This window comes from Salmo salar, chromosome 12 (genome assembly GCF_965601325.2).
Source record: "Salmo salar chromosome 12, fSalSal1, whole genome shotgun sequence".
NCBI classification, from domain to species: domain Eukaryota; kingdom Metazoa; phylum Chordata; class Actinopteri; order Salmoniformes; family Salmonidae; genus Salmo; species Salmo salar.
The window spans coordinates 52245368-52306315 of NC_138302.1; the positions used below are offsets into that span (position 1 = coordinate 52245368).

A 60948-nucleotide genomic window follows, 5' to 3' on the forward strand; every position below is an offset into this window, starting at 1 on the left:
TGCCTGGAAAGCAGTAATCAGAAGGAAGGAGAGGAGAGGGAGGCTTACGGGGGAATGTATGCAGAAAACTTGCATCCGCATAAGGCGTGACCCATACAGAAGACAGCGCCTGAGACAGTTCCTATACAAAGGTGGATGCTCCAGGTTCCAAGGTGTGTAACCCCAGTTCACTGCATAAAGAGGTGAAGCGTGGAGGTGAAGCATGATGCCTATGATGATCGTCAATGCCTGCGATTATGAGACCCAGTGGCCATAACAGGGTCGGCGTTTTCAAACACTGGCCTGACAAAGCAGATGTATGCTGTAAGTAGGTCCTCAGAGGGAAGGTCAGAGGTGATATAATCCTTACGACTGTGCTTGGTTTCTGTAATGGGTAATTCAGTGAGAAAACCATAAGTTGCCTTCTGAATCATTATTCTTCATACTTCATAACTCAATCATTTACATTAGGACTAAATGATAATATTTTATTTCTCTGTGTGTTGCCTTTGCAACACTTTCAGGGGTCCCTTGTAGTCACATGCCCTGTGCTTCAGGAAACCCTTAGAGGTTGTCACGTCAAAACATGAAGGAAGGGAAACAAACGGCCAGAGGACCTGGTTCCATCTAACCACTAGGCTCTAGTCTAGCTGGTAATCAGGACAAGCTGTGCGAAGACTTGGCCAAGATCCATAAAAGCCCAACCACAATTTCTGGCTCCGGGTGGGAAGATGGGGAGAAATAGTAGAAAGAAAACAGTTGGAAAATAGTAAAGAATTATGCTGGAAGAGCAGAAAAGTAGCCATTCTTGTGATGTTTATGGAGAAGGCAAGCCACAGGTCTAGACTGGGGAGGTGGGGTGGTATGGAGGCGTGCATCAATTCATTTTCTTGCTGACGCAAGCCCCTGGAAAACAGAGAAGCTACTCATCAGATTCTAGGTCAGAAAGAGACCAAATTGACTGTGTGACATACAGTGAGGGGTAGAGATGGGGGGGGGGGGGGGGGGGGGGGGATCTATGCGAAAGCCAAAAAGGCGGGTTCCAAAATGGTCATGGTTGAAACCAGTATTCACAGCGAATTTCCGGCCACAGTGCCATGTCTAAGTCCCCTGATTATTTTCTGGTTCAGAGGTTGCTTCATTTCAAAGGCCCTCTCTACTCTCATCTACAATTTGGTATGTTTAAGGGGCCTATAATTCATTGGAGAAACACACAGAGAGACTAAATTAAATTAAAAGTGACTATCAATCACACAGGGTCCACTGTACTCAGTTGCGGTGCAGTGTATACCTCAGTCCACAGTCTGTCTAACATATACTAATACAGGTATTTGCTGAGTGCGTTTTTGCAAGAGAGGGATATAATATATACATACAAAGGCTAAATTCAACCATGTTATATTTTCTAGTTCAAATATTCACTAGTGAGAGGGGTGATACATAAAGGGTGATATAGAGCTTATTTCAGAGGATAAAATAACAAAAATATGCCCTATCAATTGTGTCTATTCAGACCTAGGGCCAGATCAGTGGCAGTCGGTGCCGTTTAAGATCAGGTAGGAGTATTCTTTTTTATGAGCATGGCCTTATTTTAGGGTTAGGGTTAGTATCACATTCAATACTGCCTTGCACACTCTTGCTTGCACCTAGATGATCTAGGGTGTAACCATTAGTCCAACAGTTGCAAACAAGAGTTTCTATTAGACAAATTCAAGTATGTTCATCCCCGTTTCGTTACCATTTGCTTCTGTTTAAGAAAAGCTTTTTCAACAGAATCTGCGGAATGAATACACCTCTGATCACACGCAAACAGTTCACTTTCATAACCACATACAAACAGCTTGTTGTCTTCCTTCTCGAATATATGCGCTCTCCACTTCTCACCTTTCCCAACGCTTGTGGAATACAATGCACAACAGATCAGCTGTCTGTGACCAGGTGAAAAAACCTTTCCAAGCCAATCCTTCACATCATAACCGTTACCCACAGCCAGTCCACCTGGCCGTGCTGCTCCAGTTTCAACTGTTCTGCCTGCGGCTATGGAACCCTGACCTGTTCACCGGACGTGCTACCTGTCCCAGACCTGCTGTTTTCAACTCTCTAGAGACAGCAGGAGCGGTAGAGATACTCTGAATGATCAGCTATGAAAAGCCACCAGACATTTACTCCTGAGGTGCTGACCTGTTGTACCCTCAACAACTACTGTGATTATTATTATTTGACCCTGCTGGTCATCTATGAACATTTGAACATCTTGGCCATGTTCTGTTATAATCTCTGCCCGGCACAGCAAGAAGAAGACTGGCCATCCCTCATAGCCTGGTTCCTCTCTAGGTTTCTTCCTAGGTTCTGGCCTTTCTAGGGAGTTTTTCCTAGCCACCGTGCTTCTACACCTGCATTGCTTGCTGTTTGGGGTTTTAGGCTGGGTTTCTGTACATCACTTTGTGACATCAGCTGATGTAAGAAGGGCTTCATAAATACATTTGATTGATTGATTGATTGATTGACATCGTTGTCACCATATTAGCTAAAGTAACGTCATAGTCAACATACATAATAGAACTAATACGTTAGTAAACCTGCTACAATCTTGCAGTACAGTGTATAGTCAGTAAGAAGTTCAGCAGTTACACCGACGGGTCCCGGTGGCAATACATTTGAAAAACCAAAAGCTTACCTTGACTTGGAAGAGTTCCAGTGTTGGATAGTCATAGCCAGCTAGCTAACATAGCATCCCTCTATTTGAGCTGGGTGTTTGAGTAGGCTGAACTAGCTAGCAGCATTTGCAAGCTAAGTAAGTGATAGTGAAAGTTTTTTTTTTAAATGACGAAATATAGCTACATATCTCTCTCTCTCTTCACTCTTTTTATTTTTATGAAATTCACTGAGGAGGATGGTCCTCCCCTTTCTCCTCTGAGGAGTCTCCACTGGGCCAGATTCAATCCGATTGCATTTTGTGCGCTATGCATATTCATGGTAAACGGTAATTCACGTTTTCTGGCTCAATCGGGAAAATTACCTTTAAATGTCAATCGTGCTATAACGCGATCTTCCGTGGTCCAGATTGAATCAAGGCTCAGCATTGCCACTGTAATATTTGTAGAAGTGAAAAAAGGACAAAGGACTGCTAATTTGTTATGGTTAGAGATTGAGTGTTAGGTCTTTCACCAAAGGTCATCAGGGTAAATGAACGGCACAGCAGTGAGTGTGGGGAAGACATATCAAACTTTAAATGGCAAAGCACAAGTCAAGAGATAAAATGACAAAAATGTGCCATTCAGATGGTGGCAAAGTCATTTCCTCCTCAGATCCCACATGTACTTTTAAAATCATGATCACTATGTTCTTTGCCTAGCCACGGACTGACTTTCTCCGCTTGCAGTCTGTTCATGAATGACTCTGACATAACACAGAATGGAGATTGCTCAGCTCTGAGGGACGGCCACGCCATATTGTCACAAGATGAGTTACTTTCTTACCAATACCCATATGGTCCTAGTCACATATTCGGGTTCCTCTCCACTCTCTGCCTATTTATAAATACATTGAGACTCTAGGAAATATTTAGCCTTGACCAGAGGGGGCCTGAGGTTAAGAATGAGAGAAATCATGTAAACACAAATTAGTTCTAGTTTAGTTTCCCTGTGCTGCAGAGAGCTTTGGTTATGCAGCAAGCGATTTAGTCAAAAGTGTCCATATAACTTTAATATCAGTCACTGTTTTCTTAATGTTACTTAGGTAATTTTTCATTAAGTGAAGCCTACTGTGCATTCGCGGAAACAAAAGAGTCCTACTTTTACTGACCTCAAAATGGGCCAGTTGCAGTCGTGGTAGATTGAAGTGCTGAATTGACTGTGCTGTTCAGCATCATGTCTTGACATGTCTTAACTTGTCCCGTCAGCTCTAATGTATCAAAGACTCAACATACAGTAGCTCATAAGAGGGGTGGCCGGTAGCCTAGTGGTTAGAGCATTGGGTCAGTAACCTAAAAGGTTGCTGGATTGAATCCCCGAGCTGACAAGTTAAAAATCTGTCGTTCTGCCCCAGAACAAAGCAGTTAACCCACTGTTCCCCGGTAGGCTGTCGCTGTAAATAAAAATGTGTTCTTAACTGACGTGCCTAGTTAAATGTTTTATTTTTTATTTTATTACAATAATATTCCATTATCAGAATTCAGAAAAAATATATAGATATTATGTGCACCTTGTGCTCTGATGTTTGACTACAGTCATACTTTCTGTATGTACTTTTTGCAACCATCAATGCACTGAACACTGTAGCTACTTTTCCTTTGTCACATACACGCAGTGAAATGTGTTGTTTTACATGGTCCGCCATAGTATTACGGCACCCCTGGAGTATTACGGCACCTCCCGGGTATTTGAGCCAGCAACTTTTCGGTTACTGGCCCAACGTTCTAACCGCTAGGCTACCCGTTTCCCAAGTGCCTAAATCAGTTCATATTTGAACAATTTGTTTTATGTGAAAGATGTCCTATTATGGTGAGGCAATGGGACAACCTATGATCCATTCTGTACATTTTTCTGTAGAACAGTTTTCCCTCTAAGGGTATTTTGTCATAATGAATGAACACTGTGTGCTAATTTAGTTGTTACAGGTAGCTCACCACAGACCTGTTAAGACGTAGCTGCCCTCCAGGAAAAAAATGGGTTGAGTCAACATTGTTTCAGCGTTATTTCAACTCACCTTAGCGAGGCTAGTTGGTTAGAATTTGCATGTCATCAATGCACACAGGTTTTGTTTAAACGAGATGTCAACCACAAATAAATAGGGTTTCAAGGTTTTATTTAAATACTAGTTTAATTCTGCAGAAAAACAAACTTGCTGCAATACATGAAATGGCTGCATTTAAAATTGGTACATGAAGGAATGAAGGAAAGAATGAGACAAACATAAAACTCAATACATTTTGTGATTAACAACTATAATGCGTGAATTAGTACACCACATGTCTGTAAAGTAAGTAAGTGTTGTTTGCATTGTGAATGAAGGTAGTGCTCTCATACAAAGGCTCATGTCAATTACATGAATTCAGGACCCAAAACATGTTGCTATCAAGGACGTCAGACCATTTTCTTATGATTGCTTGATGAAAGGTATAATTTAGAACTGCCACGGGAACTCAAATGCCTCTAATGTCATATTACCTAGGAATGTGAAAAAAGACCATGAAAAAATTATGCCTTTTATTTTTTATATAAAATAAATGTAAAAAAAACATTATATAGGGGGCAATTATCTATTTGTTTAATTACAAAGAGGATCCCCTTTCATTGGTGGGCTAATTGCTGTCCATTTTTTAGGACTGGCTATTCCTATGAATGATCAAGTAAGGCACAACTGATCTGCTCAGCCTTGATGTATTGCATTGTACGCTACCGGTCAAAAGTTTTAGAACACCTACTCATAAGTGAAAATGAAGTGAAAATAAAATATGAAATATAGCTAGCTAGCTTTCTCTCTCTATCTCTCTGTCACTCTCGCTCTGGCTCTTGCTCCCCCTTCATTTTTGAAGAAAGGAATTTGTTCAAAACTGTTCAACTATTCAACTCTTTTTCTCTCTTTGAGTCAACTACTCACCACATTGTATGTGCTACAGTGCTAGCTAGCTGTAGCTTATGCATTCAGTACTAGATTCTTTAACTGGGTGGACGGCATGTCAGTTCATGCTGCAAGAGCTATGATAGGTTGGAGGATGTCCTCCGCAAGTTGTCATAATTACTGTGTAAGTCTATGGAAGGGTGTGAGAACCTAGGTTTTGTATTGAAGTCAATGTGCCTAGAGGAGGATGGAAGCTAGCTGTCCTCCAGCAACACCATGGTGCTACCCTACAGAGTGCTGTTGAGGCTACTGTAGACCTTTATTGCAAAACAATGTTTTTTAATCAATTATTTGGTGACATGAATATATTATGTATAGTTTCACTATTTTTATTTTTATGAAATTCACTGAGGAGGATGTTCTTCCCCTTCCTTCTCTGAGGAGCCTCCACTGATCTGATGGTGTTATTTTTGAACATGTGTGATATGTGACATAGTCAACATATTGCACATAGGACCTTTCACGTGGTCTTCCTGTCTGGGTTGGTGCCCCCCCCCCCCCCCACCCCTTGGGCTGTGCCGTGGCGGAGATCTTTGTGGGCTATACTCGGCCTTGTCCCGGGATAGTATGTTGGTGGTTGGAGATATCCCTCCAGTGGTGTGGAGGCTGTGCTTTGGCAAAGTGGGTGGGGTTATATCCTACCTGTTTGGCCCTGTCCGGGGGTTTCATCGGATGGGGCCACAGTGTCTCCTGACCCCTCCTGTCTCAGCCTCCAGTATTTATGCTGCAGTAGTTTATGTGTCGGGGGGCTAGGGTCAGTCTGTCACATCTGGAGTATTTCTCTTGTCTTTTCCGGTGTCCTGTGTGGATTTAAATATGCTCTCTCTAATTCTCTCTTTCTCTTTCTTTCTTTCTCTCTCTCGGAGGACCTGAGCCCTAGGACCATGCCTCAGGACTACCTGGCTTGATGACTCCTTGCTGTCCCCAGTTCACCTGGCCGTGCTGCTGCTCCAGTTCCAACTGTTCTGCCTGCAGCTATGGAACCCTGACCTGTTCACCGGACGTGCTACCTGTCCCAGACCTGTTGTCCCAGACCTGCTGGAACCCTGACCTATTCACCGGACGTGCTACCTGTCCCAGACCTGCTGTTTTCAACTCTCTAGAGACAGCAGGAGCGGTAGAGATACTCTCAAAGATCGGCTATGAAAAAGCCAACTGACACTTACTCTTGTGTTACTGACTTGTTGCACCCTCGACAACTACTATGATTATTATTATTTGACAATGCTGGTCATTTATGAACATTTGAACATCTAGGCCATGTGCTGTTATAATCTCCACCCGGCACAGCCAGAAGAGGACTGGCCACCCCTCATAGCCTGGTTCCTCTCTAGGTTTCTTCCTAGGTTTTGGCCTTTCTAGGGAGTTTTTCCTAGCCACCGTGCTTCTACACCTGCATTGCTTGCTGTTTGGGGTTTTAGGCTGGGTTTCTGTACAGCACTTTGAGATATCAGCTGATGTAAGAAGGGCTATGTTAATAAATTTGATTTCATAGATGTATTTATCGAAAGTTCCTAGAGGAAAAACAGAGGAAAAACTCATGGTATTGGAGACAATGAAGCAATTGTCTTCAGGGTTCTTAATGAAACATGGGCCATTGGAACCATTGGAAAGTTTGTATTCATGTTAAGCATTTTGTTTGTGCTTGTGGTAAGGCATAAAGACACAACCAAGCAAGTATAGGCATACTTTGTTGTATAACCTCGTGAAGGTTTTCTTTCATTTATTTTTTATTTTTTCCTATTCTTGGCTGTCACTGGGCCAACAAACAAAAAAACATATAAATGACAGTTAACCCAGAGAGCGACAGCAGTGCGCCTGCAGTCTATTGGTAATGTCTAGTAAAAGGCAATGCCCTTTCAATTGAAATAAAGCTAAGCATTTGTAACAGCCACCCTTCAATGGAAAATCCTATTTGTGATTGCAACATCTGCTAACCTATATGGTTAAACTACAGATTCTTTGTTCATCTGAGCTGCTGAGCGACATGTCTTTTCCATTCAAATTTTGACAGCACACTGTATGTCGCTGACCTTGCATGCAGAGATTTTTCATACTGTACATGCAAAACACGTCCAAGTTATTATGGCATTACGCATTATATTATTACATTATACAGTACTATACATTATTGCGTTGCATTATATTACATTGAAATACATGTAGACATGCAACCACAGACACAGACATGTATTCATACGCGTAGGAAAACAACTCGCATTTGGTCATACACTTTGATTACTATTTAAAAAAAGAATGTGTCAATATGAACAGTTTGGGTACCTGACAGCTATGCTCGTGCCAACTCAGTTCATCTATGACCCAACTCTCTGAAATGACTTCCATGACCTCCTTTCCTCATCTCCTTGCTGTCATGACAGTTGATCAGAGGGGACTATAGATGGGTTAAATCCCATGAAGGCTGGGCGGCGTCGCCACCCCGGCTCTCACCTGTCAAACACTGTCAGACCGTGGGCCACGAAAGGAAGCAGACGGAGAAAGGAGGTCATTGTAAGACTATCGGGACTAAACCAAGAGTTGATTTGTCAGTCTCTGAGGCTGGAGGGGTGTGGCGACTTAAGCATCCACCTCAACGTCAGTTGCCTTATCAGGTAATTGGTTACCGTCAGATCTAACCGCATGGAATTCTTCAGGAGCTTGCAGAAACTTAAGGAGGCCATTAACTCAAACCAGGGAAGGTGTTGGTTATAGGGATCATTGTCTGCATTCCAGTAAAGGTCTTTGAACATCCATTTCAGTCTATGGACGATGAAGAAACTCAACTTAATCTTGGGTTTAGATAGTTACAAGTGTTTTAGCTATTATCAGGGATTGAAAGGTGACAATAGTGTTTTGGTTGAATTCATACCTTATTCCCAACTCTACCTCTACCTGCTAACGTTCTGAAGTATTTCTTCACACAACTTCATATGATGCATATCCAAAATATGAGATGAACCAGCAAACAGTATCCATCCCAAAACGTTGTCTTCTTATCCTAAAACCATTCCAACTGGTCAGAAACAGGAGAATATAGCTGCAGGGACCAAAGATAAGGGCCTTTGATATAATCTAGCCACGTTGAAACAGTCAATAGATGAGCCCTCTGAAGATAAAGTGGCCAGGACTGACAGGCCAGATAATAGTCCAGACAAAGAGAAAGTGAAGATTAAGGGTAGGAGTTAGGGCTCCTTTTCAGTGAGTTAAGTGGTCTGCCCAGAGGACACTCAACAACATGGCTCATCTGTCACAGAAAGAGTGAGTGAATACTATGACCAAGCTACGCTTCTCCCGCTTGTCAAAATAAAGATATATACAGTATCAGGGTATTTCTCTATCAAGCATATCATCTACTTTTCATTTTGGCAGTTTGTGGATTTCATGTCACATGGTACTGTAAATCAATCCCACTCAAACCTTGTAGAGGACCCTTTTTGTTTGGGATTTATATGAAAATACTAGAAGGGTGCAATTGATAGAATCACTTTCTCTCTTCAGCGAATCTGCAGTTGATAGCCTGTATATTGAATGTAATAGCATATCTTGATATCCTGCTCTGCTATTCATCAACCTTGTTTACTTAGTCGTAGACATGACAAGGCGGAGGTTGTATGTTGTCACGAGAAAAAATGTGTCTGCATTCAAGTCAGATAATTAACAATGGTAGGTGTAGGTGAGGCTGCCAGTGCTAATTTGTTGCCAAGCTACCCACCCACCCTGACAGAAAACATAACTGCCACATCTACTATGCTAATGTCAAGCAGCCTTGAAGTTAGAGTGATCATGTAAATTGTTTTCTTTTCATTTGTGTCTTTAAATTCCAGGATGGTTATTTCTCCGCTGGGCATTCTTGACACCATTGAATGGTCAAGGTGTCTTAGCAAGAACTACCATGACTCTTAAAGAATGCATGAGTTTCCTCTATTTAGAATACCGTGTTTGGATACCTCTCCAATGAACATATTGGGGGTCAAACCACCAGTCTTGTCACAGTCTTGTGTCCATATAGCCTCGGTTCATTAAAGTAAAGGACTATCTCTTTTAACAGCTCTGGTTTTATTTCAATATTTTAATACTTCATTTTTTATGTGTTCAAAAGCATGACATTCAAAAATGTAAATTAAATCTAATGTACTGGGTTTCATTTACTCCGTTTTCGTAATATTTACTCTCAACTTAAGAATTTGAACTTTTTGCAACAACTTTCCATGTGGCCCGGTTTTTAGAGGGCTGTGGGTAATTCAACATTTTTAGACTTTATAATACTTTTACACAACGTTATGTGCACGTTAGAAGAAACAAAAGCATACTTCTATATCAGTATTAAGCAGAATGTTGTGCTATGAGGCATGGTTGTATTATTCGAGTCCAAGACTAGGCCTCGAGTTCGTCTCAAGTCCCGATTTTCATGACTTTTGACTTTGGTGACTCGGACTCACTCGCCTTCCCGTGACTTGTATTTGAACTTGGACTGGATAGGCTACTATGATAAACAGAATATTAGCAGCAGAGGGGTGTGCAGCAGAGCAACAAGGGTTCTGTTCCCTTGCATTCATCCCTTCAAAACATCATTAGGCTCCTGATTTGACATACACTACCGTTCAAAAGTTTGGGGTCACTTAGAAATGTCCTTGTTTTTGAAAGAAAAGCAATTTTTTGTCCATTCAAATAACATCAAATTGATCAGAAATAGACTGAAGACATTGTTAATGTTGTAAATGACTATTGTAGCTGGAAACAGAAGATTTTTTATGGTATATTGTCACAAGCGTCGATGAAAGGTGACCAAAACGCAGCGGGTATAGTGCTCATCTTCTTTTATTATAAATAAAGTGAACACTTAAACGAAAATAACAAACGACAATCAACAGTTCTGTAAGGTACACAGACTATACAGAAGGCAACCACCCACAAAGACACAGGAAAAACAAGCTGCCTAAGTATGGCTTCCAATCAGAGACAACGAAAGACACCTGCCTCTGATTGGAAGCCATACTTGGCCACACATAGAAAAAGAAAACTAGAACATATCCCCTGGAAACAAACAAACCCCAAAACAAACAGAAACAACACTCCCTGCCACACCCTGACCATACTACAATGACAAATGACCCTTTTACTGGTCAGGACGTGACAAATATCTACGTAGGTGTACAGAAGCCCATTATCAGCAAACATCCCTCCTGTGTTCCAAGTTTATCATTTTAAAAGGCTAATTGATCATTAGAAAACCCTTTTGCAATTATGTTAGCACAGCTGAAAACTTTTGTTCTGATTAAAGAAGCAATAAAACTCAACAGTGAAGAGGTGACTCCGGGATGCTGGCCTTCTAGGCAGAGTTACAAAGAAAAAGCCATATCACACACTGGCTGATAAAAATAAAACATTAAGTTGGGAACACAGACACTGGACAGAGGAACTCTGCCAGCATCCCGGAGTCTCCTCTTCACAGTTGACGTTGAGACTGGTGTTTTGCGGGTACTATTTAATGAAGCTGCCAGTTGAGGACTTGTGAGGCGTCTGTTTCTCAAACTAGACACTCTAATGTACTTGTCCTCTTGCTCAGTTGTGCACCGGGGCCTCCCACTCCTCTTTCTATTCTCGTTAGAGCCAGTTTGTGCTGTTCTGTGAAGGGAGTAGTACACAGCATTGTACGAGATCTTCAGTTTCTTGCAATTTCTCACATGGAATAGCCTTCATTTCTCAGAACAAGAATAGACTGATGAGTTTCAGAAGAAAGTGCTTTGTTTCTGGCCATTTTGAGCCTGCAATCGAACTCACAAATGCTGATGCTCCAGATATTCAACTAGTCTAAAGAAGGCCAGTTTTATTGCTTCTTAAATCAGAACAACAGTTTTCATCTGTGCTAACATAATTGAAAAAGGGTTTTCTATTGATCAATTAGCCTTTTAAAATGATGAACTTGGATTAGCTAACACAACGTGCCATTGGAACACAGGAGTGATGGTTGCTAATAATGGGCCTCTGTACGCCGATTTAGATATACCATTAACAATCAGCCGTTTCCAGCTACAATAGTCATTTACAACATTAACAATGTCTACAGTCTATTTCTGATCAATTTGATGTTATTTTAATGGACAGTGAGCCCAGTGACCCCAAACATCTGAATGGTAGTGTAACTATATTAAAATAAAATGTGTGTGAGCCTGTGTATGAAAGACTTCTTTGTTTCATAGGCTATTATTTGTTTGCAGGCAATTATGACCATAGGCAACAGGAGGAAAATCTTTGCTTGACTTCAATGGTCACATGAAAATCTTCCCGCTAGCCCGCCACTAGTTGTTGCTATGCAGATTTTCTCTAACAAATCTAGGCCAAATCAATAAAGGTGTGAATCTAGAAACAGACAAGCATCAAATCAGCAAACCGGTAGTATAAGCAAACAAAAAAAACAGCAGTAACCAAAATACCAAATATGTCTAAGGAACACAGAATCAGTTGTTTTGCTCCCAAAAGTAAAATATATATATATATATATATGTGCATATAACCAATGCTAATGTGGTATTCTTTGTTAAACAGACCCAGTGAGCACTTGGACCACTGGGACTCGGACTTCAGCCATAGGGACTCATGACTCGACTCGTAACTCGACCATTGATGACTCGAAATTGGACTCAGACTTAACTCGGACTTAGCCATAGGGACACTTGAGCCGACTCGAGCACAGGAGACTTGGGACTCGACTTGGACTGGAGGCTTAATGACTCGACTACAACAATGCTACGAGGTGTAACGGGTCATGATGAATGGATATCAAAACCATCTGGCAAATTGACATTCAAAGATGAGACCACCCAATCCCACCATCAACAACAAGCTCATGCGCCCAACCGCACACAACATTTAATGCTCAAGGCACATGCAGCATCTTAAAATGCTTTCAGTTCTACCCCCACTGACTGCTAGTGGAATGTGTTCAGCAATGCCTGCTTAAGTGGGAAAAAAAGGCAAATAATTGAAGGCATACATTTTTTTACGAACATTAAGACATGATCACTGAAAGTAACTGATCAAAAAGATGAAGTAGATGTTATGAATAATAACAATTTTTGAATTGATCAAATTAAGTTGGATCTCAGCAACAACAACAAATATGCTGGACACAATATATTAGTGTTTGTGAAACACCAAAAGCTAAGTATATTATACATAAGAATACCTTATGTTGGAAATACTCAAAAAGCTGATACAAACCATTACCTCATTTTTTTTTAAAAGTAAAACTAGCAAAAATATTTTTTACAGTGCAGACTCCTTTAGGGGGAAAAACGTCTGAGATGTAAGCAGCTGAGTGCTGAAGCTGCAGAAGAGGAGACAGTCACACCACTCTACTGGAACAGAGTTTGGCACAACACTAACAAAGGAAATGAGCAAACCACACAGCAAATAACAGTATTTTATTCAACACGTTGGGCCCCTACACTTATATCTAGGTGCCAACCCAAGTGAGAAATATTATGTACAAATTACTACATTCGTCTAGACAGGACATTCTTTTAGTTTTACTTAACTTGGTAGCGTTGTAGTGTAATTTTTTATAAATATCTGTATTGGTGTATGTCAAACATTTACAACGTCCAAATATGCACTTAAGTATACATCATATACCTAAGCAATTAAATTACTTCAGCATTCAAAATTCTACAGTGCACTTAGGTAAGAATCCTATGCCAGCACTGAAACTCTTTGTCAATTCCCTGAGTTCCTAGCCTGGTAGCCTGGTAGCCTGGTTGCCAAGCTAGCAACAAACTGGTTACCATGTTCTCAGAACTTAAGATATTAATGTTCTAGAAACGCTTCATGGGTCATTTTGCAAGAACATTTATTTGTCCAAAGAAAAATGTATTACGCATCAGGTCTTGTTACTAAGCAAGACTGTGATTGGTAATCCACTGATCTATTCATAGCTCCTTGTCAATTGGCAATACTCAAACACAGTGCTTTTTACTTACATTGTGTATGTAATTATTTTTCAATGTGTCCTTTCCTGGGATTTGAACTCACAACCTCTTGATTCACAGTATTCCAAGCTTCCTGCTACACCACCATGTCCATGTCAGGTATCAGTTAATCTGACTATTCTCATCATTGATTTGATTTACTTATTTCAGCAATTGAAGTGCTTTCTGTATAGTTGTCTAATGTTGGTGGGAGATATTAACCAGTTTTAATGATACTCCTGAATCCCTATGATCAATAAAATGTTTTACAGTACTTCAAAGTGCATTCTCCCTATTGCTTGCACCTATCAAGTTGTTTCAGATCTACGGAGGATGGTTTATGGTTTCTTCTGGTTAAATATAGTTAAATAAAGATTACATAAAAATAAAAAAAATACTGGCCCAATAAGCACAGGGCTTAGCTATATTGTATCTCTTATTGGGACAGTGGTTAGGGCGTTTGGTTCTGGTGGCCTTGGTTGGAGAGCTGCTAGGGGAGTCTCACATTTTGATTGTTTATTTGGAAATATTATTTATGCATCTTTGTTTATTAGGATAATGTGTATAGATTTCTCTTTTTTTATGTATATAACACGCCGGTAGAGATATGCTTCTGAAAGTAATATACGAGTTACTTGAAAAAGTAACTGTAATAATATTACAATATTTGAAGACAGTAACTCGTTATATTGCTCTGTTACTCATAAAAGTAATATATTGCCGTAATATATTCTGTTGCAATTTTGTGAAACTCTGTGTTGTGTATTGTTTTGGTATAACTGGTATCATCATTGCTTAAATGGCAAATGTGAGAAAGTACAAATATGCTACTGTAAATATACACATTTCTGGTATTCTGAGAATATGGCAACCATGTTCTGGGTATGTTTCTAGCAGAAGCAACACTACCACCTGGGCCATGTTACGGCAACAAATTAGGAATGTTACAGATAGAAATGCAATGACTAGAGCTGATGATTCCTTGAGACACATGTTTGTTCTACATGGTATTTATGGTGTGGATTTCAAAAAGACGATAGCGAGTTCTCTGAGATGCTCAGCTATCTAGAATTCTACCAATTCCAATTTTTCAATGAGAAACAATTTTAATTATATCAGATAGGTGTGTTGTAACTGTTGTGAAATAATGACATTAACATATATTGCTAACAATGTGAGAGTAGGGTGACTCAAACCCAGGCCAACAGCACCCATGACAAACACCCTAACCACTGTGCCAATAAATGATATCATTAGGGCATGTGCTTATTGGGCCAGTATAGTGAGACCCTGTCCAGTATAAACCCAAACCTCTACTCCTTGGGCACTTGTGTAGATATGAAACAACTTGATAGGTGTAAGCAACAAGATGAATGCACTTTTAATTAAATCTCAGCTCTGTTAAAAGTACATTCAATATTTTTTTGTTCTTGATTTTATTGATGTTGAATAATAATTACTGTATAAACGAACATGCACAATTCACGTATCACGTATGTCAAAGTGTGTCAAATATGTATGTGTGTGTGTGTGTGTGTGTGTGTGTGTGTGTGTGTGTGTGTGTGTGTGTGTGTGTGTGTGTGTGTGTGTGTATCCCTTGCCAACAGACAAAAAGAGCTGTGAATAGATTAGTGGTTCACAAATCAGGGCTTGGCAACAGTAACAAGACGTGATGTGTAGTGAGTTTTTTGGGGGGAGAACGTTTCTTTGTGACCATCAGGCGACGTCCTGACAACTGATACACAGAAATGTTCTTGCAACATTCCTATGAAACGTGTCTATTCTCAGAACGTTGTAACCACGTTGTAGATAAGTTCGGCTTGACATTAAGGCAATGTTCTCCTAACTTTAACACCAAAACCTGCTAAAAATGTTCTCAGAAGGTTTTTGCTAACATAAATAGAATGTTCCCCTAACTAACAGAAAACTGGAGACTCAAACATTAGGGGAACATTACAGATAACATTACAAAAACATTATCTCCCTAGAATTGTTAGCTTGGTCTATGCTTTAGCAAAATGTATTCATACGTTTTAAAATGTGGTTAACGTACATTCTAAACATTAAGACCACCCTTGCATAATAGTCAGCAACTCTTCCACAGAATATTGGGGTGAAATACATGCTATTCATTTTATTATTTTTCTTTTGCAATTTTGATCCCTATATAGTCTTTTACTGGAATGCTGCACACTTGTCAAAGATTTTTTATAACTCATTGTTCTACAGTATCTGTGCTTAATTATACAACGGGTGGTTCTAATCCTGAATACTGGTTGGTTAAAACCACATTTCAGCCGGTGTCTATTCCACAAGTTACCACCGGCTAAATCTATGACGTTAAAATGCTTATTTACTCTGTTCCATCTGACTGTCTCATCAGCCCAGCCAGGCAATTTATAAACTTGATCTCCACTACAAAAAGCATCTAGACATTATCTCACATTTTACACTAACATTTAGTTTTCAACAGTGGACATTTGTATAAACCTTGGTATCTGTCTCTCCGACATTTGCAACATTGTTTCAATATTCAAATTCGATCACCAGCTGTCCCATAGTAATGAACGTGTCGGCAGTCTGGATGAGACAGACAGGCATTTTTATGGTATATACAAAGAAATGTAAATTAAAAAAAGGTAAAACAAAATGAAGTGCAGCTAGTTTGCATTCTTTCCAGCTTCAGTTTGAAGTGATTGTGTTAGTTGTGTTGTTGGATAGCTCCTCTGAATAACAGTGTCCTGATGAAAGATCACATTTTCTATACCAGGCGAAATCGCGCCTCATTAGCTCATTGTAATGGATGCGTTGAAATAAATCTCACTAGAAAACAGGTTAAACAAATGCAAATGTTGCTACTGTTGTTATTCTGGCTGCACTGTTTGACATGACTGTAAATGAACTGTAGTTGGCTAGTTAGCAAGCAAGGGATAAGAACGTTGGCAGCCAGTATGGCAATGGAACATTTAGAACGAATGACTGGGTCGCGTCCATAGATACAGAACAAAAAGACTGAACAACTGGGTCGCTTCTCTGGAAACCGAATCGATAGAATGAATGGCTTGGGTAGCAACCCTAAATTTGTGTCAGGACTGTATCTTGTGGAAGGATAAAATACTACTACAAAATAACCTTTTTTATGAAAATATGTCAATCATTATTTGAATATGTTGGTGACCTTTTGTATAAAAGTGATAATGCCCTCGAACCCGGTGTTTGGAGGATATATTTGCACGGTTTGCCGACCATCGGCTTAGGCTCGGGCCTAACAACATCCTGCCAATATATCCTCCAAACACCGGCATCTCCGGCATTGTCACTAAAGTGGCCAACCATGCATGTCTCGAACGCACCCATGTGTCGCAAAAATATGACGTTCAATGTGGTGACGTGTCGCTGTTGACAGTGGCGTGTACTGCCGTGCTACTGACAGAAATGGCTGTTGATATAACTGTACTGTTCAAAGCTAGTGTCAAAACGGTAAAAACCCGAAATAAAGCTATGGGAGTAGGGTTTGATTTGCCTAAAGATGAAATCTTCAAGAAGAGCAGACCCAAACATGGATTTTCTCCCAAGGCGAAGGAAGTGGTGAGTGACATTCACTGCACAGGTTAACGTTTGCCTTTCTAGCTAACGTTAGTTAATGTAGCTAATTTATTTTAATAAGAGTTGTGTAGAGATGGAAATTGATAGAGTTCGGGTACCGTTATAGCTAATGGTAACTAGCTAACTCGACAGTTAGCTAACGTTAGCCGAGTCAGAGGCTAGCGTGCTAACGACATTAGTCAAACGTATCTCGAAGTCATGAAAGTTAACTACCTAACGTTAGCGAACAACTAGCCAGCTATCTAAAAAGGCCTAGGTCTATGATGTGCTCGCTACTTATGTCGACCTCTAAGTAACCAATAATACTTTGCTCAAACGTTCAGTACTTGGCATGTAACTTAGCTAGCCACCTACTACTTTTTGCATTTGACAGGTTAGTGGTGCGTTCCAGATCGCCTACATACAGTCAGTGTATTCTACTAGCTAGATAGCTACACATTTTCTGCGCAAAAGTGTACAGTCACAGATTGTTGGACTGTTGCCTCATGTCCTTGTGGTTCATGAGACTAACACATTCTTTAGCACAATTTGATTTACTGAGTACCACTCTCCATGTTTTCAAGCATAGGTGTGGCAGCATCAGGTTATGGGTATGCTTGTAATCGTTGCGAATAAAAAAAACGGAATGGAGCCAAGCACAGGCAAACTCCTAGAGGAAACTGCTTTCCACCAGACACTAGGAGATGAATCCAACTTTCAGCAGGATAATAACCTAAAACACAAGGCCAAATCTACACTGGAGATGTAGAAGACCGAATGTTCCTGAGTGGCCGAGTTACAGTTTTGACTTAAATCTATTTGAAAATCTATAGCCAGACCTGAAAATGGTTGTCTTGCAATGATCAACAACCAATTTGACAGAGCTTGAAGACTTTTGAAAATAATAATGGGCAAATGTTAGGCATGGGTGTATTTGGAAATAGCCACGGGATGTTTTTTCAATACTGTTTTGAAATGTTTCTATATATTTTACTACTTGTAGCTAATTTAAGGAAATACCTGCCGTCAACTTGTGCAGTATGTTAGAAGATAAAACAGATTGCGTTCTTCATTTAACCTGTCACATTATTTAGCATTATGAAGCTTACCATAGTTCCCCAGAACAGTTGAGCCAGTCATGTGTTTGTTTGTAAATAACACAACTGGGGAAAGCGGGAGCAGGCGAGTCCAGCTGTGTATTGACAGGGGTCACATTTTCTATTGAATGTCAGGGAATTATCAGGGATGTACAACTATAGTTTTTACTCACAGAAAATACATTAGTGCAACACATTTGGGTAGAAAATAGGTTAATTTTCATCAAATGACAACAGAAGTGCAACGCTACTTAGCTGGCAGCCACACAAGTAGGCTAAATGAGCATACAATGAAAAAGCTAGGTATTCTTTTGCAAAAACGATGTATGGCCATCATATTTCTGTTTATCTTAGGAAAAAAATGTAGCCAGGGACATTTCTTAATGTTTTTCTTAAAGTTTATTGCATTTACCGGAGAAAAGTACGCTGGCTACACTGAGATAAGTTGCTACACATCAGTCAGAGCTCTGTCTGCTGATAGAATGCCTATTTGGGAATTCTCATCCAAGTGGGAGAAGTGCAACTGAAGCACAAAATGAGTCTGATGCCGAGCAGAAATTACAATAAGAAGCATTTTAGATCTGTGTTTACAAAACGCAGCAAGGTATTTATTATGCATTTATTTAAAAAAAATCCTGCATGAAAAATGAAGAATTCTGCATTAACATGACCCCTAAATGTTTTACGTACTAGTTGGCTAAGTAAGTGGCTGAATTAATAAGGTGACAGGGCATCATATTGTCTCGTGTTTGAGAAGTCAAATCCCTTTAGATAAGTTATCTTTTGATTTCCTTGCGTTTTTTTCTCCGTTCTCGGCCCATCTGCTCGGCTGTAACACAACAAAATGTGGAATAAGTGGAGGGTATATGAATACTTTCTGAATGCACTGTAGGTAGGGGTAAAGTGACTGGGCAACAGGATTGAAAATAGACAGTACCAGCGTATATGCTGAGTGGGGAAAGTGTGTGGCATCAGTATGCGTATGTGTTGTGGGCATACGGTGCATTCAGAAAGTATTCAAACCCCTTTATTTTTTCCCACATTTTGTTACGTTACAGCCTTATTCAAAAATTAATTAAGTTGTATTTTTCCTCATCAATCTACACACAAAATCCCATAATGACAAAGCAAAAACTGGTTTTTAGAAATGTTGGCAAATGTATTGAAAATAAAAAAACTGAAATATCACATTTACATAAGTATTCAGACCCTTTACCCAGTACTTTGTTGAAGCACATTTGGCAGTGATTACAGCCTCCAGTCTTCTTGGGTATGACACTACAAGCTTGGCACACCTGTATTTGGGAAGTTTCTCGCATTCTTCTCTGCAGATCCTCTCAAGATCTGTCAAGTTGGATGAGGAGCGTTGCTGCACAGCTATTTTCAGGTCTCTTCGGAGATGTGCGATCGGGTTCAAGTCCGGGCTCTGGCTGGGCCACTCAAGGACATTCAGAGACTTGTCCCGAAGCCACTCCTGCATTGTCTTGGCAGTGTGCTTGGGTCATTGTCCTGTTGGAAGGTGAACGTTCACCCCAGTCTGAGGTCCTGAGCGCTCTGGAGCAGGTTTTCATCAAGAATCTCTCTGTGCTTTACTCCGTCCTTTCCCTCGATCCTGACTAGTCTCGCAGTCCCTGCTGCTGATCCTGCCACCACCATGCTTCACCGTAGGGATGGTATTGGCCAGATGATGAGCGGTGCCTGGTTTCCTCCAGATGTGACGCTTGGCATTCAGTCCAAAGAGTTCAATCTTGGTTTCAACAGTCCAGAGAATCTTGTTTCTCATGGTCTGAGAGTCTTTAGGTGCCTTTTGGCAAACTCCAAGCGGGCTGTTGTGTGCCTTTTACTGAGGAGTGGCTTCCGTCTGGCCACTCTACCATAAAGGCCTGATTTGTGGGGTGCTACAGAGATGGTTGTCCTTCTGGAAGGTTCTCACATCTCCACAGAGACTCTGGCGCTCTGTCAGGGTGACCATCGGGTTCTTGGTCACCGCACCGTATGTAGCGTGTGTTGGGTTGTCAGGGTAAGTATGTGTGGGTAGAGTCCAGTGTGTGTGCATGGAGTTAGTGCAAAAATTGGGCCAATGCAGATACTCCGGGTAGCCATTTAATTAACTATTACCTGTCTTGTTTGGTAGTCTTGTGGCTTGGGGGTAGAAGCTGTTCAGGGTCCTGTTGATTCCAGACTTAGTACTTAGTGCATTAGTACCGCTTGCTGTGTGGTAGCAGAGAGAACAGTCTGGCTTGGGTGGCTGGAGTCTGAAAATGTTTTGGGCTTTCCTTGATTAAAGCCAGTTCCAATGTTAGGGGATAGCCTAATAGGAAACACCCAGTGATGGACAGTCCTGATGAGAGGCTGCGTTTCCCCCCCCCCCCCCCCCCACATCTTCCTCTTTTTTTTTTTTCTTTCTTTTTTTTTACATGTCATTCAAATGCAGTAGGTTGGGGATAGATCCGTGGATCCTAGATCTGTGGCTTTCCTGGACTTTCAGACTCTCACCGCCACATAGTCGCGACCCATCATTGGTGTAGAAATAAAGAGGGCTCATTGAAAGCGACTGGCAAATAGAAGAAGTGCGCCGCATGCAGCGTGACCACTATGCAGAAGTGAGTATCATGGATACAAGCCCTATCAAAGGCACCTTGAAGAACTCCTCTGGATTTCCCCAGGGACGTCAGCTCTTGATCCATACCTGATGTCCCCACCAACCATAGCCAGGAGAAACAAGCCCAGTCACTCAGCTCCACACAACTATGCTTTGTTATGCCTCTCGCACCCCTGTTGCAATGATATTGGAAATGATGGTTTAATGAAAGCAGGGATGCTGATTTGAGGAAACTCAAACCTAGCCTGTGGTGCCCCCCCCACCCCCCCATCCCCCGACCCTGGGCCCCCACCCTCCCGCTGTCTCCCCTGTGCTACCGATATCATCTGAAACGATCTTGGTGAACCAATGTTTGGAGAAATTGAAATTTTGGAATGTCCTCACTGCATACAGTTATGTGGTGGTTTTCATCTGCCCCCACCCCCTCATCCTTTTCTCTGTAAGACTTCAGATACAGGATCCATTTTTTTTCTGTGCGCGAGCCCTCTCTTCACATGTTTGATTCCATAAACATGCTGCAATAACATTTTCTTTCAGCTTTCTAACAATTTCTTGAGGAAAGCCGATCCTCCCAAGAGCCAGTGATTAAAGGTGGAAGATCAAAGCAGAGAAAACATTAAATTAGGTCCCGAGTAACAATGTTGACGGCCGGCCCCTAATGCTGAACAGATGTGGGCGCCCTCCAAGACATGCACTGCCTTCTCAGTTCCCAGTGACACTTCACAAAACAGATAGGGAGGAAAAACTTCAAAGTAAACAAATATAAAGTAGCATGTATGGGTTGTTTTTTTTTTTTCTCAAACTTTACCCTTTGCAGAAAGTGAACATATTTTTTATGGCGAAGCAAAAGGCTTGATGGACTAGTAAGTGTCTGGGGTGCGGTGATCGGGAGGGAATCTTTTACCTCAGGGGTCGGTTTGGGGCACTGTGATCTCAGTTTCACCGCTCTCCTCCTCATCTCCACAGCAGGCTGCTCTTCTCGTGTTTAAATGCAGGAGGTCACCCCGAAATTGTTCCACAATGGACTGCTTTTTACAGTGTTTTCTTTGAATGTCCAAAAAGTGAGGTGATCAGCCAGCACTTAGAAATATGCGTTTATTACCTAACTCGAGCGAGGTAGGGGTTGCCCTCTCATGGCGTATTTTGAAATGGAAATTATAATCCGGTATATTCTCAAAACATTGAGTTACATTTTGATAACCTGGGTCCATTTCAGACTTTATTTTTTCTGTTCGCAAGTGAACTGTGAATGTCTGAGAAATTCCGTAAAACAGTCTCTCCTATTGGGGGGGAAAAACACTTTCTGGCAAAATCTAAAGTTTTGAAGTGCTTACACAGGGCAGTAAATGTGATGCTTTGATGGAATGTAGCTGCTCTAAAATTAGAAAGCCATAGTCTAACTGTTAGGCTAAGAGATAAGGTACAAGCCTAGGCTATATTTGTTGGCCCCATTACCTGAGAATCACACACCTAATTTGAGCAATTGAACAAATCTCTTCACCCCATTTTCTTCCTCTTCTCCCTGTTGACACAGAGCAAGTTTTTGCATGTCACCCCACAATAATTGCCATGAACCTGCATCCGCTGTCATGATCAGTGATTTTTGTTTTGTAGTCTCACTAGTCTTCATTGTCTCCCACAAAGTATTCAAAAAAATATACATCTATATTTCACTCACTCAACTGCAAATGTATTCTCTCACCATCAGGTTGGGATTTGAGGGGATTTACCTGATCTGAATGTCCTGCTAAACACTGTCTTTACCAGTTGGTTTAATCTCTGCTCTGTTTTCACACGGAGGCCAGGAAAATAGAATTTTGAGGCATCAAATGCAAGTGCGGAATACAATCTTATCTAGCATTTCCCCACAGACGTTTCAAGAAAGGGGATTTTGCCAGTTTAGCAACAACAAAAAAAGTGTCAAATATGGAGACGTAAATGCACAAACACAGGTCTGTGGACGAGTGTCAAACTTAGGGGGCAGCGAGATGAAATCCAGATACTTGGCAGACTAAACAGTGTAATTGTAACAAAAATACTGTACTGCTTCAGAGACACAGGCTTTATAGGCAAAATTCAGATTGATATGAGCCATAACGGCATTATTTAATTAAGCAATGAGGCTCATTCCTTGACAAATAGGCCTAGGCCTCATAAGACAATAAGTAATCTATAGGATAATTGATTACTCAAACATTCCCAATTAGGATATTATTTAACTTATCTGTATTAAAATAGGCAGAAAAATGTCCTCAATCACGAACTAGGGAACATCCACTCTCAGGCTCAGGGACATCCAGAACAAACCTTAGAGGGAAAGTGACTTTTCTCAAAACAACTGTTAAAGGTTTCAGGGCTTTTGTAATAGGCCAAACAAAAAGGTGTTGCATAAAAGCTTACTTCATTTAAAAAATAAATATATTTTCACTGCATCAGTTGTTTCCGTACAAATGCTGTTTTGAATTAAAAGAAAATTGTACCTACTCACAGAAGGCTGCGAAGCCAAAACATTTGCGTATGCTATCCCTGATGCAATGAAAATCATTTAAAAATTGAATGAAGTTTTTTTTATGCGACATATTTCTAAGTGCGGACCCATTACACCTTTTTGTTTGTCTGAATTCGCAGGTTTTACGCACCAGCCAAGCTTCTGGGAAAGCGCAATGGTCCCCTTTTTTTAATTTTGTGATAGGCCTACCTGCCTTTTTCACAAAGACACGATAAACATTTAACATGTGTCAAAGAACTAGGCAAACCTAATTGCATTTGGGTAGCCTACATTAGTTTAATCTAGTCTGTTCTACTGTGGGCACCATATATACAGGCCTTGAGGGGAATGTGTCCATCTGTGTGTTTCATTAATGAATCCCTTAAAGTGCAACAAAACCAAACATTAGTGTTGCTCAACTACCCAACAAACAACACAACATTCAGGTTTGTTAGTCATGTTTTCCATTAAAGTTAAAATGAAAGACTGGGCTAAAATAAGTGAAGGGGTAGAGGTTCTGAGGGGAATTCTGATGTGTTCCCAATTTCTTTCTTTCTCAATGAAGCTCGAATATGACATTGTTCACATCCATTGTAGTCAGGAGAGAGCGCTGCTTTGAACAGGATAAACCTCAGAGCCTTTGTTCATCATGTGGACACGTGATGTGGGTTTGTTCAAAAGGAAAATAATGTTTTTAAAAACAGTGATGTGCACAACTTGGATGCATTTGCAAAACAAGATGCTGTTGTTGAGTTTTCAGAAACAATTTACTTGTGGAGGGCAAAAACTGGACATCTGACATTAGAGCAACAGGAGAACAACAGCGGTCTCTTAGTTAAACGTTTACTTTGTTCTTTGTTTATGCTGCATTGAAGTATGTGACTCAAAAAAAGTCAGACTGATGGCATGAAAACTGGTGGACTACCGTACGTCGCTTGGCAGTTGGCCTGGCTAGCTGGTTAGAAGAACACGCTAACTTACGGCCAACATTTTTAACTGAATAAATAAAGCACTTTGAACCACAAAGTGGACCCAGTGGATGGTATTTTGTGGCAGAATTTGCTGTCGTCATCTCATTGAAAACAGTGACATCCGGTATCATCCTGCCGCCATGAGTCTGCTATGTGAACACCGCAGTATTCATAGGCCTAGTTTTAACTAAAACAATAAAACTTATTTTGGTTTTAATTTATTTTTCTCTATTTCTTTTGAAATCTGAGATGTTTAGGAATGTTTGCTGTAGTCCAGATTATTACCCTACAAAATGCACATTCTTTGACAATTTATTTTTTAAAAGCTCCTAGATTGCCTTTGAATGCGAGAGTAGATTATAGATTATTGCCTGTGTTGCTGTGACTGACCAGAAATCTCCATTTCTAATACACAAAAGTAAGACGTAACAGTGAAACAATCAACGTGGCGACGTCCCCTCCACTGCATAGAGCTTTAAGTGTTTCTCATAGTGTGTTCTTTGAACAATTAGGCTAGTTATAGTCTATAGATCTCAAATCAGATTTGGACAGGCTTCAAAATAGACAGCTAGGGGTCAAGCAATGGAGTCTGGGTGATAATTATCTCAGTTACCTGGTTTTAGTAAAATAAAGAGCCTACCCAGACTGACTTAAGAAAAAATCAGCTGACTAAGCCTTTAAAAAAATATATATATATATATATAATAATGCACTGTGATGGTTTGTTTGCGCTTCGTACAGACTGAGGGGCAGGAGAGAGTGAGAAGATAAAGTGGGGGTCCTTGACGATGATGAGATTAGATGTAGCCCGGCAGACTGTCTCCTCCTGCTGCCTCGCTCCAAACACAACATACGCGCACAAGCACATTCATATACATTCGCATACTTTGGCAGGGACACACACGCACTCTCCTCCAGCCGCAAGCACAAGGCTACCCCCTTCCTCATTGTTTAGGTATTACTAGCTCTTTAGAGTCTTAAGTTACAAGAGCAATTGATCCCGGTGACCCCCTGCAAACCCTGGAGGTTGCAGTGGGAATCTGAGCCCAAATGTATACACACAGGAGACAGATCAACCCCCCCACCCCACCCCAAACCAGCACTCTTGACATCTTCTCTCTTCTCCTCTGTTCTCTCCTGAAAGCCAGTGGGGCTCCAATACTGGCAGCCTATTGCTACCTGCTGGTGAGAAGGTGTGTTACGAAAGCAGAAGAATGTAGCCTATTATTTCAAATAGCACATCAGTAATCTAGTGACTCTGTGTTGTAGGCCAAATTAGCATGATATGGGTTTATAGCTGCGATTTATATAGTGAGTGTCTGGGAGAAGAGGAAAATAAAGACACTCAGGCCCCTGAGGATTGGAGTTGCCCATCCCAGACAGGGCAGACAGCAGACAACAACACAGACAGCAGACAACAACACAGACAGCAGACAACAACACACTCCTGCCTTTCAACCATGGGAACGTTGTGCTTCACTCAACCCCTTCACAAGTGCTATGAACAACGATTAACATTTGACCCCTGATAATTGTATTATTACAAGGGTCGACTCACCGCCACAGCCCTTTACTCGGTTATCTTAAACCTGCTCTGTTCTAATTGCTCTGAAGCAATGTCACACCTCGAGTCATCTATGCTTATTTGCTTTCTAGGAGAGGTGATGGGTTTCAAGCAAATTGTAGCTCTGTATTTATTTATTTTTTTAACCTTTTCTTTTCAAAGTCCAGTCGTTTTCTTCACGTTGATATTTTTAGAGTCGCCATTAGAGACCCAAGACCCAGGTCGTGCTTTACCACTGCAGCAATTTGGTAATTACGGTCATTAGAAGAGAAAAAATGGACCGAAGACGGCGCAGTTTGGCTTTAGAAAAATAATCCCGCTCGCCCTGGGTCTCTGTCACAGTCGAACTCATTGTGTCATTTTCAACATGGCGCTTGTCTGGATTCTCTCATAGGTTTTTTTCTTATTTTTTTTTGCAAACAGAGCCTGCTGTGTGTGTAGTCTGTCCTTCTTGCGCTCCACTCTGTGGATGGGGAAGCAATTAGGGGTTTTTCGATGTTAACCGAATTATAGGAGCAAATATTGGATTCCACCGAGTTTCCTCTGGTTTTCCTGTGCACACATCTTCCCGGACATTTTATCTGTGATACATAGTCGACAGATTATACATTTCAGGCATATTTAAATGTTTTCTGTCAGGGAGCTACAGTGTATAGAAGAGTATAATTTTATTTACATGAGCTAGGCTATTTAACGAGGAAATTGGCAGTTTGAATTTGGTATGTCCTGCCGTAAACAAATATTAATTCATAAAATTCAGAATGGATAGAGCAAGACAGATGGACAAGGTGGCCTGTCACAGTCAGTGAATGCTAAGTTTGGTCATTTTAAAGGAAGGCCTAACTTGAGACATGCAAGCAGGGCCTGAAACTAACTCTTTGGTCTACCAGTGAATGAATGAAATCCACCAACCTCTGATGTCTTTGCCGCATTCGGCTGTGCGAGACATCTAATATTGTCATCTTCAACCTAGCGTTGTTCCTTTGGATACACTCATAATGGCTTCCAGTCCACCCATTATGCCATTATTGACTTGAATGGGGACACCCGTTCTATTCGTTCTATTTCTATGGCAGCACATGCAGTACATACATGCATGCATGCATGCATACATACATACATACATACATACATACATACATACACCCTACATCACATACATACATACATACATACATCAGCATGCAGCATGCAGCATGCAGCATGCAGCATACATACATATCCATCCAGTACCAGTCCAGTCAAAAGTTTGGACACACCTACTGAGTCAAGGGTTTCTCTTTATTTTGTACTATTTTCTACGTTGTAGAATAAAAGTGAAGACATCAAAACTATGAAATAACACATTTGGAATCATTTAGTAAAATTGTTAAACAAATCAAAATATATTTTATATTTGAGATTCTTTTAAGTAGCCACACGTTGCCTTGATGACAGCTTTGCACACTCTTGGCATTCTCTCAACCAACTTCATGAGTTCGTCACCTGGAATGCATTTCAATTAACAGGTGTGCCTTGTTAATTTGTGGAATTTCTTTATTTTTTTAATGCGTTTGAGCCAATCAGGTGTGTTGTGACAAGGCTGGTATACAGAAGATAGCCCTATTTGGTGAAAGACCAGGTCCATATTATGGCAAGAACAGCTCAAATAAGCAATGAGAAACGACAGTCCATCATTACTTTAAGACATGACAGGGACAAAATCATGAAGAGGAACAGAGATGTGGCCAACAAATAGAGAGCGAGACATGAAGACAGAAGTCTATCAAACGTGTTTTCTCTTCATTTTGACAGATCTCCAACATCACCAAGCTGAAAGACTTTCTGCTGCAGCACAGGAAGGACTATGTGAATGCTGGAAGGTAATCCTCGTCTCAGGTCACCAAACCCTGTCCTTTTTACTGTCTGTTTTCAACAGTGACTTTCATGTGACTATAAGATGTAGGGCTAATCCCTTTTCACATGTTTGGCCTAAAGAAAATCCTCCAGGAAGGGTTCAGCTCTGCCTCCATGTGGATTGGGATGTATCTAACCTTTTGACAACTTGATTGAGCTTTTTCCTCTTTGAAACATCAGTCTCATAAAGGATCAAAAATGGTTTTAACCTTCTCAACCCTAGAGCCTTCATTGTCAAAGAAGTAGATGGCATTAACTAATCACCATAAGCCTAAGCAGTAGTTATATAGGCTTAGGGGCTAAAGTGGCTGGAGCTACTGTCTGTCTGTCTGTCTGTCTGTCTGTCTGTCTGTCTGTCTGTCTGTCTGTCTGTCTGTCTGTCTGTCTGTCTGTCTGTCTGTCTGTCTGTCTGTCTGTCTGTCTGTCTGTCTGTCTGTCTGTCTGTCTACAGAGTTGACTGCAGGCTGTGTTGCAGGCTCTAAGGTCTGACTGGTCTAATTGAGGTGGGTGGTTGGGAAAGGCAGGCGCTGGCACAAGGTCAGTAGCGAGTGGGGTGGTCTTTTGGAGACTCAGTCTAATTGGGTGGAATAATTGAGCTGCAACCAAGTGAAGAGCAAATCACGCCCTGGGACTAATCATAGGCTTCATCTGGTCAAGGCCCCGAGGGCAGTGTGTGCGCGCTCGCAGGGCGGGCCTTGAAAAACGCTTTCACATTTTCTTGCCTTAGTTTAGAGCCAGCAATTTGGATCTATTAGCCCCCCCCCCCCCCCAAAAAAAAATGTGTGATTAAAAACCTGTCACATGCATTAAAAATGTAATCAATAAAAACATATTATTAGTTTACATGGGAAGAAGTACATTGTGATCTTCCCATAGAATTGACTTAAGTATTTATTAACATTTTTTTATTAAACATTGCAAACACAGGAAAGGTCTGGGTGCCTTTTTCATGTTTCTTTGACAGAAAATGAAAAATGAGCATGTCAGTCATCCCAGAACTTTAATTCTGAGGGAATGATCTATCAGCTGTACGGTAGGAATCCACTAGAGGGCAACATAGGGTTAGCACTTTCATTTAACTGCACAGAATCTGCAGGCCTAGTTTACAGCAGACCTGGGTCCAAATACGATTTGTTTCCTTTCAATTGCTTTGTGTGTTTTGTAGTCTCATCTCGTCAGACCTAACCCGGATGACAGACAATGAGCGAGACCAGATCGACCAGGACGCCCAGATCTTCATGAGAACCTGCTCTGAGGCCATCAAGCAGCTCCGCTCTGAAGGTGTGTGTGTGTGTGTGAGTCCATTGGGTTGCATGTACTGGACATACTGTATAATACACAATAATAAGAACCCCTTTGTCATTTATTGTCGCCCTTCCAGCTGAGAAGCAGGTCATACCGACACAGATCAGAGAGCACAGGGGGGCAGTCCTTGACCTCATCGAGATATATTTGAGAGGTGGGCTCATTGGCGACGTCACGATATATTTGACGTCAGTGCATATTGTAAGTACTTTGTAATAATGTAGAGAATATCGGATTTGTGTTGATCGTTCCTGTTTGCAGGAGTATGCAAGCTTTACTCCGAGCAGAGGGCTATACGAGTGAAAAGGGTGGTGGACAAGAAGAGACTGTGAGTGTGTTTTAAAAGATTATTTAAAAATATATATATTTAAAATGCTTTGCAAATTGCAATGGAAGGTTAAAAGTAATCAAAAAAATACCATGAGTTATTAATTTATTGACAGAATTCTTGATTTCAGGGACCGTTGAGTTGAATTCTGACAAATTCATAACACATAATTTATTTGTGAATGATTCTTCATTCATTGACAACATTTTGGCAGTAAGCTATCTCCATAATATATGCTGTGACCTTGCCTTGTGTTTTTTTGGGGGGGGGGCTTTTAGGAAGCCTGACCTTGTCTTTGGTGTTTTGATATTATTCCAGGTCCAGACTAGAGCCAGAGCACCACCACAGTAGGGTGGCGGTAGAGAGAAGCTCACCGGCGGAGCTGCACAGCGAGGAGAAAACTGCTAAGGAGGAGAGCAGCAGCGGTGGTGAGTACAGAGACCAAGACGAGTTCCCAAAGAGACTCTGGGTGGAAAGAACATCTATTTTGAGTCACTACAGCTGACTATTTAAATGGTGTTTGTCTTTATTACAGCCCCACACATTTCTACATGTAACATGTTATTCTCTCATGGATTTTCATTTATTTACTACTACTGGTATAATCATTTGACATTTAGCGCTATTTGCGCGTGGAAATTTGACAAGTGCCTAAAACTCAAATGTTTGAATGAAAATGGTCAAGTTCTGTATTTAAAATAAAGCAAAACGGATAGAGGTAAAGGGATGGTTATGAAAGCAGGGACTTGATGTTTGTGTGATAAAGGGAAATGGATAGAGCGGAACATAAATGGCTATGACAGTCACAGAAGTGACTTGATGTTTGTGTGATAAAGGGAAATGGATAGAGCGGAACATAAATGGCTATGACAGTCACAGAAGTGACTTGATGTTTGTGTGATAAAGGGAAATGGATAGAGCGGAACATAAATGGCTATGACAGTCACAGAAGTGACTTGATGTTTGTGTGATAAAGGGAAATGGATTGAGCGGAACATAAATGGCTATGACAGTCACAGAAGTGACTTGATGTTTGCGTGAGCTTGAAGTGAAGACGGGGTGTATTTCTCCCTTTTTTTGTTTTCTCCCTGAAGAGCGGAGCGTGACGGAGGTGCCGGAGAACAACGTGAGCCTGTGGGAGGAGGGCCAGGGCCGTGTGGAGGACGAGCTCTCGCCTGAGGAGATGCAGATGGTATGGAACAGAGATGTTGTGTATGCTTCTATGTGCTCTCCCTCTCTCCAATGCATTGTGTTACTTATATTATTGCCTTGATGTTGTTGTCTGATGGGTCAGATTCTACACAGCATTAACAGTACATGTGTTTCACTCTGTCTAGTTTGAACAAGAGAACCAGAGGCTGGTGAGTGAGATGAGCAACCTAGTAGATGAAGTCAGGTGAGTGTTTAATCAGTCCTTCAGACCATTTTTTTTTACCACTACATTCCTAGATATGACTGAGGTGAAGCAAAGGTGAAAAAGACGAGTCAATCTCCTCCCTTTAATGTCTTTCAGGCAAATCGAGGGCAAGGTCGTCGAGATCTCGCGACTCCAGGAGATCTTTGCGGAGAAGGTGCTAATGCAAGTGAGTGACCTCCATTTGGCCATCCCTGAAGGAAAATGCCTCTATTGAAAAGAATGCCCATCCCACTTAATAAAGTGTTATTAGTGTGTGTTACTTATTTCCTGTTGATGCATTGTTCACAGGAAACGGAGATCGACAGTATCCATCAGCTAGTTGTGGGAGCCACTGAAAACGTTAAAGAGGGAAACGAGGACATCCGAGAGGTAATGGCAGGTTATGCTAAACAACCCCAGTAGGTTTCCCTACTCATTATACTGTATATCGTTGTATTTTTACATTACGGCAGTATCCATAGATTTCCATTGGATATAACTTTTATAATCATTTTTTTTTTTACCAAATATTCAGAACTGACTCTTGACACAGCCAGTGATCTGTTTTAGCTCTGTATGTTTCATTGTACGCTTAACTTGTTTCCAGGCCATCAAAAACAATGCTGGATTCCGTGTCTGGATCCTCTTCTTCCTTGTCATGTGCTCCTTCTCTCTGCTCTTCCTGGATTGGTATGACAGCTAACCTCCTGAACCTGGCAGAACCAGGAAGTGACATCAGCCCAGGCCTAGCCCTAAGTGCTTATCACATTGAAGTATATGGTTGGATGGACCTAGGACCAGTTTTCCCTAACCCCCCCACAAAAAACGGACCCCCGACCAGTGCTTTGATGACGAATTCACTACATGTCAACCATACTCGAGCCACTAGAAGTCAGTGTAAACACATGTTACTTGGTAACTCTTCCTGTTCAGCAAAGCACGCTATTGGCTGATTGCAAAGTGCTGTCATCCACCTGCACTGTGTATATATGGGCAATCGGTATCGCATACATACTGACCACTATGCTTGTTATTGCACCAACAGCAACTGTCCTCTGCTGTCTATCAAAGGAAGGAAGTGGTTTCTGAACTATTAGTCTTTATCTGTATTAAGATCTTGATATTGTGTACTTATGATTTGTTGAGATGAAGAAAATGTTTTTTTAAACCCTTGTGGTCTTTCATATGTATTTATTTCAATGGTATGTACACATTTAGAAGAAATGAGATAATTAAGCAATAAAGCCTGATGGGGTGTGGGATATGGCCAATATACCAAGGCTAATGGCTGTTCTTAACCACGACGCAACGCGGAGTGCCTGGATACAGCCCTTAGCTGTGGTATATTTTATTTGTCATACCACAGCTTTCAGCCAATCAGTATTCAGGGCTCGAACCACCCGGTTAATAATTACTAATATACCATGAGTTAAGGCTAAGCTCTTGCAGATGGGATATTTTCAAGAATAGTTATTGAGTTACAATGAGCATGTAAGCCTTTTGTTTGTGTGAAGATAGTGGTTATGATCAATCAATGGGAGTATTTATGTGTTGGTATAACTCCACTTTGCACTTACACTGCTTGTGTAAAACCTGGTCCTAACACCAATAAAATGAAGCACTGCTTGTGAATGACATTTTCCATTTTTTTTTCTTATTTCCCCAAATTACAGCAAGAAATCCACACTTTCACTAGTTTATATATTATATGCATTGTACTCAGCCATTCTCTAGTCTAGTTCATGGCAAAACAATAGTATCCAGATTACATGCGGATCTAGAAATCTGGGCCTATGGCATGAACTACGATCCAAAGAATTGGCTTTGGAAATGAGCATGAAGGAACTTCATCTCTTTTTTTTACATATGATGGATTATTCTAAGGTTGATGTGAAATGTGTGCATTTTAATGGATATTTGGTTGACAGTTCAAAGCAAATCCATTTTCTTCAATTGTCCCCCAAAAAACAGCATCAAATGTACTTCTGTTTAAGTCATTGTATCGTTGAAAGAACTAAAATTACACCTTTTTCTTTCTTTCTCTAAAGCAATGAAGATTTCTCCTGACAAAGATGTTGTTTTTAGAGTTGCACTGCACACTTCCCTCAGTCTGGTATATCTGTATGACTTGACTGCCTTTTAGGGTGACTGACAACTACAGAACCCTGTTCAATGGCATTACACGTTACATTCAAGATCAATGCAAAAACATTCAGTATCAACAACAAGACATGGGATATACTATGCAGTGACAATAAGCATTCATATGCTTTCTGAAGACCTTGACATAGTGCCTGATCAGTGTCCACAATAAAGGTGAGCTCTACAGACAAATATAGTGAGCGTCATGCCAGGGCTGTGTTCAGAATGGCACAGCGTTGCAAAGTGTTTTGAAACGGAAACAGAAAATGGGCATTTCTTATTGGACAAGTTTAGGTAGTATCTCCCTGTTTCAAAATGTGTTCCCCTGTTTCGTGCTTACTGAACAAGACTTAAATTAAATTAAAACTCCTCTACGCATTGGAGTCATTTGACTTCCAAAACATCAATAGGACATGACTTTTGCATTATATTAAGATTTTAGATCATCAAAATGCATCTTCAAGTGAGTCATACCCCATTCATCCACAAATAGGGGATGCAAAACCATCAAGGAGGATAATTTTTTTTTTTTATCAGTTATTTTAGATGGATCTCAAGGGCTAAACGGGACATTCTCTGACAGTACTTCATATGTATTTTTGTAATAAAGACAGTCTGCTTGTGTGAAATGCAGAAGCCTTGCAAAGTCATGCGTGCATGTGTGGTTAATCCAGCTCCACAGACACTAGATGGTTGTCAGTTTATATTTGGGTTACGGAGATTTTATTCCCCATTTTACGTTTGTGTAAAAATATGTTTTGTCAACGAGTATGTGGCAAGACATGTCTGTGTTTGCCCCTCAAATAATTTTAACTAACCGCGGATGCTATTCAAGCAAAACCAATATCCCTCCAACCCCTGTTCCAGTCTGTGCTTACACAAAGGCATCTGTAAAATAATTGAACTGATTAAAACAATACTTTTTCTGATATATTGCAGTTCTACAATAACAATTAAAACTGGTGCAGCTCAGGAACAATAATTTTAGCTCGAATGCTTTTCCAGATTTGGAGTTTGCCTGAATGGCACCGCGTATCCTTTTTTCACAGGGCTAGATGGTGATCCTAGTACAGAAGGGTGCAATGTTACAAAACGCTGAGATAGAAATACATTTTGTAGCACACATATGATTAGCGCTCACGTAGAATTGGGCATCAGGTCGGCTCTATTCATTGCAATTGTATCTGTAACATTCTTAACGTTTCACCTCTCTGAATACAGCCCAGTGTATTAGGCCAGCTTCTGGTGGGTCTCGGTCTCCTGCTGGGTGACCTTCTCCTCTGACATGACGGTCATCCACGGGGACACGGACCGGGTGATGGTCTGCTTGGCCATGTTGTAGTGGTTGATGATGGTGAAGAGACGCCCGCGCCCACCAGGGGGGTAGTAGCCGTATATCCCAGTCGGCATGCACCGACCTTGCTGCGAGAGAGAGAGAGAGAGAGAGAGAGAGCGATTTCGCATAGGAACAAGGGGCAGAACTCTAAAAATGTTGACAAGATAAGACCTGGAAGTGCTTGTGAAAACCTGTCTTGTTGTCGTTACTGAAAAGAAGCTAACATCAAGGTGCCAATAATAAAGAGAAAGGAGAATTGATTCAAGTTCTGTCTTGCAAGTGCAATTGTATGCTGCATTTTTTTTTGAAAGACGGTCTTCATTGTTACCTACAAGAGGCATCCCACTGGGCAAACACTGGTTGTTTCAACATAATTTATCAATGCATTGTGATGTGGAAAAATACATTAGATAAAAAAATATATCATCCACCAGCACTGTTTTCATCTTATTTCAACCAGCGTTGTAATAAGAGTAAAACTTCATTACAGTAACTAAACCTGACGAACAGGTTGTTACGTCAATCTAATTTCAACATAATCTTCAGAACTATGTATACATTGAAATTGTGTTAAATTACACAAAGAAACATTGGGTGGTTGAAATTGTTTCATTTTATATATGATTAGACATTTTATTTCACCATGTTTCAATGTTGAGAGTCAAATTGTATGTTTTAATCAACATCATTGTTTCAACGTTACGCCATCAACCTAAATAAAGAGCTATATTGACATAAAATGTGAAGCCACAGTCCAAGAATTCCTTCCTGAACAGTGAGTACTGGTATATGAGGGGTAGAACAAGTCTACCATCCAAATGCATACTATACAGTGCATTCAGAAAGTATTCAGACCCCTTCCCTTTTTCCAAATGTTGTTACGTTACAGCCTTATTGTAAAATATATTACATTTTAAAACAATCCTCATCAATCTAAACACAATACCCCATAATGACAAAGCGAAAACAGATTTTTAGAAATGTTTGCAAAAATAATAATACCTTCATTTACATAAGTATTCAGACCCTTTTGCTATGAGACTCAAAATTGAGTCAGGTACATCCTGTTAACATTATTAACATTCTTAAGATGTTTCTACAACTTGATTGAATTCTACCTGTTGTAAATTAAATTGAATAGACCTGATTTAGAAAGGCACACACCTATATAAGGTCCCACAGTTGACAGTGCATGTCAGAGAAAAAGCCAAGCCATGGTGTCGAAGGAATTGTCCGTAGAGCTCCGAGACAGGATTGTGTTGAGGCACAGATCTGGGGAAGGGTATCAAAACATTTCTGCAGCATTGAAGGTCCCCAAGAACACAGTGGCCTCCATCATTCTTAAATGGATGAAGTTTGGAACCACCAAGACTCTTCCGAGAGCTGGCCGCCCGGCCAAACTGAGCAATCGGGGGAGAAGAGCCTTGGTCAGGGAGGTGACAAAGAACCTGATGGTCACTCTGACAGAGCTCCAGTGTTCCTCTGTGGAGATGGGAAAACCTTCCAGAAGGACAACCATCTCTGCAGCACTCCACCAATCAGGCCTTTTATGGTAGAGTGGCCTGATGATGGAAGCCACTCTTCAGTAAAAGGCACATGACAGGCTGCTTGAAGTTTGCCAAAAGGCACCCAAACGTCTCTCAGACCATGAGAAACAAGATTGTCTGGTCTGATGAATCCAAGATTGAACTCTTTGGCCTGAATGCCAAGCGTCACATCTGAAGGAAACCTGGCATCATCCCTACGTTGAAGCATAGTGGTGGCAGCATCATGCAGTGAGGATGTTTTTCAGCGGCAGGAACTGGGAGACTAGTCAGGATCGAGGGAAAGATGAACGGAGCAAAGTACAGAGAGATCCTTGATGAAAATCTGGTCCAGGCACTCAGGATCTCAGACTGGGAAGAAGGTTCACCTTCCAACAGGACAACAACCCTAATCACACAGCCAAGACAATGGAGGAGTGGCTTCGGGACTCTCTTCGGGACTCTTCGCCCTGCCAGAGCCCGGACTTGAAGCCGATCGAACATCTCTGGAGAGACCTGAAAATAGCTGTTCAGTAACGCTCTCCATCCAATCTGACAGCGCTTGAGAGGATCTGCAGAGAAGAATGGGAGAAACTCCCCAAATACAGGTGTGCCAAGCTTGTTGCGTCCTACCCAAGAAAACTTGAGGCTGTAATCGCTGCCAATGCTGCTTCAAAAAAGTGCTGAGTAAAGGGTCTGAATACTTATGTAAATGTGATATTTCAGTAAATGTTTTGTATTAGTTAGCAAAAATGTCTAAAAACCTGCTTTTACTTTGTCATTATGGGGTATTGTGTGTAGATTGATGACGGAAAAAAACCTATTTAATACATTTTAGAATAAGGCCGTAACGCAACACAATTTGGAAAAGGTCAAGGGGTCTGAAAAAGTCAATACTTTCTGAATGCACTGTAAGTACCCTGCTTGACTTGGGAAACAAGCTGTGTACGTTTCGGCTGAGCTATCATGTCAACATGTTTAGACATTGATCAGCTTCCATACTCATTTGCATCGACTGCCTACATAACATCGAATAGTTAAAAGTAACTAACTTTTCTTACACAAGTGTATATGGGCCGAGAATAAGGCAGAGAATAATAATAAAATACGACAGGAGCACACTTTCAATGTTCAAAATACAGCAGAGAGCATAATTTTGTTTCTAAACGTTTATAAAAAAAAAATAACTGTGGATTAAGTTTTATGACAACAACATACAGGTAACTGCCAAAAAAAAAGAGGAAACACCAACATAAAGTGTTTTAATAGCCCCAGAGCCTATGATTTCTTAATCGGGCCACTTATAATGAATAACATATATAAAAAAAACAATATCCAAAGGTAAAAGTGTTCTACTAATATCATGAATTTGGCATCCCATTTACTGGGCTAATGGTAACTACTTGTAAACTTCGAAAGATCCAATCAACCATGGACGAACGATAGTATGCCATGAACCAATGATTGTCCTTTGGGCAAATCAGATGTCAACGTAGCCTACATAAACCCAACCTCACTACGAATTTACTTTCACATACAGCTTGTGTAAGAAACGTTAGTTACTTTCAACTATAATATCCGCCGATATTAACCTTTTACCGATGTATTTGTATCGCCGTTTAATCCACCGAGAATGACCGATATAAAATGCGGAGATTTTTTTTATATATATATTTTTAAATAGAATGACATTTTTGTTGTTGCATTTTATTATTTGTCCTGAGGAGGGCACTCTTCGCATGGCTATAAGCCATCTTGCCTTGGTTCGCTACAGCAAGACTGGACACTACCACCCTACACAAAGATACAGTCCTTTAGTGAAGCCAGCGAAATCTGGTGTTATATTTGCAAAGGGTATTCCTCAAGCTCTGTCATTCAAATTTTTTCAGAGACACTAAAAAAAACATATCAGGTTACAAAGTAGCGCTTCGTATCTACGTTTTGATGTATGGATTCATTGTCACTTGATAGGCACTGGTTCAAATTCACGTTTCACTAATCGCCATTTCCATGACGCGTGCTAGCTAACTAACTAGCCAGATAACTAGCTGTGTGATAATACTTGACGCCATTCATGGAGGGTTGGTGATATCTAGGATCCTTAGGACATACATACGCTAAACCCGAATCTTAATCATTTTAAATGTCAACTTCAATGGAGTAGGGACAACCCAAGGATTCCAGATAGCAAGGACCTTTCACTGAGGCAACTCTGTGTCCGCGGCGCATTTTGTGATTGATATTTTTCTTTTCAAGTGACAACTACCAGAATTCAGTGGCTATAGCCTTACAATTGATGAAAACATAGCTAAATAGCATACATTGAAAACTTGTCCTATGTCGTTTTCCAGCTGGCTAGCATGAGGCCGCTCAGTTTTCAGAGCCTTGGGGGAAAATATTTTTGCTGGAATCAGCGCAGTTTATCTTCCTTTCACTAGAGTAACAGTTTTCCCATTAAATAATCTCAGCTTTCTGGTGCACCTAAATTCTATGTGGCATTTCATTAATGTAATTTCCTCCAAATTTAAGAAATCAGATTTCTGAGTATCGTTGTTGGGCTGTTTTAAGCACAATCCATACAGAAAAAAGTTATTTTTATTCTCGCTATAATAATAGACATATTGGCAGATATGTGTTATCGGCAAATATGTCCACTAAAATTGGAATCGATATCGGATCCAAAAATCCCATATCGGTCATGCTCTACTTTCAGCTATGCAGTGTGTGCTGCCATCCTGTTAGAAGGTAACAGATCATTTTATTACAATGGTTAAAATGGATTTTCATTGTGTTCCGTGGTGTTATTCGCCCCCTAGTGGAGCGTTCTGGTACTTGGAAAGACTGTACGCAAACAGGAAGTATAGAATTCGTTCTGCACGACGCTACGGTGCAGGTCTTTCGGTGTAGCTATTTCTTGTCACGCTTCAGCCTCGGAAAAATATTTGTTTGTAAAGTTCGATTCAAGCATTTAGCTAGTGATGATAATCTTGTTATTGATAGAGTTGCTTACATATCAATGTTGGTTGGTTGTATTTTCATGTACGCCGTCAGCTGTATTACTTTGCTCGTGAGTCATGCAAACGAATTGTAAAACATACAATACTGAAGTTTTGTTACTGTTTCTAGAGTAATATGCTTTGTTATTCTACAGAGATGGTTGTACACTATTAGAGTAATGAAAGGGCAATTCAAGGGCAGAATACAGTGTCATTTAGGTACGCAAAAGAGTATGGAAGCTGATCAATGTCTAAATGTGTTAACATAGCTCAGCTGAATCGAACACAGCTTGTTTCCAAAGCTAAACATGATACATAGATGTATGAATATGGATGGTAGACTTAGTCTCACTGAAGTGTATTACTCCTTATATTCCAGTAGGAGTCCGTGTTCAGTCAGGAATTATTGGACTGTGGCTTCACATTTTATTTAAATATATCTATTTAATTCGGTTGATAGAATGATGTTGAAACAATGACGTTGATTCAAATATAATTTTACTATCAACAGTGAAACAGGGTCAAATGTCTAATCAAATATGAAATTCTACATAATTTCAACCACCCAATATATATTGATGGGGTGGCAGGAAGCGTATTGGTTAGAGCGTTGAACTAGTAACCGGAAGGTTGCGAGATGGAATCCCTGAGCTGACAAGGTAAAAATCTGTCGTTCTGCCCCTGAACAACCCACTGTTCCTAGGCCGCCATTGAAAATAAGAATTTGTTCTTAACTGACTTGCCTAGGTAAATAAAGATTTAAAAAAATAAACATTTCTATATAGAACTGTCAATGCAATTTCAACATATACATAGTTCTGATGATTATGTTGAAATTAGATCGATGTAACAACTTGTTAATCAGGTTAAGTCAATGGATTTAAGTTGAAGTTTTACCCTAATTTCAATGTTTACAATGCTGGTTGAAATGCGATGGAAAACATTACTGGGCCCGGTTTCCCAAAAGCATCTTAAGGCTAAGTTAATCATGAGACGTTTCCCAAAACTGTCTTTATTAACATGGCACTTGAAATTGCTCGTAATCTTACTCCTGCCTCAGACCCCTCGTAGAACAGCTAAGTGCATCATTACATCACCGTTTACCCACTTTACACACAGAAAATCCCAGCTAAACAGAATGAATATGTTTATCTGTCTCTCTGTGACCACCGAAAACATCATAGTTGAATGGCCTAAAAAGTGTGCAATGTTTTAAACAAGCAAAGCAAGGATACATTAGATTTTTTTTAATGAAAACTGAAATGGCATAATCTAGCTATTATATAATTAGGTTAAATGTTGACAGCACTTTCATGTGCAATTGATAGACCTACCTAGTATTAAGCCATTGGGCTACATCTGAGTCTATTCCATATTCGTATCTATTAGGCCTATAGGCTACTATTATCTAGAATCTGACGCATTTCGTTGTAGTCTAACCAATAACCTAAAGGTCAACATATTAGGTCTATAGCAAAGTCGCTTAACTTGCTACTTCATGTTTAATTATTTTAATTGTTTAATGATTTAATTGTAAAATATCTGTTAGGCCTACTTGAAGCCCAATTCCTACCTGCCATTAGGCTACAATGATTTGTTGAGCAATTACGAAAACCATTGTCATAATATCCTATTTTTAGGTCAAGCTGATATTGTCTATAGCGAGCGAATGACTTTTATTCATTCTTGCTCACAGTTTAGACAAACTGAAAAATTCAGATTTTACTCAATCAAAGATTGCTTACAAAAATGGTACGAGTAAACACTTAGAATACATAACAAACATAATCCAAACACTTACTTACATAATAGACTACAGATCATTTATTCTCATGATGGGAAAACTATTGTGTAAAAAATAGCCATAAATAATTTAAGAGCAATAGGGAGCTCTTTAGCCTATATTCTGGAATCATTCTCAGCACGGGGCAGCTCCTGAAGCGACTCAGTTAAGTTTCACTTTGTAACGAGTGCACTGGTGGTGTTTTGGGAAACGGGTGTGACATCTTCAATGTTATTTTTATGATGCATATTTAAGCCTAAATAATAAGCCTAAATTCCATCGCTATCGGGAAACCGAGCCGAGGTTGATGACTTTTTGTCAAATCCAATGCCTTTTCCACATTGATTCCACGTCACAATACGCTGACAAATAACATTTAAACAACGTTGATTCAACCAGTGTGTGCCCAGTGGGATGCTTACTGCAGTTGCTTACCGTGTACATGAAGCCATCTGGACAGGGCTGCTCATACTGGTAGACTTTATAGACCACCAGAAACATCACGCAGACCAGAAATGCCAAAGCACAAATCACCAGCAGAGTGACCTAGGAAGATGAGAGACACAAACATCATCTCTGGGTTGGGTTACTGATAGGTCACACTATGCCCAAGCCCAAATCAATCCCTAGACGGCAAGCCACTAGATACTACTCTGTGGTAGATTACTGAACTAGATGGGTGTAAGAAATATGACAGAATCTCCATTTGCCCAACCACAGGGATAGGTGGAGTTATTACTATTTCGCCTCCACCAATCCAATTCTTTCATGGCCCGTATTTATAAAGCGTCTCAGTAGAAGGTGTAGGTGTGCTGATCCAGGAACAGTTTTCCCTTTTAGATCATGATGAATAAGATTACATTGACAGGGGGCGATCTGATCCTAGATCAGCTCTCCTACTCTGAATCACTTTATGAATACGGGGCCAGAGGGCTAATTGCACCTATCGTATTACTTCAGCTCTACGAGGACTCATCAAGACATGTCTAAGGGGTTGATTAGGGAACAGGTATTGGACATTAGACCGAACAGAGTGAGACACATGATGTCTTTAAAAGAATAAAAGTACATTGCACTGACATCTCCAGGGTATTATGCAATGGCTACAGGTGCTTCGAGGAACTGAGGAGGCGGGGAGTGGGAGAGAGTTGTCGGGAAAATCACTTTGTCAAATATGCCAGCCACAGTTATGTATTCATAAAGCGTCTCAGAGAAGGAGTGCTGTACTAAGACCCGTATAATAAAAAAGGCAAAACTGGTCCAAGGTCAGCAATCCTACTCTGGGACACTTTATAAATATGGTACCTGATTTTGTCTTGATCACGGGCCCAAACTTAGTGTATTATATCATCGATTTTTTTATTGACACCGAGGTTTACTAAGAGTTCCTTCTGATTTTCCAGGATGTAGATGATGTCATATTTCTCTATTAGAGTTAGAAACATCTTGCGGAAATCATTAAAGAATTGATATCAAGGGCTGCTATGCAAAACCAGCATGGAGCCAGAGAAGAAAGAAACCATGTAGGGAATGTTACTTTCAACTACAGTGTGCATATTGCCTACAGAAAAGTAAATGTCTTGCCCTATCTGATAACGGATTATGCCTTAAGACTTCGGATACAAAGATATCAGCATAGCGAGCTGGAAAATACCACAAAGAGCATTTCAGCGCTACAGATATAGCAATCAATTGTGCTATGGGATGTCATGGAATGCATTCGCACCAATGTTTTTGATGGACCACTCTTAGATAGTGAGCAGGTATGGCTTCTTCAGGTGATATGTAGCCGAGCAATTTGCTTCTCAAAGACCTCTATGTAAGCTCATCTGTTGCTGACATGCTATGTTGTTGTCTTTAGGTCTCTCTTTATGTACTGTTGTGTTGTCTCTCTTGTCGTGATGTGTGTTTTGTCCTATATTTTTATTTTATTTATTTTTAATCTCAGCCCCCGTCCCCGCAGGAGGCCTTTTGGTAAGCCATCATTGAAAATAAAAATGAGTTCTTAACTGACTTGCCTAGTTAAATAAAGGTTAAATAAAAAAATTGAGTGAGACACGACAATTACAAGGCCATTGCCATGGCAACAGTTGAATTAATCAAGGGGGGCTTGGGTATCTTACTTTAAGTCGCTCAGAAACCCCTTCGATGACGCTTATTGAGAATGTTGCTATCTTGGGGGAGTGCAGCTTGCTCTTCTTGTGCTCTCCATCATAGTCTGTTTTGGTCTTTACCACCACCTGAAACACAATGGCAAATGCCAAGATGTAAATGAATAATGTTGATCATAGGCCTGCATGAAGGTGTAACATTTTTAGTCTATTTCCTTCATGTGTGTAACGTGAATAGATTGATAGATTTTTATTTGAGGCTATTGACAAAATAGTGGTTACATTGACACGTTTATTTCTATTGGATCCTTAGTTGGTCACATTCATATTATTTCATCCTGTAAAGAAAACAACTCCATAAAAACATTGACGATGGGTAGAGTAGATATATTGCACCAATAGGCTTTCAATTCACTTGAATAAATATTACCTTGTCGAGTACAGGGAACTGCAGTTGACTGGCATCTAAGGGTGTTATGAGGGGAATGGAGTCGAATCCATCATCTGAGACGGTTTTGGCGTTGTTTTTGTCACTTAAATTATTCCCCAATTTAACCATTTTTCGACACGATAGGGTGTAAAACCTGTTCGGAGAAGGACAGGGCGTTTAATAGTGACTGTGTGACGAATACATGTAGGCCTATGCGTCGTCTAAATTATGAATGGCATATGATTGTTTTAGTTTTATCTTAACGTAGCCAATCATTCCTGAGCTGAAACAAAAACACACCTGCATATCAAACACACTGCAATTGATAACATAGATATGCAACGTGGATTATTTTGTTAATTTCATTATAGGATAGCAGAAGGAGCGCTCGCAAATAAAACACTCTTTGTAGTATCCTTTGGATGTTACTTTCAATTAGCACTATTTATGATAATAAGAACGATAAACCTGTATATAACATTGACTAATACATCAACCCTTACCTGCTAACGTTTTTTATTTTAATCCTTGTTGATGTTGTTGTCCTATTTTATTGTTATAACTGAGACCGCCGGTGTAGGTGTGACTCAGCCGATTTAAGATGTTGTAGATGCACAAAATGGTCAAGCTCTCGTTGATGCTCTTCAAAGGCGGTCCCTCCGAGCGGATGCTGCTGCTGGCAGCCAAGTGATGTAACAACATTAGCCTACATCCCATGCATAGGCTACACACGAGATAACACATGGGAGCAGGTCTAGGGAGATAATGGTTTTACATCTAAACTTTGAAAGACTATTTTAAATCTAATCAGAAGAAAGAAACATTGATAATGAGCTGAACATTTAATAAAAAATGTTTTCGAATGCCCCGCAAAGAAGGTAATCTATTGGTAGATGGGTAAAAATATATATTTTTAACCTGACAATGAATATCACTTTGAGCATGGTGAAATTATTAATCAAGCTTTGAATGGTATATCAATACACCCAGTCACTACAAATATACAAGCGTCCTTCCTAAATCAATTACCGGAGAGGAAGGAAACCGCCCAGGGATTTCCTTGGTGACTTTAAAACAGTTACAAAGTTTAATGGCTGCGATAGGAGAAAACTGAGGATGGATCATAACAGTGTAGTTACTCCACAATACTAACCTAATTGACAGAGTGAAAAGAAGGAAGCCTATAAAAAATATTCCAAAACATGCATCGTGTTTGCATCAAGGTACTAAAGTAATAGAGCAAAGAAATTGCCAAAGCAATTCACTTTTTCTCCTGAATACAAAGTGTTATGTTTGGGCAAATCCGATACAACACATTACTGAGTACCACTCTCCATATTTTCAAGCATAGTAGTGGATGCATCATGTTATGGGCAGTGGCGACCCGTCATTCAGGGCAGGAATGGGAATGTTATGTTGGCATTAATACGTGTCACATATCAGTTTGCAAAAACACAAACATGGTCTCATTTTTGTTTTACTGAGTAAGGCAGCTCCAAAATGCAGGTGTTTCAGCCTAGCTCTGTGCTTTATGTGGTGGTGGGGCAGCCAGCGGGAGATACAGAGCGTATGTCACACCCTGATCTGTTTCACCTTTGTGCATGTCTCCACCCCCCTCCAGGTGTCGCCCATCTTCCCCATTATCCCTGGTGCTCTTGACACTGCCCTGGATGACTGACCCTGCCTGCCCTAACCCTGAGCTTGCCTGCTGTTCTTTACCTTATGGACTCTGCCCTGGATTACTGACCTCTGCCTGCCATAGACCTGTTGTTTGCCTGCCCCCTGTTTTGTAAATATACATTTGTTATTTTGAACTGTCTGCATCTGGGTCTTATCCTGAAGTCTGATAGTACGAACTGGCCACGACGGACCCAGCAGACTCGGACCAGCTCCGCAACGTCGTCTCCTCCCAATGAGCCACCATTGGAAGGCATGAGGAGTTGCTTCATGGTCTTCTGGAAGGTTTCCAGAACTTGGCCGAATGCTATGACCGCGCACTGCATACATTGCTGGAGCAATTCCGCGGGTTGTCTGTTAGGCAGCCTACCATGACGAGTAACCTCCAAGCCCTTCAGTGAGCCAGCTGTCAGCAGCACGCATCTCTCCCGGCCACCCCGGCTTCCCGAGAACCCCGCTTACCTCCTCTGGAATGCTTCGCTGGAGAGTCATGAACCTGTCGGGCATTTCTCGCTCAGTGTTCCCTTATCTTCGAGCTTCAGCCCTCCTCCTTCCCCTCGAATCACTCGAAGATAGCGTACCTCATCACGCTGATGTCTGGGAGGGCTCTTGCCTGGGCTATAGCAGTGTACGAACAACAGTCAGCCGTATGCTTCAGTCTGGTGAAGAAGGTTATCGATTCTCCATTGTCCGGGAGAGAGGCTGACCGGAAGTTACTCCAGCTTCGGCAAAACTCCCGCAGTGTGGCAGACTATGCAGTGGATTTCCGCACATTGGCAGCTGACAGTACCTGGAACCCAGAATCGCTGTTTGACACGTTCCGTTACAGATTATCCAAGGAAGTTAAGGATGAGCTAGCAGCCCGGGAACTACCGACGGATCTCGACTCGCTCATCGCCTTGACCATCCGGATTGATAGGCGGCTATGGGAATGTAGGAAGGAAAGGAGGACTGATTTCACCTCGCCTCCGAGGTATCCCGGAAGTCCTCGATGTCTCCGTTTCTGAGAAAATCCGATGCTACCCAAGTTCCCCCGAGAGTCTCTAAAGTTTGCCAATTCACCTTTTCCCAAGCCGATGCAACTAGGCAGAGCTAGGTTGTCTCCAGCCAACTGTTAACGCAGGTTTAACATGAAGAGTTGCCTGTATTGCATGTCCACTAAAAGACCAGGCTCACCGGTAGGGGCGAGTACTCTGGTGGGCCATACGGAGATCTTTCCCTCTCCCCTTACTCGCACTGCTCTCCACGCCGTCCTGCTGTGGGGGAAGCAGTTAAAAACTCTCCGGGTACTCATCGACTCTGCGGCCGATGAGAGTTTTATTGACGCCACCCAGGCGTCAGAGCTAGGCATCCTCACTCAGCCCCTCTCCATTCCCATGGATGTCAGAGTGCTGGATGGGTTGCCGCGCCCTGATCTGTTTCACCTGTCCTTGTGATTGTCTCCACCCCCTCCAAGTGTCACTTATTTTCCCCAGTGTATTTATCCCTGTGTTTCCTGTCTCTCTATGCCAGTTCATCTTGTTTGTCAAGTCAACCAGCGTGTTTTCCGTGCTCCTGCTTTTTCCTTTTTTTCAGTTTTTTGCTAGTCCTCCCGGGTTTTGACCCATGCCTGCCTAGACTCTGAACCCGCCTGCCTGACCATACTGCCTGCCCTGACCTCGAGCCTGCCTGCCACTCAGTACCTGCTGGACTCTGACCTTTGTTATGATCTTTTGCCTGTCCACGACCATTCTCTTGCCTACCCCTTGGATTATAATAAATATCAGAGACTCAAACCATCTGCCTCCTGTGTTTGCATCTGGGTCTTGCCTTGTACCCTTATACGGGTGCTCTATAGGCAGGGTCACCCACAATACCACTCCCATCAACCTATGAGTGTCAGGGAATCACAGTGAGGCTATCCAATTCATGCTTATTAACCCTTTCACACGTACCATCACACAGGTGTGATCATTCTACAGTGGTCCCTGAAGCGTACGATCACACCCGTGTGATTAGAACGCTTATTTAGAACGGCCAGTTTTGAATGACGCAACAATCAGCATTTGAGCTGACCACACTTTTTTCAGAAACTATTTACAGAAACACAGTCCTTACAAAGTTATGTCCAGAATGTGAGCAGTTTATTTTTGGATGCAGTGTTCAGATATTCACAGAAGTATTTATAGCATAACACAATCAACCAAACCAGAAAAAAAATGTAGGCTACATTTGTTCTAGCGCTAACGGAGGAAAGATTGACGCAACACAAGCGGTCATATTTATATAACTCTCGGCTGACAAACTACAATATGAATTAGCTAATAGCAATTACTATTTATAATTAATCACATCATGGTTGAGCTCACCATCGATCGAAATAATCAAGTAAAACATTTTCTAGAAAGTAATCCGACGATTAGTTTTAGCGCATCGCCATGGTTTTTTTCCTCACAGAAACCAAAGACAATTAGAGAAGACAAGATTAGTTTGGTCTGTTTATAGTATGCATTTTGAAGGGGTGTGTTGTCTACCATCGTTCACATCTCACCATTCACTTCCTGAAGTTCTCAAAAAATGAGTGAACCCTTGCTCACCTCATTTTGTTATAGCATCTTTGGTCCGACAGACGATTATGTGAAACCCAGAATGCATTGTATGCACCTGTACTGACCTCGCCTTCTGGATGGTAGCGGGGTGAACAGGCAGTGGCTCAGGTGGTTGCTGTCCTTGATGATCTTTTTGGGCTGCCTGTGACATCGGGTGCTGTAGGTGTCCTGGAGGGGGGTAGTTTGCCCCCGGTGTTGTGCAGACCGCACTACGCTCTGGAGAGCCCTGGGGTTGTGGACGGTGCAGTTGCCGTACCAGGCGGTGATACAGCCTGACAGGATGCTCTCAATTGTGCACCTGTAAAGGTTTGTGGGTTTTAGGTGAAAAGCCACATTTCTTCAGCCTCCTGAGGTTGAAGAGGCGCTGTTGCATTTTGTCAGTGATATGTACGCAGAGGAACTTAAATATCTCTCTCTCTCTCTCTCTCTCTCTCTCTCTCTCTCTCTCTCTCTCTCTCTCTCTCTCTCGCTCTCGCTCTCACTCTCACTCTCACCAGAGAGGAAGGGATTGATTATCGTTATTGATTACCGTTCCCTGAATGACATCACGGTCAAGAACCGATTGCCACTTCCACTGATCCCAGCGACCCTTTAACAAGTGGGCCGCGCCAACGTCTATACAAAACTCAACCTGCGAAGTGCATATAACCTTGTCCGTATAAGTGAAGGCGACGAATGGAAGACGGCCTTTATCACCGCACGAGGGCACTATGAATACCTGGTCATGCTCTACGGCCTTACTAACGGCCCCGTCGTCTTCTAACACTTTATGAACAAGGTTTTCCAGGTTATGATCAACCGCTTTCTCACCGTCTACTTTGATGACATCCTGATTGACTCCCACTCCCTGAAGGAACACATACAGCATGTGCAAAAGGTTATTCAATAGCTCCTTGACCATAACCTTTATGTGAAGACTGAAAAGAGCGCCTTCCATGTAATCTCGGTAAACTTCCTCAGCTTCTTACTGACACCTGGAGGGGTCAGCATGGATGAGAACAAAGTCACCACCGTCAGTAACTGGCCCAAACCCACCACTGTTAAGGAACTTCAACGTTTCATTGGGTTCTCCAACTAAAATTGCCGGTTCATTCTTCAGTAGAACTTCAGTTCTACTGCCGCCCCCCTCACTGCCCTTACCAGCCAAAAGACCCGGAGCCTTCAGTGGACTGATACCACCCTGACTGCTTTCAACAACTTGAAACGCCTCTTCACCTCAGCTCCTGTCCTTCGCCAACCTGATCTGACCCTTCCTTTCAACCTGGAGGTGGATGCCTCCGAAGTAGGAGTAGGAGCCATACTCTCTCAGCGGGTGGGAACACCTCCAAAATCACATCCCGTGCCTTCTTCTCCAGGAAATTATCCTCTGCTGGGAGGAATTATGATGTGGGGAATAGAACTCCTCGCCATCAAGCTGGCCCTCGAGGAGTGGCGCCACTGGTTGTAGGGCGCACAACATCCCTTTCTCGTCCTAACAGATCATTGTAATCTGGAATATATCAGAGGGGCCAAGAGGTTAAACTCCAGACAAGTCCGCTGGGCTCTTCTTCACACGCTTCCATTTTCATGTTGCTTACATCCCTGGAAAGAAAAACGTAAAAGCTGATTCTCTCTCCCGCCAGTTTGACCTTCCAACCAGTAACTCAGATCCTACACCCATTCTTCCTTCCTCTTGCTTTATGGGACCGGTACAGTGTGAGGTTTACTCTGCCATACAAGAAGCCCTAACCTCAGACCTCCAGAGACACGTACCAGCAGCTGTTAGGAGTTACGTACCAGCAGCTGTTAGACCCCAACTGATGCAATGGTGTCACACTGTCACAGAAGTTGTCATGGAGAGAAGACCAAGGCGCAGCGGGTATGTGGATACTCATGGTTTTAATTTCAAAAGAGTAAAGTATTCACTGACAAAACAATAAAGATGACAACAGCAACAGTTTTACAGGCTATAGAAACGCAGTGCAAAAACAACTACCCACAACCCCAAAGAAAAACACACACACCTATATAGGACTTCCAATCAAAGGCAACTCAACACACCTGCCTTCAATTGGAAGTCCCAATCACCAACACAAACATTCACACACACAAAACTGCCACGTCCTGACCCCAAAACTAATACAATAGCTCCATCTGCTGGTCAGGACGTGACACACACGTCCTTGGGGTCAGGACATCCGGGCATTACACGAACCACCGAACTTCTAGCTCGGAAATTCTGGTGGTCCTCACTGGCATCTGACATAAGGGATTACGTACTCTCCTGTCCAGTCTGCGCCCAAACCAAAAGCCCTTGTCATCTCCCTTCTGGTAAGTTTCAACCTTTGCCAATCCCTCACAGACCCTGGTCCCACATAGCTGTTGACTTCATCACAGACCTTCCTGAATCCTCTGGTAACACCACCATCCTTGTCATAGTAGACCATTTTTCAAAAATGGGTCGTCTGGTTCCTCTTTCTCATTTACCTAACACCATGGAATTGGCTGAGTGTATGTTTCAGCAGGTGTTCCGTCTGTATGGGATTCCAGAGGACATCGTCTCTGACCGCGGGCCCCAGTTTGTCTCCCGGGTGTGGCGAGCCTTCTCTGGCTGACTGGGGGTCGCCCTCAGCCTCTCCTCCGGGTACCATCCCCAGACCAACGGGCAGACAGAACGCCTGAACCAAGAAATAGGGAAGTACCTCCGCCAACAATGTTCTGCTTCTCTAAATGACTGGAGTCGGTATATGGCCTGGGCTGAATACGCTCAGATCTCACTCATGCGTTCATCCCCCTGCCTTACTCCATTTCAGTGTGTACTTGGTTACCAACCCCCCATGTTTCCCTGGGAGGCGGAGCCTGGTACAGTCCCAGGTGTCGATGACTGGTTTCGGCGTAGTGAGCAGGTATGGGAGACCGCTCACCGACATCTGCAGGAAGCCTCTAATACCCAGAAATGCTTTGCCAACTGGGGGTACTGTAAGGTTCTGTATGTATTTTCTTAGTCAACCTTGTGTTCTGTTTTGTTGTGTTCTTGGCCGTAGCCCTGTCTTTCATTTTTTGTTCATTGATTTCACCTGTGTTAGTTACTCACCTGGTCTCATCAGCTCCTTATTTAGTTCAGTTCATTGTGTTTGTGCATTTGAGGTATTGTTTGCTTTCACTCTACACCTTTTTCTTGAGTATTCATTACAGGCATAAGCGTAAATATGTATATTTCATTTCTAAATCCGAATGAGCGGTTGTTGGGGTGCTAAATATCAATATTTATGATGAGCGTATTATTCAACTGTATGTGCGATAATTGAATTTCTTTGTCTCTGCTTCTCCCGCTTTTTCGTTCCCCACCCCTTTCATTGTGTAATAAGACGTCATATCGGCTTAGTCCACTAGGGACTTTTCATTGCATCATGTTAGTAATCAACGTATAATCTATCGTGTGTGTGTGTTTATGTAATTCTGTGTGATCATTTAGTTAGTTAGTTAGTAAATAAATAATTAAGCCATTTTGTGTATCACCAAGTCATGTAGACTAGGGTTCATGCAGATTTAACTGATTATGCAATGTTCAGAATGAGACTGATATGAGAATGGCTGACAGCTACAATAGAAGTTCTGATATTCTTTAGTTAATTCAGGAAATGGTTACTCATTAAACTTTTCCCGTGGTGCGGCAGGTTACTAATTATTTGATAAATAGCATGTCATCGCATTAATGATAGTCACGACACCACAACCATTTCCTTTGTTTTGTTGTCGTTGAGTGAGAGGTTATTTTCCTGACACTACACTCCGAGAGCCCTCACCTCCTTCCTGTAGGCTGTCTCGTTGTTCTTGGTAATCAAGCCTACTACTGTTGTGTCGTCTGCAAACTTGATGATTGAGTTGGAGGTGTGCATGGCCATGCAGTCATGGGTGAACAGGGAGTACAGGAGGGGGCTGAGCACGCACCCTTGTGGGGCCCCTGTGTTGAGGTTCAGCAAAGTGGAGATGTTGTTTCCTACCCTCACCACCTGGGGGCTTCCCGTCAGGAAGTCCAGGACCCAATAGCACAGGGTGGGGTTGAGACCCAGGGCCTCAAGCTTAATAATGAGCTTGGAGGGTACTATGATGTTGAATGCTGAGCTATTGTCACTGAACAGCATTCTTACATAGGTATTTATCTTGTCCAGATGGGATAGGGTAGTGTGATGGCGATTGTACCATCTGTGGACCCATTGGGGCGGTAAGTAAATTGGGTCTAGGGTGACAGGTAAGGTGGAGGTGATATGATCTGCCTAGAAGGCCAGCATCCCGGAGTCTCCTCTTCACTGTTGATGTTGAGACGGGTTTTGCGGGTACTATTTAATGAAGCTGCCAGTTGAAGACTTGTGAGGTGTCTGTATCTCAAACTAGACACTCTAATGTACTTGTCCTCTTGCTCAGTTGTGCACCGGGGCCTCCCACTCTTCTTTCTATTGTGGTTAGAGCCAGTTTGCGCTGTCCTGTGAAGGGAGTAGTAAACAGTGTTGTACGAGATCTTCAGTTTCTTGGCAATTTCTCACATGGAATAGCCTTCATTTCTCAGAACAAGAATAGACTGATGAGTTTCAGAAGAAAGTGCTTTGTTTCTGGCCATTTTAGCCTGTAATCGAACCCACAAATGCTGATGCTCCAGATACTCAAATGGTCTAAAGGCCAGTTTTATTGCTTCTTTAATTAGGACAACAGTTTTCAGCTGTGCTAACATAATTGCAAAAGGGTTTTCAAATGATCAATTAGCCTTTTAAAATGATAAACTTGGATTAGCTAACACAACGTGCCATTGGAACAGAGGAGTGATGGTTGCTGATAATGGGCCTCTGTACGCCTGTGTAAATATTCCATTAAAAATCAGCCGTTTCCAGCTACAATAGTCATTTACAACATTAACAATGTCTACATTTTGATGTTATTTTAATGTACAAAAAATGTGATTTTCTTTAAAAAAAACAAGGACATTTCAAAGTTACCTTAAACTTTTGAACGGTAGTGTACATATTACCTCGACTAACCGGTGCCCCCGCACACTGACTCTGTACCGGTACCCCCTGCATATAGCCTCGCTATTGTTACTGCTGCTCTTTAATTATTTGTTACTTTTATTTATTTTTATTTTTTTAGGTATTTTTCTTAACTGCATTTTTGGTTAAGGGCTTGTAAGTAAGCATTTCATTGTAAGATCTACACCTGTTGTATTCGGCGCATGTGACAAATAACATTTAATTTAAAATGTAGTGGTACGTGCTTTCAGTTTTGCGTGAATGCTGCCATCTATCCACCGTTTCTGGTTAGGGTAGGTTTTAATAGTCACATTGGGTACAACATCTCCTATACACTTCCTTATAAACTAACTCACCGAATCAGCGTATATGTCGATATTATTCTGAGGCTACCCGGAACATATCCCAGTTCGCGTGATCAAAACTATCTTGAAGCATGGATTCCGATTAGTCAGACTTGAGTTGAATAGTCCTTGGTACAGGTACTTTCTGTTTGAGTTTCTGCCTATAGGAAGGGAGGAACAAAATGGAGTCGTGGTCAGATTTGCCGAAAAGGAGGGTGGGGGAGGGCCTTGTATACATTGCGGAAGTTAGAGTAACAACGGTCGAGTGTTTTTCCAGCGAGTGCTACAGTCGATATGCTGATAGAATTTAGTTAGCCTTTTCCTCAAATTTACTTTGTTAAAATCCCCAGCTACAATAACTGCAGCCTCCTGATATATGGTTTCCAGTTTGCATAAAGTCCAGTGAAGTTCCTTGAGGGCCATCGTGGTATTGATTGTGCTCTCTGTAGTGCTATCTAGAGCAAGGTTTTACAACTGCGGTGCTGGAACAAAAGCCTGTACACCCGGTAACTCACCAGGACTGGAATTGGAGACTGATTTAATGCGGTCCATTCTAGCAGTGAATATGGTGACAGATCACCCAATATGGTAAACTTTTCTAAACCTATCTAAATAGGGGTTTACCTTTTCCCACAGAGTTCACAGATGTATGGTTTCTCTCCAGAATACCGCCTTAAATGTGTTTGCAAATTACCCACCTGTTGAAAATAAATCAGTAAAAAGGTCAGTTATCATCCATGTAAATCTCCCTATTTGCCTAGTGGACACACTAAAAGGGCTTTCATAAATTAATTCAACAAATGAGAACTGTGCAGCTTTTCCTGTGAACAAATTTTCCTCTGTGAGAAAGAAAACACATCACCTTACAAATATCAGCATAACTTTTTGTGAGGCATTTTTCCACACATACATTTTACGACTCCAAAAATCAGCAATGACACATTGGTGAAATTAACAAACTACCAGTGTGTGAGCGCTTGTGAAGTTCCAGGTTGCTTGTATTGTATTTCTTCAGGTAGATGGCCTTCTTTGGCCGCATTGGCTCGTTGACTGGGTAGACCTTTCCTTCGGAGTAGGCTGTGGTTGATAGCTCTTCAGAAGGCAACGTTGAACCAAACTCCTCAACTGGCATAACCTGGTCAAAGGGTGGGTTTGAGGGAGCTGCATTGCGTGAACCCACAGGGACATTCCCGCATGGTTGTGTGACCCCAAATTGGAACTGCTGCTCTTCGACCAGCACAAGGGGGCTTGGGTATTGGTTTACAGCTGAGTCTCTGGGACTGCCTGTGCAGTGGCTGTAGTCTCACATTTAGGATTGCCACCATGAGGCATTGGAGACCCACTGCCCAAGGCAGACCTCTGGCCTTCCGAAGAAGGGCAATGAAGGTCCACATTTTGGGCAGGGTCGGTTCTGAGGAGGCAGTCGTTTTCCGAGGTCAAGACACCAGACAATGGAAAGGATGGGGCCTCCATGGCAGGAGGGCAGGGTTTAAGGAAAGTGGTGCACATGCCCTGTACGTTTGGGATCTGCAAGCACTGGGTGATGTCTAACAGTGCTTGTACATTGTCCTGGTTGATGTCCAGATGGGAGGTGTACATGTAGTCCAGTATCTGGCTGATGCCTCCCACATCCTGAATCACCAGGTGCAAAAAAATATTCTGACTTGGTGAATCTTTGGAACAAAGACGAGGTGAAATGTTTATTTTGCAATGTCGACACATTGCCAATTTAGACAGGTGGAGCGCTACCAAGTTTGAACTATAACGACAAATTCTTATTTACAATGACGGCCTACCCCGTCCACACCTGGACGACACTGGGCCAATTGAGCGCCACCCTATGGGACTCCCAATCACGGCCAGAAGTGGATTTGAACCAGGGACTGTAGTGACACATCTTGCACTGTAGTGCAGTGCCTTAGACCCCTGCCCGACTCGGGAGCCCTACCAGCTATTACCAGAAGTTACTTTTTTGTAGCTGGCTAGGAGACTTAGGTTAAGGTTAGGAAAATGGTTAGGTTTAGCTAAAATGCTCACTTAACCTGCTACAAAAAGTAACCTCCACTCACAACCCTACCCCCACAGAGTTTCTAAACCCAGAGGCATAACATCGCAAGACTTCCGGGAACGCTTGGGAAGCAGACCAAGCAAGGGTTTGGGGTTTGAGAAGTCAATGAGAGAAGTGACATTTTCTTCCTTAGATTCGATCCAACGTCTTAAGTAGTTGAACATGTTATTACTCCAACATTGTGAAAGTGAGAAACTGACACATTTACATTTTTGTCTAAAACAACTTTATATAGAAGGAGTGGCTGATTGAGCTGCACAAAAAGATAATGGGGAGTGATTCATACCAAGATTAAGCCTAGTGAAGCTACCGATATTTCTCACCAAGCCACCTAACGTCTTCCTGGCGCCATAAGATACAGCCATGAATTAACATGGACTGTCAATGCAGACAAGTTTTTTTGTAAGGCGACCAACTGCTGATGCATTCACGTCACGTTAATGTCACATGACACGTACACGTCATGTACATGTGACAGTTTATTATAAAAGATCTCAACATGAACGCCTTAAAAACGTCTACATGACATCTACGCGTACATCATGCTTTCACGTCGTGTACTGCATGTGTCACGTGTTAGTTTAAGTGTCAGTTTAGTTTATTATAAAAATCTCACCATGAACGCCTTACAAACGTCTACATGATGTCTACATGTACATGCTTTTTTTATTTTTTATTATTGGCCTCTGATAGGCAAGGTTGAAACGTCGCCATATTGCTTATACTAATCAAATCCTCAGATTTCCACAAGTGCATAGGGTCTAGGTATCCATTTAAAATTGGGCCTAGAATGGCAAATATCTGCAATGGTGGAAACATCATCTAGTCTAGTCAGTGACACTCCCCTTGTGGCCCCACAACCACTTTGAAATAATTGATCTGAAAGAAGTCAGACAAGCACAGAGCACAGTAAGGCAGAGAAGCCATGTCTCTTCTGTCTCTTTGCTCAGTCTTTCACCTACTCCTAGTTACAGAATGTAACACCAGCTAATGATTTAACCAAACAGTTTTGGTATCCATTATACTGGTAGTTAGAGGTTATGTACTGTTTGGTGGAGCACAGAGAATCTGACCAACCTGAGGAAACAGGAGTCTCATAAAATGTCTGTGTCCAGTTGCAGGGACTAATCCATTTGAATTTAGAAAATGCTCCATGAAGTAATCCAACAATGTGTATGACGCCATCTTGTCTATTTCAAGTCTTCTCTCATTAATTGAGACAGGTGGGTCCACCCCAAAGTGCAGACACCTGTCTCAATCAATGACAAACATTCTGTAGCTAACCTACTCCAAGATGTGTGGAGATAGGCCTTTGCTAAAAAATTAAGGGAATGGGCTTCAATCACCAAAGTACTCAATTCATGATTTTAATTGACTCTGTTTTTCTTTCATGCAAATACAAGGCTGCTGTGGTAGTAGCTAACCTACTCCAAGATGTGTGGCGATAGGCCTTTGCTAAAAAATTAAGGGAATGGGCTTCAATCACCAAAGTACTCAATTCATGATTTTAATTGACTCTGTTTTTCTTTCATGCAAATACAAGGCTGCTGTGGTAGTTACAGTCTTGTTCCATCTCTGCAACTCCTGTACGGACTCGGGAGAGAGCCAAAACACAACCCTGCCAAGCCACACTGCTCGCTTAACCCATAAGCACCAACGTGTCGGAGGAAACACAGTACAACTGGCGACAAAAGTCAGCGTGCATGCGCCCGGCCCGCCACAGGAGTCGCTAGAGCACGATAGGACAAGGACATCCCATACGGCCAAATCCTCCCCTAACCCGGACAATATTGGGACAATTGTTCACCGCCTCATGGGTCTCCCTGTTGCAGCTGGCTCTGACACAGGCTGGGATCAAACCCAGGTCTGTAGTGACGCCTCAAGCAGTGTCTTAGACCACTGTGCCACGCAGGAGGCCCCATGTGGGTGTAACGGATGTAAATCGTACTCTCCTTGCGTTGTGTTTTGTCCAAATAAATCACATCAGCCAGTGGTCCCAGTTGAGCGTAATTTATTTCTGTTGTTAAATAGGAAACAGCACATTAGTTGTGCAGGGCTTATCGGTATTGATGGCTGTCGATGGCAAAATCCCTTGCATCACATTTTCATACTGGATGAACAAAATACAAAAATGAATACAAAATATAACATGTGTAAATACCTGTTGTTAAATAGGAAACAGCACGTTAGTTGTGCAGGGCTTAACGGTATTGATGGCTGTCAATGGCAAAATCTGTAGCATGAAGACAACTGTGTTAGCAGTGGGCTTATGTGACCATTACGTCGGTGTATGCTAGCTAACACACTTATTTACAGAAATCATATGCCAAAGCACATCCCAGAAAGCCCCTCAATCCCTAACAGGTACCATATACCCACACATGTATAAATCAGTAATGTACAGCAAACTTGTACATATTGTAAAATAGAAAATAGAAAACAGTATTCAGTACGTAACCTACCCCTTGCATCACATTGTCATACTGGGAAGACCTGACGTTCGCGATCTCCCCCTATCTGCAAGCGGGGCCAATCACAACACGCCTTATTGTCATTAGAGTTGAACCAACCAATAAGAATGCTTGAACATTAAATACACCTTTCTTTAGAGGCAAGTGGAAACATAACCAACCCTGTTACATTCTCCCCTGCTGAATTACACTTGCATACTATAAAGAAACAAAATGAGGTATGCAATACCTTGCAATACATATGTCACCAAATATTCCAGTGCAAAGACTATTTCCTAAAGAGAATTAGGGGAATTCAAAGAACCCGTAGGAAAACATGCCTGTTACATGTTCAGTACACTCCGTGACAATAAGAACCTCAGACAGAAAAACCTTGGACTACTCGACCTCTGACCCATTACCTCCATGGGGTCTCTTGAAAGTAAAAATAAAAGAAAATGGCCAAAAGACTTGGATTCTAATCCTACACCCACACAGGGATTCTAATGAATTCTGTATGAAAAACCCTCTGTGTCTGCATAGTCTCTATGAGTCTCACTGGGTGTTTCCTAACCTGACCAGCCCCTGACCTGACAGGCCTAACAGAGTTATTACGTTTAACCTGTTCAACTACAACCACCATTGGTGGGTCACTGTCCACAGTCGGTGGGTAGTCAAGGTCAAGGGTTCTGTGACTGTTGCTGGAACTTGTGCCACCAGCGGCATCTTCAGAATGCCTTTCTTCCTCAGAGGGTTCGGACATTTCTTCTCCAAAGGTTAGCTCTGACATGCTTGTGCCACCAGTGGCACCCTCAGAATGTGGTGAGTTCTGAGGGTCCCTCGCCAGTGGCCAATCTTCCAGCACATCTGGGGTCTCTTTTTCAGAGGGCTCTGACTGTGTTTCCTCCGAGGTCTGTTCTGATACCCACACACTAGTCCTCTCACCGATGTCCATTTCTGGTATATCGTTCATGGATGAGTCCTCCGTCTCCTCACTCAGATCCTCACGGTCTCCCATATTAGGTGTCACCAAGGCAGTGTCAGGGAGAGGCAAGAAGTTTACAGTCATTATCAGATTACGGTGGACCGTTTTCTCCTGGCCAGTCGATATGTTCTGTATCTTGAAGATGTGGATGTCACTATTCTTCTCCATAACAATATAGAGGTTGTTCTCCCAACGATCCGCCAGCTTCCTCTTTCCACATTCACCCTTATTCACCAGCAGCACCTGATCACCAACCTCCACTGGAGCGATCACCGACCTCCACTGGAGCTCCTCTGATCTTCCTGTTGTAGAGGCCCACATGCCTCTTCAGCTGTTTGGTTTCCGACACCTGTACCGTCGCCATGGCCTCCCTCAGGTCTCTTGTCAGGGACTTGATGTACTCATCATAGTCTACAACCTCTGAGTCTTGCAGCACAGTACCAAACATCATGTCGACAGGCAGACGTGGGGTTCTCCCAAACACCAACTGGAAAGGGGCGTGGCCAGTGGTTTCATGGACTCTACAGTTGTAGGCGAAGGTCAACGACTTCAGCTTCTGGGGCCACCTGTGCTTCGCTCTCGTAGATAAAGCCCTGATTATGTTTCCCAGCGTTCTATTGAACCTTTCGACTCTCCCGTTCCCAATCGGATGGTAGGGAGTTGTGTGCGACTTCTGCACTCAACAACTCAGCAATCAATTTACTTTCAAAGTTGGCCCCTTGGTCAGAGTGGATATGACGAGGAAAACCATACACACAAAAGATGTTGTTCCACAGCTGAAGGGCCACTGCTTTAGCTGATTGGTTCGGACACAAGAAGGCATGGGCCATCTTAGTAAAATGATCAGTGATGACCAGAACATCCAAGGACTTGATGTTGGAGTCTTCAGCAGACCTGAAGTCCACACACACCAACTCGAGGGGCTCAGTCGTGATGATGTTCTCCAGTGGAGCTCTGGCCTCTGGCTTGGGGGCCTTACTGAACACACACCTCTTGCAGGTCTTGACATACTCTCTTGCATCCGACTCCACACCATGCCAGACGAACCTCTGTCTCGTCAAGTACAACGTCCGCTGTTGCCCCTGATGACCGGCTTCATCGTGGACACCCTTCAAAACTGTCGCCCTCATGGAGGTGGGTACTACATACTGGTATGTCTTCTTCTTTGACAGCAAACTTTTGGTAACGCGATATAGTACACCCATTTTCAGAGTGAGCTTCTCCCAGGTCTTCAGAATCCGCAGAGCCTCAATTGGTTCATGGCCACGTTCCCTCACTAGAAGGTCTACGGCCCCTGTCCACGTAGAAGACAACTCTGGCGAGTGCGTCATCCTGGCGCTGCTTTGATATCAGGTCGTCATGGGATAGCACTCTCACATCTGACATCTCAGATGGCACCAGTGACTGAGTGAGCTGAGGCAGTAGCAGCGCACAGTTCTGTAGACCAGCCTCCCCTTGCGACCTCAGGACTGCTGACACCGCTTCCTTTGACAGAGAACCTGGAGAAGGATAGGAGGTAGTTTAGCAGTCCATGACAATTTCACAGGCATCTGCCTCAATTGACGGTGAGCAGCTTTCGAGGTCGAATGGGTGGTTCGACCAGCGGAGCACATCTTGCACCTTCTCAGCACGTACTCCCGCAGCTTCTTCCAGCAAGGCCTTGTATGGAACCTTTGTGATGCGGTGGAGAGCGCTCGGCTGCACAAATGGCTGTCTACTGAGTGCATCAGCAATGACATTTTTGGGACCGTGGATGTACTTGATGTCAAACTCGAATGGAGCAAGGTTAGCAACCCATCTCTGTTCACAGGTGTCCAATTTGGGCTTGGACAGGATGTACGTTAATGAGTTGTTGTCTGTCCATACAGTAAAAGTCTTGCCCCTTAGCCAACTTCTCACAGACGGCCCAGCGTAAAGCAAAAAACTCTACCCTATGGGCAGGATACTTTGACTGTGCATAAGTAAGTGATTTGCTAGCGAATGCTACGGGTCTGGCACCTGGGAGAGGACAGCACCTAATCCATTACTAGATGCATCTACAGACAGCAAGAAAGGTCTACTAAAATCAGGGTGGGCTAGCATGACCTGATCGAGGAGAGCTTATTTCAACTGACTAAAGGCCTGTTTGCACTCACCAGTCCAGTCTGCTGCTGTGAGTTTCCTATGTATTCCTCTTTTCCTCTTGCCTTTCCCATGGCGTGGTGCCTTCGTCCCAGTTGTCAGCCCATGCAGCGGCTTAGCGATGGTGGAGCACCCCTCAATGAACTGCTGGTAATAGACTTTCATTCCGAGAAAGGACCGAATCTTCCCCTGGGAGGGCACGTCCGTGTTATCCTTCATGAGTTCCTTCTCTGTCATCCCTGCAATAGCCTTCACTTTTTGGGGGTCTGTGGCCACACCTCCTTCACTGATGATATTCCCCAAGAACCGCACTGACCTCTTCATGAAATTGCATTTCTTTGGAGACAATTCCAGATTATGGGCTTTGAGACGCTCAAAAACTGACTCCAAGCGTTGCAATCCAAGTTCTTCAGTCGGGGCAAAAACCAGCACATCGTCCAGGTAGCATAGAAGGCTAGAATAATTTTGATCCCCAAAAATGCTCAACATCACCCTCATGAATGTAGCTGGGCTGTTGCATAGTCCTTCTGGAAGACGGTTATATTCATATAACCCAAAAGGAGAAGTGAAGGCTGTAAACTTCTTGTCGTCTTC

At 42.0% G+C, this 60948-nt stretch overlaps 2 protein-coding genes across 2 annotated transcripts; one reads left to right on the forward strand and one right to left on the reverse strand.

The window, feature by feature from the left end:
* Positions 1 to 16924: 16924 nt before the first annotated feature.
* On the forward strand, positions 16925 to 31969 carry LOC106565202 (syntaxin-18). Its single transcript, XM_014132061.3, has 11 exons — positions 16925 to 17156; positions 27670 to 27737; positions 28937 to 29052; positions 29153 to 29230; positions 29338 to 29404; positions 29723 to 29832; positions 30499 to 30596; positions 30742 to 30800; positions 30918 to 30987; positions 31110 to 31190; positions 31408 to 31969. The coding sequence occupies exons 1-11, from the start codon at positions 17004 to 17006 to the stop codon at positions 31501 to 31503; spliced, it is 996 nt and encodes a 331-aa protein (XP_013987536.2). The 5' UTR covers positions 16925 to 17003; the 3' UTR covers positions 31504 to 31969.
* A 1942-nt stretch (positions 31970 to 33911) lies between these two features.
* On the reverse strand, positions 33912 to 43774 carry LOC106565203 (neuronal vesicle trafficking-associated protein 1). The gene is made up of 5 exons (XM_014132063.3): positions 43625 to 43774; positions 43122 to 43275; positions 42704 to 42820; positions 41016 to 41126; positions 33912 to 34364 (listed from the first exon to the last, which is right to left on the reverse strand). The coding sequence occupies exons 2-5, from the start codon at positions 43248 to 43250 to the stop codon at positions 34173 to 34175; spliced, it is 549 nt and encodes a 182-aa protein (XP_013987538.1). The 5' UTR covers positions 43251 to 43275; positions 43625 to 43774; the 3' UTR covers positions 33912 to 34172.
* Positions 43775 to 60948: the final 17174 nt, after the last annotated feature.

Coding starts and splice junctions, on each gene's coding strand:
- LOC106565202 (XM_014132061.3), top strand. CDS start 17,004: ATGGCTGTTGATATAACTGTACTGTTCAAAGCTAGTGTCAAAACGGTA. Junction 17,157..27,669: donor CTCCCAAGGCGAAGGAAGTG/GTGAGTGACATT, acceptor TCATTTTGACAG/ATCTCCAACATCACCAAGCT. Junction 31,191..31,407: donor GAAACGAGGACATCCGAGAG/GTAATGGCAGGT, acceptor ACTTGTTTCCAG/GCCATCAAAAACAATGCTGG.
- LOC106565203 (XM_014132063.3), bottom strand. CDS start 43,250: ATGGTTAAATTGGGGAATAATTTAAGTGACAAAAACAACGCCAAAACC. Junction 42,821..43,121: donor AGTTCCCTGTACTCGACAAG/GTAATATTTATT, acceptor ATTGTGTTTCAG/GTGGTGGTAAAGACCAAAAC. Junction 34,365..41,015: donor CAGATGGCTTCATGTACACG/GTAAGCAACTGC, acceptor TCTCTCTCGCAG/CAAGGTCGGTGCATGCCGAC.